This window comes from Entelurus aequoreus, linkage group LG17, assembly GCF_033978785.1.
Source record: "Entelurus aequoreus isolate RoL-2023_Sb linkage group LG17, RoL_Eaeq_v1.1, whole genome shotgun sequence".
NCBI lineage: Eukaryota > Metazoa > Chordata > Actinopteri > Syngnathiformes > Syngnathidae > Entelurus > Entelurus aequoreus.
The window spans coordinates 11,966,745-12,038,833 of record NC_084747.1 but is presented as its reverse complement, the minus strand read 5'-3'; the positions used below and the strand labels follow the sequence as shown (position 1 = coordinate 12,038,833).

The window sequence follows — 72,089 nt, the reverse complement described above, 5'->3', positions numbered from 1 at the left end:
TAAAACTGAACTGGCTACAAAGTCAACAAAAACAGAATGCTGGACGACAGCAAAGACTTACTGTGGAGCAAATACGGCGTCCACAATGCACATCCGAACATGTCATGACAATCAACAATGTCCCCACATCGAAGGATAAAAACAAGTAAACTATTCTCGATTGCTAAAATAAAGTAGATGCGGGAAATATCGCTCAAAGGAAGACATGAAACTGCTCAAGGAAAATACCAAAAAAAGAGAAAAAGCCACCAAAATAGGAGCGTGAGACAAGAACTAAAACACTACACACAGGAAAACAGCAAAAAACACCAAATAAGTCACGGCGCAATGTGACAGGTGGTGACAGTACACCTACTTTGAGACAAGAGCTATAGTGATGCATGCTTGGTTATGCTTTAAAGTCATATCCAACAATTTCGACAACGACTTTTTACTGTCAACTGAGTTTCTTTTTTTTAATGATTTCTGCTGGTGGTGTGCCTTCGGATTTTTCAACGCAAAAAATTTACGTTGGTTCAAAAAATGTTGAAAAACACTGCTCTACTTTACGGCAGTATATATATATATTGAAAATATAGGCATTCTAATACATATATTTTTTTTTTTAGAACAAGTGGTTGTCTATCCCATCAGGCACAAGACATTGATACAACGTTGACCATACATGCATGTCCTTTAAAACTGACTTTGAAACAATGTTGCAAACATAGTTGTATTTGTAAAATGAGACAATGTTGATGTCCAACGTTGTAGGTTGGGAAATTACCCAATTTCAAAGGTCAAATCAACGTCACAACCTGACATTGAAAGAACGTTCTCAAAAGCATGCATCGTTTCAACGTTGTATTTGGGTTGTGGAAATGGAAAATTGGTTGGGAAATGACCAAAATTCAATGGTCAAATCAACGTCGGAACCCAACATTGATTAAACGTCGTCAAAAAGCATGTTGTTCTAACATTATGTTTGAGTTGCTCAACGTCAGGACCTAAATCAACACCTTCTCAACGCTGTTTTAATGTCTTGTGGCCGCTGGGATGTCACACTAATATACGTACAGTATATCCATCCATTCATCCAGCCATTTTTCAAACCTATAATATATATAAGGATTGTATATATTATGGATGTATTTTACCTAAGGAAATGTTTTATTTAAAGGAAATATTTTACACACACAGATAATGTGCGTAATCACTGTTCCAGAATAAACATAAATCACCTTTAACCAAATATTAAGTTGTATATAAATATAATCCATTGTTATTATTATTACTTAGGTTCCCACAAATGTAACGTAATAGAATAGAATAGAATTAAGAATAAATATTATATATGATATTAAAAATAATATATGATATAATATGAGATACAATGATACAATATGATATAATATAATATGGCATAATATGATAACTGCTAATCAAGTCAGATAGGAAATATTTGTGGTATCAATAATACATTTGTTGAAACACAAACACAGAGGCGCGCACACACACACACACACGAGTTTGTGGTAACAACCATTTAACAATTATTTCTAGAAAATAAAGAGACTCTTATGGACAATGTTATGGATAAAAAAAACTGTTTTCATTTTTAGTGTGTTGTTTTTTGATGTGGGGACACTTTCTACAAAGGGTCAAATGGGACAGAAATAAATACATCTTAAAATAATTACCTAAATGTGTCATTGATCAATACAATTTTAAATAAATAATTGTGTATTTAAATGTGTCGTGAAATAACTTATTGTAAATTATATTCACCACCTAACTATTTAATTAATTATTTTACAATTTAGTTAATTGGTAAATGTATCAAACTAACATTTCATATATTTGGACAATATACCGTAATTTCTGGACTATAAGCCGCACCTGACTATAAGCCGCACCAGCTAAATTTAGGGGAAAATACAGATTGCTCCATATATAAGCCGCACCCGACTATAAGCCGCAGGGTTTTGATGTGTAATTACCGTAGTATATAGGGGTTCCTGCTACCACGGAGGGGATTGTCGGGACAGAGATGACTGTTTGGGAACGCAAAGCGTCCCATTTATTAACAATAAATCTTTCAATCATTCAATCAAACTTTCACATCTTTGACATGGCGAACAGCATTCGTGCAGAGTACAAATAATACAACGGTGCAAAGTAATACAAAGTGCTCGCCTGTACGTTATCAAAATAACCAGCCTACCGGTATATGAAAAGTCAGTCTTTAATCATTGTGTCATCGTCTTCCTCCTGCGTACTAAAACCACCGAAATCCTCTTCGTCGGTGTCAGAGAAGAACAGGCCGTAAATAAGCCGCACCCTTGTATAAGCCGCAGGGACCAGAACGAGGGGAAAAAGTAGCGGCTTATAGTCCGGAAATTACGGTAAATGTTTCACAATTAAACTATCTCACAAATCATTTATTTCCTGAACCTGTGCGGCAGCTTCATGAATTTAATTCATCTGTCAAACTCAGCAAAGTCAGGAAATCCTAACTAACTATTGAAATTAAACCTAACTAAACTTAACTATTGAAATTAAATAAATGTGTCATTGATTTACTCTTGACCAGACATTTGCAGACTGCTATGCGCTCTGTATGTTGTCTGACACTTTTGTACCAAATAAACCAAATTTAAAAAAATGAACCCGCTCAATTGGTATAACTTTATTTCAGACATTCCATAGTTAGAAAGTTTTCCACCACAGAGCCGAATATAAAGCCAGATATAACAGAACATGTTTGAAAGCACTGCCTTAGAGGCATGTCTATGGATATTCTCATCCATCCAGCTCATTGTAATCTCAAGGCATTCAACTGGACTGTTTGGTTTGTCTTAGAAGACGTTTTGCCTCTCATCCGAGTAGGATTCATAAATTCATGCTCAAAGACAAGTTGGTCAAATTTAGTCAAGTGGCTGGTGCCATTACCTCAGTAGGCTTCATCAGTTCATGCTCATAGACTTAGATCGGTCAGATCTAGTATTAGACTTAGATCGGTCAGATCTAGTCTAGCGGCTGGTGTCAAAACCCCAAGTATTTATACTCCAAAACCAGGCGGGTGTGCCTGGGCGAAGATGGTTTCGCCCTATCGTAGTGAGAAACGAGCAATCCTAACTTTCAAAGCCAACGGCAGTCGTTGAAGTGTAATTCCCCCTCGTTAGCATTGAGGTATTGTGTGGCAGAATGATCTCTGTGGATCGACTACTACCAGTCCAAAATAGTCGGAATCACCCACGTTAGCATTCTATTCAGTTGTAAACAAATGGCACAAAGGAGCATCTGTGACCAGAATGTTTCTAACTCTTGTTATTTGTTGGAGGCTAAATTGAAGAGTATTTTAGAAATGGTTGAAAGGACAGTGTTGTATGTGAGAGAAAGGTGGTGTCGCAGACCACCTCCTCTGTTCAGGGATAAACCGTTTTTTCAACCTTGACATAAATGGCTTCCCTCACTCCTCTTTCGTACCATCCGTCCTCCATGTCCAGAATTTGTACATTTTTGTTCTCGAAGGAGTGTTGTTTCTCCCAGAGGTGCAGGTAGACAGCTGAGTCTTGGCCTGAAGAGTTTGCCCGTCTATGCTGTGTCATGCGTCGGCTTAGTGGTTGTTTTGTTTCCCCAATATATGAATCAGTGCATTGATCATTACACTGCATAGCATACACCAGTTTGTTTTTGTAGGTGTGGAGTGTCCGGTCTTTAGGATGCACTAGTCTGTCTCAGGGTGTTGCCTGGTTTGAAGTGTACCGGGATGTTGTGTTGGTTAAAAAGTATTCGGAGTTTCTCAGGTAGACCTGATACATGTGGAATGGCAACATTTTTTGCATCTGTCACCTTTTTTCCACTCTGTTTTTGTTATTTCTGGAACTGGATGCACTTTTCAGAAACGACCAGCTGGTATAACCACAGGGCTTCCCTCAAATGCCTGTGCTCTTTCTCTTTGGCCTGTGACCTGGAAGGAACATTATCAGCTCTGTGTTGTAGGGTTCTGATAACGCCCAGTTTGGGTTCCAGTGGGTGGTGTGAGTCAAAAAGTAGGTATTGAATGGTATGTGTGGGTTTTCGGTAAAACCCGACATGGAGGCCCCTGTTTTCTCCAAAGTGGACATCACAGTCCAAAAAAAGGCAACTTACTGTCTTTGACATCCTCACATGTGAACTTGATGTTTTTGTCCACTGAGTTATTGTGCTCAGTTAAGGCTTGCACCTCTTGGTTTCTGATTTTCACCCATGTGTCATCCACATATCTGTACCAATGACTTGGTGCTGTTCCCTTAAAAGAGCTCAGAGCTCTCTTTTCCATGTCCTCCATGTAAAGGTTTGCTACTCTTGGTCCCATGGCACAACCATGTTTTTGTCGGTAAAACGTTCCCATGAATTGAAAGTATGCAGTGTTCAGGCAAAGTTCCAGCAAAAGGCAAATCTGTTCTAGGTTTAGTGTGGATCTATCCTGTAAGGTGTGATCACCTGGTAGAAGTTGCCTCACGGTCTCTACTGCATCCTGGGTTGGAGTACAGGTGAACAGGGAGGTGACGTCGAATGAAATCATAGTTTCTTTTTTGTCCAGTTTTAGATCTCTGATCTTCGCTACAAAGTAAATTGAGTTTTGGACATGATGTGGAGTTTTGCCAACCAAAGGTGCTAAGATGTTGGCCACATACTTCTTTAATCCTCTTGGCCCCCTTGGGAGCATAGGGCGATGGTCTTCGCTTCTTGCCAGGAGATCCCAATCTTGGTCAGTTCATCAAGAGTGTGGACCGCCTCCAGTTGAGTTTTGGTCTCCCTGGCTTCCTCTTGCCTTGAGGGTTATAGTCCAGGGCTTGTCTTGCTAGGTTTCTCGGATCCTTCCTAAGTGTATGGCCGATCCATCCCCACTTTCTGCTTTTGATTTCATTTTGAATTTGCTCTTGGTTCATGCGTCTCCACAGGTCTACATTTGATATCTTGTTGGGCCACCAAATCCTCAGTACGTACCTGAGACAGTTGTTAGTAAACACTTGTAGTTTATTGATGATTGATTTGGTGGTTTTCCAGGTTTCACAGCCATAAAGAAGGACAGATTTTACATTTGTATTGAAGATTCTGATTTTGGGGTTTCTGGAGAGCTGGGAAGAGAGCCATACAGGTCGGAGAGTTCCAAAGGCATGTCTTGCTTTGCTGATGCACAGCTCGAGATCTTTATCAGCTCCTCCACCTGTGCTGATGTTGCTTCCCAGGTAGACAAAGTCGACCACATCTTCCAGGGGGTGCTCCTCGATTGTGATAGGTTGATAGGATTTGGTGTTGAGCCTCATGACCTTGGTCTTCCCAGTGTTTATCCTGAGGCCTATCTGTTTACTGTGTTCATGCAATCTGGTGGTCTTGCCTTGAATGTGTGTGTGTGTTCCTGGGATCAGAGCCAGGTCGTCAGCAAAATCAAGGTCTTCTAGTTGTTCAAAAGTGTTCCACTGTAATCCTGTCCTCTGGCCACATACTTAGCAATTATGTATGTCACAGAGTTGATGCTGCTGACAATGGGTCTGAGGAGAGCCCCATCTTTGTGTATTTTTGGACGGCCATAAATGCCAGGGATGGTTTCTTGTGGGTATAATCGGTAATACAATGTTTGATGGCTTCTGACTTTTGTAGAGTTTATAAGTACTCAATGATTCTCCTCTTGTACCCACTTGTTGGGTCCAGAGTCTTTGAGAAGTGTAAGAAACTGGCTTTGGTAGTCAGTTGTGTTGAGAATTACGGTGCATCTCTCCTCATCAGCTGGCAGGATTGGGATCCTTGCTTGGAGATGTTACTGCTCTAATCTTCTCATAGGAGAGGATTGGGAGTCTATGAGCATGAACCGATGAAGCCTACTCGAATGAAAGGCAAAAAGTCTTCTAAGACAAACCAAACAGTCCAGTTGCGATCAATTGAATGCCCTGAGGTCCCATTAGAGGAAATTAAGTTAAAGTCTAAGTTTCCCCCAGAAATAACTCACAATTTAAAGTGGGTTTCAGCTTTTTCCAAAGTATGTTGCAGGTCGGGATAGAATCAAAGTCCATATAAAAAAAACTTGAGGCACGTAGACTCCAATAGCTTTTATTCTACGGACAAACTGATTTTCTGAAAATTGAATTTACACTGTGTGCATGTACAAAACTATGATACAACATTGTCACAACACAAACACAATTTCATGTTTACTTCTGTAATCCAAAAGGAAGGTAAGGAAAACACCAGCCATGTTGTTCAAATCCAAATTTGTGTAACTGCTGTTCTAATTCACGGGGGGAGTCTGGTATCATACACACAGCAGATCATCACTTTTTAGCTGACTTCTTTTTTTTGTTTTTCCTCCTCTGTGTTTCATTATGTGTTGAGTCAACTTTGGTCTGCCCAAAAAGCTTTCACCGCAAACTGAGCATCTAAAGCGTTTTTCTCCACAGTGTGTTCTCATGTGTTCGGTCAAATGTTGCTTTCGAGTAAAGCTTCTAGCGCAAACTGAACAATTAAATAGTTTTTCGCCTGTGTGTGTTCTCATGTGATCAGACAAATTGGTCTTTTGAGAAAAGCTTCTACCGCAGACGGAACAAATGAATGGTTTTTCTCCCGTGTGTGTTCTCATGTGTACAATCAAACTGCCCTTTTGAGAAAAACTTTGACCACAAACTGAACAATTGAACGGTTTTTCTCCTGTGTGCGTTCTCATGTGTTCAGTCAATTGCCTGTTTTGAAAAAAACTATGACCACAAACTGAACAACTAAATGTTTTTTCTCCAGTGTGTGTTTTCATGTGTTGAGTCAAATTGCACTTTAGAGAAAAGCCTTTACCACAAACTGTACAAATACATGTTTTTTCTCCTGTGTGTGTTCTCATGTGTGGGGCCAAACTGCTCTTTTTAGTAAAGCTTTTACCACAAACTGAGCAGTTAAATGGTTTTTCTCCTGTGTGTGTTCTCATGTGTTCAGTCAAATTGCTCTTTTTATTAAATATTTTAGCACAAATTGAGCAGCTCAAAGTCATTTTACCTTTCTTATTTGTAGAGCATTCAGAGTGTTTGTTGTCAGTGTGAGTCCCCATATCACCTTCACAGTCTGTATCGCTGCTCAAAGTTACTTCAACCCCGTCTTCAGCCTCACTATCTGATAGTGGAGCTAAGAGCGTGTCTCGCTGTGGTTTCTCTTCATCATCTTCAGTCTTCACAGAGACAACAGTCAGTGGCAACTTGGTGAGATCAGCTTCCTCCCGTCCAAGAAGACACTCTCCCTCCTGAGTGATCCAGAGTTCCTCCTCTTCCTTTTTAATGTGGGGTGGCTGTGGAGTCTCCTGCTTCAAAGTGGACCTCCTCCCTGGCGACTGAGGGGGAGGTTCTTCTGGATGATCAATCAGCTGCTGGACGTCTGTAGGACACAAATAAACTTTAGCTCAGACATGATCTAAGATATGTTTCTCCTTGAACATGCTACCTACTTTCTTCTATGTACTGTATGTGTGTGTAGTGTTACATGGTCATTCTTTTAGTGCCTTGCCAAAATGATGGATCAATGTTTACATGACTTGGCTTAGACTAGGACAAGTGGAGCTAGAATCACAGAAAAATAGAAAACACTCCTTCAGATACTACAAACCAAACCTAACATTTTAGGAGAGATGTACCCTAAATCTTGTGAAAGTTTAACAGTCGTGTGTGTGACATCTCATGATTAGTTAGTTGAGTATTTGACGCTGCTGAACAAAATATCACAGTAATCAAACAAATAGGTAATAAATAACTGACTTATGGTTGGGTTGTAACCACTACATGTAAAATTATAATTATTTTCTATAAAATGTATTAATATCTTTGGGTGACTGAAGTGGTTTAATAGGATTTACATTATTTCTTACAGGGAAACAGTTTCTTTTTTTTCTATAAATACATTGTGGTTTTCAAAAATATCTTTAACACCGATTCATGATTAAAACCGAGGTTCTACTGTAGTGAGTCCAAAGAATTTGAGAAATACGTGTCCATGTCTGAGGATTGTGTTTCTTGTAGAATCATATGATACAATTTGGACTTTTTTAACATACATATTTGAAGTGCTGCGAATGGCAGGCGACTAGTCTGGGCTGCAACCTGCGCTTTGCCCAAATTCGGCTGGGATATGATCCATGTTACCCGTAACCCTCGTGAGGATAAGCAGCATAGAAAACAGATGGATATTTTTTCAAGGGGAACTGCACTTTTATCCTTCACAATTCGTATGTAAGACAAGAACACGTATGTTTTTTTTGTTTTGTTTTTATGCATTTTAATTCGTAAAATACGACCAGTACGAGGTGGCTAACAACGCAGATCATAGAAGTACACTATTCCGCTCTTAAAGCCCTCTAAAAAACATCCAAAAACTACCAATAATACTCCGTTTACATCTTGTGCCCTGAATATTAATCAAGTATCAGTGGTTTTCTTACAAAACCCAAAACCAGTGAAGTTGGCATGTTGTGTAAATGGTAAATAAAACAGAATACAATGATTTGCAAATCCTTTACAACCTATATTCAATTGAATCGACTGCAAAGACAAGATACTTAACGTTCAAACTGAAAAACATTGTTATTTTTTGCAGATATTAGCTCATTTGGAATTTCATGCGTGCAACATTTTTAAAAAAACCTGGCACAAGTGGCAAAAAAGACTGAGAAAGTTGAGGAATGCTCATCAAACACTTATTTGGAACATCCCACAGGTGAAGAGGCTAACTGCGAACAGGTGGGTGCCATGATTGGGTAAAAAAAAAAAGCAGCATCCATGAAATGCTCAGTCATTCACAAACAAGAATGGGGCGAGAGTCACCACTTTGTGAACAAATGTGTGAGCAAATTGTGGAACAGTTTAAGAACAACATTTCTTAATGAGCTATTGCAAGGAATTTAGGAATTTCACCATCTAAGGCAGGCCTGGGCAATTATTTTGACTCGGGGGCCACATTTAGAGAAAAAAATGTGTCTGGGGGCCGGTATATCTATTTTTAAGAACACTAATACAAAACCCCACGATAATGTCTGATTGAATGCTAAAAACGTTATGACAGACGGCCTTAAAAAAACGTAATGGAATTGTTAATTTTTCTATGAACTATAAAACACAGAATATTGACAAAATAGGAATGTCACACCCCCTTCCGATTGACATATTTTACAATCGAGTGAAACGCGACAAAAATGCAACAAACAGTGAAATATGAACGTGAAGGGTACAATCTGATATATCTACAATCTGATATATAACTACGCTTTAGAACGTTGTTGTGAAATTCTCCTTCCGCGTCTGTGGAAACGCTTCCCACCCACACTGCTTGGTGCCTCATCTGAGCTGCTGTGACATAGATTACCATAGTAACTAATTAGATGACCATAGTAACTAATTACATTACCATAGTAACTGGTATATCATCCAAAAGCGCAGATTCCAACCATTGAAATACTTTGTATAGTTGAAGACTTACGGTCATTAGAAAACATGACTGCACATCATAATGGCAGCTACACTATACATCTTAAAGATCTAAAAAAAATATTTGGGAATGTCCGGCGGGCCAGATTGAAAAGCTTAACGGGCCGCATGTGGCCCCCGGGCCTTAATTTGCCCAGGTCCGATCTAAGGTCTGTAATATCATCAAAAGGTTCAGAGAATCTGGAGAAATCACTGCACGTAAGCGGCATGCCCGTGACCATCGATCCCTCAGGGGGTACCGCATCAAAAAGTGACATCAGTGTGTGTAAAGGATATCACCACATGGGCTCAGGAACACTTCAGAAAACCACTGTCAGTAACTACAGTTCATCACTACATCTGTAAGTGCAAATTAAAACTCCACTATGCAAAGCGAAAGCTATTTATCAACAACACCCAGAAACACAGCCGGCTTCGCTGGGCCTGAGCTCATCTAAGATGGACTGATGCAAAGTGGAAAAGTGTTCTGTGGTCTGACGAGTCTACATTTCAAATTGTTTTTGGAAACTGCGGAAGTCGTGTTCTCCGGACCAAAGAAGAAAAGAACCATCCGGACTGTTATTTTCAGGTGGGTGCCATGATTAGGTTGATTTGCACCTATTATCATAAGCGCAAAGTTCAAAAGCCAGCATCTGTGATGGTATGGGGATGTATTAGTCCCAATCTGGAGAAATAACTGCACGTAACATTGAATGCCTGTGACCTTCGATCCCTCAGGCATCAATGTGTAAAGGATATCACCACATGGGCTCAGAAACACTTCAGAAAACCACTGTCAGTAACTACAGTTTGTCGCTACATCTGTAAGTGCAAGATGGGGGGCGGCACAAAATTAACTTAAGGCGGCCGCCACACAATTTTGAACGAAAGAAAAACCCTGTATAATTAATTAAATAAAACAGAATCCGGTGGTGGTGGTGGTGATGAAAAAATTATACTAAATCGTAACGACCATTTAGTTATGCCCAAATGACGTCTGTTCATACATCGCGCTTCCAATGAGATCCCGTTTTTTCTTTTCCACTTTGTTAGTTAGGTTTCCTTCCTTGTGCTAATTAATACAGTAAGTAAATACACTAAAAGATGCACAGTGATTGACAAAGTTCATTTGATTTAGTTCATGTTCAGATGAGAAGAGAGAGAGAGAGATCAGAAGGCATAAGAAAAAGTATCTGCATTTGATTGTTTACATTTGATTATTAGCAATCCGGGGAGGGTGTTAGTTTAGGGTTGTAGCTGCCTGGAGGTGAACTTTTATTGCGGTTTTGAAGGAGGATAGAGATGCCCTTTCTTTTATACCTGTTGGGAGCGCATTCTACATTGTTGTGGCATAGAAAGAGAATGAGTTAAGACCTTTGTTAGTTCGGAATCTGGGTTTAACGTGGTTAGTGGAGCTACCCCTGGAGTTGTGGTTATGGCGGTCATTTACGTTAAGGAAGTAGTTTGACATGTACTTCGGTATCAGGGAGGTGTAGCGGATTTTATAGACTAGGCTCAGTGCAAGTTGTTGGTCCCGGGGACTCACTACATTGAACACCTATCAATACCACAGCATGAGTATTGTGAATGACAAACAAAATTACAAAAATAGTGGAGTTTGCCTTTGAACGCCGAATTTTCAAAGATCCAACATTTATTTTAGTTTGTAACAGATAAAAACAAAAATGCAAGTATTTAAAAATTTTAACAGGCATTTGTAAAAGTGCTGCAAATGTTTGACAGACATTAGTCATGTTGGTGTTCCTCACTCGGAATCTGCCACTGCCTAAATGTTCAATATTGACGTGAAACTTTGTTGTTCGATACTTTAATTAGTCATTTAATTTATTGTTTTGCTTGTTGATATCTGAGGGGGCCCCACAACTTCCCTTGATATATCGTATTGCTTTTGATTGTGCTTTGTATTCAAGTGCAACACTTTGCTAACAGACAAAGTATTTTTATTGTTATTATTTGTTTGTTTTAACTTCTAGATTTAAAAGTTTACATTTCAATTACGATGTTAAAATATACGAGAAATACACGTTTATTGCATTTGAAAGGATTTACATGAATTATTATTATTATGTATTGTCATTACATCCGCGGTTAATTTGGTCTAAAAAAATAATAGCAATAATATCGTTTATCAGCAATAATTTGTTGGTCAATATATCGTCAAGCGAAATGTGTTATCGGCCCAGGAGAGAGGGGCGGTATAGCTCGGTTGGTAGCGTGGCCGTGCCAGCAACTTGAGGGTTCCAGGTTTGATTCCCGCTTCCGCCATCCTAGTCCTACCGTTGTGTCCTTGGGCAAGACACTTTACCCACCTGCTCCCAGTGCCACCCACACTGGTTTAAATGTAACTTAGATATTGGGTCTCACTGTGTAAAAGCGCTTTGAGTCACTAGAAAAAAGCGCTATATAAATATAATTCAAAAAAATTCAACTTCCCAACAAAAAGTTGCCAGCAATTATATTATTTTTGTCCTTTTTTTTTCCTGTCAAAAACCCGGGACTTTTTCTGACACAAAGTCTGGATTTTTTCTGTCAAAATGTCGGGATTTGTTTCTGTCAAAATGTCGGGATTTTTTTCTGTCAAAATGTTTGGATTTTTCTCTGTCAAAAAAATCGGGATTTTTTACTGTCAAAAAAATCGAGATTTTTCTCTGTAAAAAATCAGGATTTTTTCAGTCAAAAAATTTGATTTTTTTCTGTAAAAAAGTCGGGATTTTTTCCTGACACAAAATCTGGATTTTTTTCTGTCAAAATGTCGGGATTTTTTCCGTCAAAAAATCTACATTTTTCTCTGTAAAAAATTCAGGATTTTTTCTGTCAAATTTTTTATTTTTTTTCTGTCAAAAAGTCAGGATTTTTTTCTGACACAAAGTCTGGACTTTTTCTGTCAAAATGTTGGGATTTTTTCTGTCAAAAATCTGTATTTTTTCTGTCAAAATGTCGGAATTTTTTCTGTCAAAATGTCTGGATTTTTTCTGTCAAAGAGCCTGGGCTTTTTCTGTCAAAAAAATCTGGATTTTTTTCTGTCAAAATGTCGGTATTTTTTTCTGTCAAAAAATCTAGATTTTTCTCTGTAAAAAATTCAGGATTCTTTCTGTCAAATTTATTTATTTTTTTTCTGTCAAAAAGTCTGGATTTTTTCTGACACAAAGTCTGGATTTTTTCCTGACACAGAGTCTGGACTTTTTCTGTCAAAATGTTGGGATTTTTTCTGTCAAAAATCTGGATTTTCTCTGTCAAAATGTTGGGTTTTTTCTGTCAAAATATCTGGATTTTTTCTGTCAAAAAATCTAGATTTTTCCCTGTAAAAAATTCAGGATTTTTTCTGTCAAATTTTTTTTTTTTTCTGTCAAAAAGTCGGGATTTTTTCTGACACAAAGTCTGGATTTTTTCCTGACACAAAGTCTGGACTTTTTCTGTCAAAATGTTGGGATTTTTTCTGTCAAAAATCTGTATTTTCTCTGTCAAAAATCTGTATTTTCTCTGTCAAAATGTTGGAGTTTTTCTGTCAAAAAATCTGGATTTTTTGTGTCAAAATGTCGGAATTTTTTCTGCGTAAGAGGCTGGGCTTTTTCTGTCAAAAAATCTGGATTTTTTTCTGTCAAAATGTCGGGATTTTTTTCTGTCAAGAAATCTAGATTTTTCTCTGTAAAAAATTCAGGATTTTTTCTGTCAAATTATTATTTTTTTTTCTGTCAAAAAGTCGGGATTTTTTCTGACACAAAGTCTGGATTTTTTCCTTACACAAAGACTGGACTTTTTCTGTCAAAATGTTGGGATTTTTTCTGTCAAAAATCTGGATTTTCTCTGTCAAAATTTTGGGGTTTTTCTGTCAAAATGTCTGGATTTTTTTCTGTCGAAAAATCTAGATTTTTCTCTGTAAAAAATTCAGGATTTTTTCTGTCAAATTTTTTTTTTTTTTCTGTCAAAAAGTCGGGATTTTTTCTGACACAAAGTCTGGATTTTTTCCTGACACAAAGTCTGGACTTTTTCTGTCAAAATGTTGGGATTTTTTCTGTCAAAAATCTGGATTTTCTCTGTCAAAATGTTGGGTTTTTTCTGTCAAAATGTCTGGATTTTTTTCTGTCGAAAAATCTAGATTTTTCTCTGTAAAAAATTCAGGATTTTTTCTGTCAATTTTTTTTTTTTTTTCTGTCAAAAAGTCGGGATTTTTTCTGACACAAAGTCTGGATTTTTTCCTGACACAAAGTCTGGACTTTTTCTGTCAAAATGTTGGGATTTTTTCTGTCAAAAATCTGGATTTTCTCTGTCAAAATGTTGGGTTTTTTCTGTCAAAATGTCTGGATTTTTTCTGTCAAAGAGTCTGGGTTTTTTCTGTCAAAAAATCTGGATTTTTTCTGTCAAAAGTCAGGATATTACAACCTACAAGTGTGTGTATTTGTATTTAGTGACGTGACTTTTTCTGACCTGTTTACATCCAGTGAATGAAGTAGTGGTCAACCAAACCGATATGTCTACCACGCAGCCAACAGTGTGCAAGCAATCTGAGTACGCGAGGGGTCTAGATTTTACAGCTAAAGTCAGATTTGGGTAAAACAATCTAATTATGTAATAGAATTGATCCCTATACTTCCTAAAGGATTATCTGTTGGTTGCATTCCCAGACATGTCAAACTATCTTGTGCTCCACGACAAAACAGATGAACACAAACCGAGGTACTACACTGTAGTAAGTCCTAACTCCTAAGTTATTCAGAAATAACTGTCCAAGCCTGAAGAATGAGTTTCTTGTAGGAATACACAATGAGATTTGGACTTTTTACAGTTTAACAAAAGTGCGTTTTTTTTAAACAATATATTGTGAAGTATCTAACATTCTACGATCAAAAATATATTTTGGGTTGTTTATCAAACTAAAATTCAAATGATTTGAATTTACTTTCGTAACTTTCTTTGACTTTATGAGCTGCGACACTTGTGGAGAACTTCCCAATCAAAAGTTGCCAGTAATCATATTATTCTTGTTCTTTATTACCTCCAATCCTCTGCACCTTGATGTAGACATGTCTTCTCTTCACACACTGCACATCTCTTATTCTTCCCCAAAATCATTATTTTCTTTACACAAGAGGTTGTTTTGCTCTTCCACTTTCTTCATTTGACTTTTGCATTCTTTCATCTCCTCTGATGTGAACTCCACTGCCTTCTTCAAGCTAACAATCATGGCGGCTCTTTCTTTACATTCTCCAACAAAGTCAGCAAATTTCTCCTCGACGCTCTTTTCATGGCTTGAAATAGCTTTGGAAGAATGAAACTTCCACTCGCTCACCTTTATCTGCAGTTTCTGTCTTTTTGCTGGAAGTTGATTCTCTTTCATGTTCTCTTTTAGCGGACGTCGCCATCTTAGCATAGCAGTAGTCGTCCATCTTCTATCACGTCTTCAATCTTCAACCAGATGACACTCCATCGCTCCAAAGTCAACTTCCGTTTAATTGGCTTTAGAAAAGACAAATATTCGGGGATCTATAAAACTGCTGAATCGTAAAAGTTCAACTTATTAAGGAAACACAGCCGCTTAGTTCGCCATCTTGGTCACCATTAATGTTTTTTTGGAGCTGCGCGATCCGTTTGCGCATGCGCCGAAAGTCAACAACTTCCGTTTCCTACAATACGTAATTTCCCCCCTAAGGCAGGGGTGTCAAACTCAAATACAGAGTGGGCCAAAATTTAAAACTGAACAAAGCCGCGGGCCAAGGTTGAACAAATTCACCTTTTAATAGGGACCCAAACAAGTTTTGCATTGAATATTGAACAAGCAAGGCTTATATAACTTTATAGTGACATGCAAAATCCAGTTTCAAATAATAATAATAATAATTAAAAAACATCAATGGCATATCAAATTCAATTTAAATAAAAATTGAATGCCTCTTTTCTATTTGCAGCCTTCTGAGGTAAATATCAACATTAACTTTTTCCACAGGCTAATGATAAATAAATGATAAATGGGTTATACTTGTATAGTGCTTTTCTACCTTCAAGGTACTCAAAGTGCTTTGACAGTATTTCCACATTCACCCATTCACACACACATTCACACACTGATGGCGGGAGCTGCCATGCAAGGCGCTAACCAGCAGCCATCAGGAGCAAGGGTGAAGTGTCTTGCCCAAGGACACAACGGACGTGACTAGGATGGCAGAAGGTGGGGATTGAACCCCAGTAACCAGCAACCCTCCGATTGCTGGCACGGCCACTCTACCAACTTCGCCACGCCGTCCCCATACATTCGAAAATAAAATAACAAGGAATAAACCAACCATTTAGGACTTTAAACTGCTCAGTTTGCAACACACTGATCTAATCTGATGTGCCCAAGCCAGATACCTGCCATCTTTTCTTGGATGCTAGTTCATTAATGTCGGGGCTCAGACTTTGAGCTGAGGCAACCTTCATTATCCAACCAAGGTGTTCATCAGTCATTATATCTCGTAGTCCAGTGGTCCCCAACCTTTTTGTAGCTGCGGATCGGTCAACGCTTGAAAATTTGTCCCACGGACCGGGGGTGGGGGTGTGGTGGGGGGTATTTTTATTTTTTTCCATAAAGAAATACAATCATGTGTGCTTACGGACTGTATCCCTGCAAACTGTATTGATCGATGCTGATATACAGGTATAATGTATATATTGAGTTTTTTATGTTGATTTAATAAAAAAAAAAAAAATGTTTTTCTTGTTCGGCCCGGTACCAATCGGTTGTTGGGGACTACTGTCGTGGTCCAACCGGACCCCAGTCTTGGGGGCGTGCCTTAAAGGCAATGTCTTAATTTAACATCCTCTACGAGCTGTCGTCACGTCCGCTTTTCATCCATTCTAACAACGTGCCGGCCCAGTCACAAGATATGTGCGGCTTCTGTACGCACACACACGTGAATGCAACATATACTTTATCAACAGCGATACAGGTTACACTGAGGGTGCCCGTAAAAAACAACTTTAGCACTTATAGAAATATACGCCACACTGTGAACCCACACTAAACAAGAATGACAAACACATTTCAGGAGAACATCCGCACTGTAACATAACATAAACACAACAGAACAAATACCCAGAACCCTTTGCAGCACTAACTCCCCCCCCCCAGGGGGGCAAGTGAAATTACATGGCGGGCCAAATTTGGCCCGCGGGCCAGAGTTTGACACCCATGCCCTAAGGTATCCATCCATCCATTTCCTACCGCTTGTCCCTTTTTGGGGTCGCGGGTATGCCTTTTATTATTTCCTTTAAAACAACATGTCCGCAAAAACATCTAATGATAACATGAAACAATCGAAAACTTTGATAAATGTAAATGGAGTGTATCCATCAACGTCGTTCATACAATTTTCTCTGTTGTATTCATAAATTAATTGGACAAAACATGCTCGTTGCAAACTTTAATCAACTAAACTTTGTGGTGTTTTATGTAAATCAATTTAGTTAAATTATGTTTCTAAAAATATAAATAATTAAATAATATATTACAATAAATAATAATAATAAATAATAATTAAATAATTAACTAAATGGTCCCTATGTGTGTGAATGTGGGTGTGAATGTTGTCTGTCTATCTGTGTTGGCCCTGCGATGAGGTGGCGACTTGTCCAGGGTGTACCCCGCCTTCCGCCCGAATGCAGCTGAAATAGGCTCCAGCGACCCCCCGTGACCCCAAAAGGGACAAGCAGTAGAAAATGGATGGATGGATGGAAAGTCAGAAATATGTATATTTCCTATCTGGCTGAATTAGTTGTCATTCATTTTTAGATTATTGCCCTATGTTTTTAATAACTTGAATTACTATACAACATGTACATGATTTTTTAAATGAAATATGGAGGGAATATGACATTTAAGATCCTTACTTTTGGGATAATGCTGTGTTTACTACCATGTCTAAATTGTATTTTTGTTGTGCAGCCAGCAGGGGTCACTGTAGTTTGTTTACACTGCTTTGTGTTGTGCTGGTCCTTCTTTTCACTTTGTGTTGAGTAAGTGATGTGCCATACCACTTATTTTCTTTCCGATCCGATACCGAGTAAAACTCAGGCTGGTGTCGGCGATACCGCTCCAAAACTGATACGTGTCTGCTAAAATTAAAACGTTGCATATTTTCAAATAATAACATATATATCTAAAAAAACAAAAAAAACAATGGTAAAACTGTAAGGAAAAATTAGCAACAAATCGGAATGTAATGAGAAAAAGCTGACATTTTTAAATTAATAATGTTAATATACTTAGGTTTTTGTCTTTAAATATATGTAATATCTGTTTTAGAATTAAAAAAAAACAAATTATATATATAAATATATATATAATAAAAAAATTAAAATAAATACAAAACATATATATATATACATATATATATTTTTAATTTTTTTATTATATATATATATATATATATATATATTATATATATATATACTTTTTTAATGCTAAAACAGATATTACATATATTTAAAGACAAAAAACTAAGTATATTATCATTATTAATTTAAAAATTTCAGCTTTTTCTCATTACATTCCGATTTGTTTTTTCTTATATACAAATATATATATATATATATATATCTATATATACAAATATATATATATATATATATATATATATATATATATATATATATATATATATATATATATATATATATATATATATATATATATATATATATATATATATATATATATATATATATATATATATATATATATATATATATTTGTATATATATATGGACTCTTAAAGACAATAACATTGAGGGTTGGAATTAATAATAATAATTATAATAATACCTGGGATTTATATAGCGCTTTTCTAAGTACCCAAAGTCGCTTTACATGTTAAAAACCCATCATTCATTCACACCTGGTGGTGGTAAGCTACTTTCGTAGCCACAGCTGCCCTGGGGTAGACTGACGGGGGTTAAATCACCAGAAATGATTCCTGGGCACGGCACCGCTGCTGCCCACTGCTCCCCTCACCTCCCAGGGGGTGAACAAGGGGATGGGTCAAATTTCACCACACCTAGTTTGTGTGTGACAATCATTGGTACTTTAACTTTTAACTTTAACTTTACGCCATTACATGGCAAATTGACGCATCCAGCTCACCATACAACAGTGCAGCTAAAAGATGTAACCTGTACCTGCAATAATTGTATTTTATTATATACCACCCTAGCATGTCCACTTTAAATAAATGCAACAAACTGGTCTCATCCTGCCGGCACAGAAACAAGGCACTGTGTAACAATGGCCACACCCCTATGTAATGTACCCTATATACACATGTAACAGCCACAGACACTTGAATAAAAAATAAATAAATAAATAAATAAATAAATATATATATACACACACACACACGTTAGGTCAGGAAAAAGCACAAAGGCGATATCATCCCTACAAGCCTGTTTCACAGGTTTCCCTGCTCGTCGGGGGATTCTATTTTATATTATTATTTTATTTTAATAAAATCCCCAGACAAGCAGGGAAACCTGCAAAACAGGCTTGTAGGGATGATATAGCCTCTGTGTTTTTTCCTGACCTAACGTATATCCCGCTCCACCCCGGTATTGAGCACTGTATAACGGATAAACCACAGAAACCTCGACTATATATACATATATATATATATATATATATATATAGCTGTCAAGTCCTGTTGACCTACCTTGTTGACCTACCTCTGACAGGACGACAGCCTTCTCTTTCTGATGTAAAATTCCAAGCTCTTGCACGCACCCAAAGTTGGTTAGTCCAAGTGCCTTTATGTTTGGCCTGTGTGGATCGCTGATGACCGAGATACAGGACACGTTCGGCAGCTTGGTACCCCAAGGTCAGAAAGGTTAAGAACCACTGACAATAGAGGATACCTGATAACTTACACTCTAAGTCAGAGCTGGGCAAATATTTTGACTCGGGGGCCACATTGACAGAAAAAAATGTGTCTCGGGGGCCAAAGTGTGTATAAATGATATAGACACATTTAGCTGTAAAAATCTGCTGTACAGTATGTTTGTTTGGGTCCCTTTTTTTCAGGAACACTAATACCAAAAGTCACACTGTTCGATAGAGTTCTAAAAAAGTTATGACAGACCGCCTCAAAAAAAACGGAATGGAATTGTACAGTTCTTTTACTGAATGGGACACCCAAAATGTACATTAAAATAAAGAAAGTGGAATTTACAATATTAACTATGAACAATAAAACACTGAATATTAACAACATATGAACGTTGCTCCTCTTTTACTTCTCAGACCAAGCAAAATGTAAAAAAATGCCAAAATATGAATGTAAAGTGTAATAAACACCTACAATATGATATCACGTAAAAATCTGTTTCTGACACACGCGTTTCGGGCTGGCTGCTCTGAAAACAAACCCCGCCCACTCTGGTTTGTTCCAAGCCTGAGCTGCTCTGACATACAGTAGATTACCGTAATAACTCCTATAACACCCAAAAGCGCAGATTTCGGCCATTGAAATACTTTCTATAGTTCAAGAGTTACGGTAATTCAAAAACAGCACTGCACATCATAATGACGGCGACAGTTTTGACGTTAAAGGTCTAAAAAAAATTATGTAGAACATCCAGAACAATTTAACGGGATGCATGCGACCCGCGGGCCAGGTTTTGCCCAAGTCTGCTCTAAGTGCATGTAAAACACTATGACACAACATTGTCACAACACAATTTCATGATCATTTTGGTTAGGGCTACATGATTAATCATCCATCCCTCCATCCATGTTCTATCAATTACAACAACAAAAAAAGAACAAACATCGGCAAACCAATTTTCTGCTACAATGTCCTTCTGCGAAAGCGCTCTTTATTAACATATGGCGCTCCAGACATACATTTATTTTTAGCCACAAATTAAATTTGCTACATCATTAAAAAAAATGCATGGTTGCTGTGTTCATCGCAACTCCGCTTCACGTCAAATACCTCATCGCACCCGCTTGGCCAGAGAATAAAACGTAGCAGAAGGATGTGTGACTTTGCAGCTATATGTAGCGAGTAGAGGTACGGATTAAAGGTGAAAGAGAGGAGTGTGACTTGTGTCATGTATTTATTCGGTAATCAAAATCAAGCAGTCACGAAAGGCAAAGTATTCGCTGCATCAAGCGGCGATCCGCCACCACAAGCCCGAGCCTATGCAAGGCATGCAGAAAACCTCCGGAAGCCACATAACCTTCATCACTACTATGGGCGCTAAGAAGACAAGCGCTTAGACACACTCTTTCGCCTACACTTTGCCTTCCAGGTGAAATAAGTAAACCAGTGGTGTTCAAAGTGTGGTCCAGGGGCCATTTGTGGAACACAGTTTTGCTATGGACCCAAGGCACACAGTACAAGTGAAATACACAATAATTTAATTAATGAGAATTTTTTTTTACCAAAAAGCCATTAAGTAACAAGAAATATATTAAATGATAGCAATAACATATAGACAAATATTTTTATTTCGATATAGATAACTTTTCTTTTGTTTTTATGTCAGTTTATTGCATTACAAATTAAACTATGTAGTTTAAAAAAAAGAAAAAGGAATCACAATCGAAAATCTAGTCTTCAAAAGACAATAAATATGGATTTCATTTTTGGCCCCAAATTGTACAGCCCTAACATCTGCAATCCAAAAGTAAAGTGAGGTAAATACTGTCTGTTGTTCTTAACCAATCCAAGTTGTGGAGCTGCGGTTCTTAGCATCATGCTAACTTACACGAGATCGTGTATGATTTATCACTTTTGTTATATGCCAACCAGCACCATATAACACCAGTCATGGTATTCTGGCACACGTTAAAGGCCTACTGAAAGCCACTACTACCGACCACGCAGTCTGATAGTTTATATATCAATGATGAAATCTTAACATTGCAACACATGCCTATACGGCCGGGCTAACTTATAAAGTGCAATTTTAAATTTCCCGCTAAACTTCCGGTTGAAAATGTCTATGTATGATGACGTATGCGCGTGACGTCAATCGTTGAAACGGGAGCGTTGAATCCTATACAAGAAACTCTTGTTTTTATCTCAAAATTCCACAGTATTCTGGACATCTGTGTTGGTGAATCTTTTGCAATTTGTTTAATGAACAATGAAGACTGCAAAGAAGAAAGCTGTAGGTGGGATCGGTGTATTAGCGGCGGACTACAGCTTACAGCAACACAACCAGGAGGACTGAGAGGTGGATAGCAGACGCGCTAGCCGCCGAACTCACCTTAACTTCCTCCGTCTCCGGGCCGCCGAACGCATCTGTGATCGGGTGAAGTCCTTCGTCGCACCGTCGATCGCTGGAACGCAGGTGAGCACGGGTGTTGATGAGCAGATGAGGGCTGGCTGGCGTAGGTGGATAGCTAATGTTTTTAGCATAGCTCTGTGAGGTCCGGTTGCTAAGTTAGCTTCAATGGCGTCGTTAGCAACAGCATTGTTAAGCTTCGCCAGGCTGGGAAGCATTAACCGCGTAGTTACATGTCCATGGTTTAATAGTATTGTTGATCTTCTGTCTATCCTTCCAGTCAGGGATTTATTTATTTTGTTTCTATATGCAGTTAAGCACGATGCTATCACGTTAGCTCCGTAGCTAAAGTGTTTCGCCGATGTATTGTCGTGGAGATAAAAGTCACTGTGAATGTCCATTTCGCGTTCTCGACTCTCATTTTCAAGAGGATATAGTATCCGAGGTGGTTTAAAATACAAATCCGTGATCCACAATAGAAAAAGGAGAGAGTGTGGAATCCATTGAGCCAGCTTGTACCTAAGTTACGGTCAGAGCGAAAAAAGATATGTCTTGCACTGCATCTAGTCCTTCACTCTAACGTTCCTCATCCACAAATCTTTCATCCTCGCTCAAATTAATGGGGTAATCGTCGCTTTCTCGGTCCGAAACGCTCTAGCTGCATTGAAAACAACTGTTGACGTCACGCTACTTCCGGTACAGGCAAGGCTTTTTTTATCAGCGACCAAAAATTGCAACTTTATCGTCGATGTTTTCTACTAAATCCTTTCAGCAAAAATATAGCAATATCGCGAAATGATCAAGTATGACACATAGAATGGATCTGCTATCCCCGTTTAAATACAAAAAAATCATTTCAGTAGGCCTTTAATATCCATTAAATACATCATTTATGGATGCATGAATAAGTCCAACATTGTCTTTCGTGGCTTAATGCTTAATTTGTGGACCCAAACAGATGTAAAGCAATGATGTACCTCCATGCCTTTTGTACTTTTACTTCCTGTGAGTGTTACTTCAATTGTGGTCAACTAGATAGCCTGAAAAGTGCAGTTTGGCATTACTTATAAATGCTGAGAAAAGTATTTGTTCTTAAGAGAGTATCTATCCACTCCACCACATTCACATATTTGTGGATATTTGGTTTGTGTATTGAGCTCTAGTCTTTAAAATACACTTATATATCTGTGCTGCTAAAGGTGAATAAATAATAAGTATATTGAAGGTTTCCCCGCCATCTTGGAAAGGGACCGCCTTTAGGTCAACGGTTGCAATCCAGCAATTTCATAGAGAATAGGGAGGGTTTTTCTTCAGTGTCTTTCATTAAGTGTTGAGAAAAACACTTTTACCAAAAACTGAGCAACTTGATTGCTTTTCTCCTGTGTGAGTTGTCATGTGTTTAGTCAAATTTCTTTTTTGAGAAAACCTTTTGTCACAAACGGAGCAATTTAATTGCTTTTTACCTGTGTGTGTTTTCATGTGTTGAGTCAAATACCTTTTGAGAGAAAAGCTTTTACTACACGCTGAGCAACTGAATTGTTTATCTCCTGTATGTGTTCTTACGTGTTGAGCCAAACTGCCCTTGTGAGTAAAGCTTTTATCACAAACTGAGCAATTAAATGTTTTTTCCCCCGTGTGTTTCATTGTGTGTAGAGTCAACCCTGCTCTGGAAAAAAAGCTTGTACCGCAAACTGCGCAGTTAAATGGTTTTTCTCCTGTGTGCGTTCTCAAGTGTTGAGTCAAGCTGCCATTTTGGGTAAAGCCTTTGCCGCAAACTGAACAATTAAATGGTTTTTCTCCTGTGTGTGTTCTCATGTGTTGAATCAAATGAGTCTTTAGAGAAAAGCTTTTCGGACAAATTGAACAATTGAATGGTTTTTCTCCTGTGTGCGTTCTCATATGTTTATCCAAATTGCTCCTGTGAGTAAAAATTTTAGCACAAACCGAACAGCTAAAACATTTTTTGCCTCTCTTCTTTTTAGAGTGTTTGTTGTCAGCGTGAGTCCTCATATCACCTTCAGAGTCTGTATCGCTGCTCAAAGGTACTTCAACCTCGCCTTCAGATTCACTGTCTGATAGTGGAGCTAAGAGGTTGTCTACTTGTGGTTTCTCTTCATCATCTTCAATCTTCACAGAGACAACAGTCAGTGGCAACTTGGTGAGATCAGCCTCCTGTGGTCCTAGAAGACACTCTCCCTCCTGAGTGATCCAAAGTTCCTCCTCTTCCTTTTTAATGTGGGGTGGCTGTGGAGTCTTCTGCTTCAAAGTAGAGCTCTCTCCACACAGCGGAGGGGGAAGTTCTATTGGATGTTCAACCACCTCCTGGACGTCTGAAGGACACCAATGAAAAGAGTCTGATGTTTTGCCTTCATCTTCTTCAGTCTTCACAGAGACAATAGTCAGTGGCAACTGAGTGAGATCAGCCTCCTCCTGCCCGAGAAGACACTCTCCCTCCTGAGTGATCCAGAGTTCCTCATCTTCCTCTTTAACGTAGAGGGGGTGTGGAACCTCCTCATTCAAAGTGGAGACCCCCCCTTGCAGAGAGGGAAGTTCTTCTGGATGACCAATTAGCTGCTGGACGCCTGCGAGACACAACACAAACACACTTGAGCTCAAATGGCTGTGAAAATATCAGATTTTATCACAGACATTTTTTCTTGTCAGATTGTTTCTTACTTTTTAAAGAAACAAGAGCAATAATTAAAACCTTTTTTTTGTTTAAAAACTAGTCGTTTGAAAGGAGACAATGACACGACTTAAGATGACACATGGCACAAACATACACTACATCTTACTCTTAGCAAAATGTGTGTGTGGGGGGAGGTGTGGCTAGCGCGCCTGCAGGAGCAAAGGTCACCGCCTCTGTCTATGGTGCTGAGGACGAGCAACATCGGATGGGGGCGGGGCATGTGCTGACGGTGAGACACAGCTGACAGGTGATTAGATTTCCCAGGTGGTACATGTTAATGTAATCATCTGTTGTCTTTAACAGTGAGCGTCCGGGAGCAGAGGGGGAGAGAGGATACGGACGTGACTGAAAAGTCACGTTCTGGGGGAGAAAGACTTTTGATAAAACCTATGGACATTAAAACCTTTGTTAAAAACTGCACGCTTGGCTCTTGTGCTGGGTCTACAGTGGAACTGCTAGGAAGAAACTTCCACAGTGTGTTTTTAGAACAAATCTAAATTGCTCTTTTTATTTAATTTTTTTTTTTTAAAAAGGTCTCTTTTTTGAGACTTATTCAAGACCATAACAAATAACATTTAAGACATGAAAGAAAATAGGAAGCCCAAAATTCAAGACTAAAGTTTATGCCTTTATTTTAAACATAACATATTTTAAGTCCGTTTATGGTCGCACTGAAGACTTAATACAAGATTTGGAAAAAAATGAAGACATTTGAAGGCCTTAAATCGTACTCATTGGATTTTAGACTATTCAAGAACCCTCGGATGTTTCATGAGTTTCAATCTGCTTTCCATTGACTTCTTGCTAGCGCACTTGTTTGTCCACCGTGTGCTTGGGTCCGAGGCAACAACTGCCACAGTGCGCACAGAGCGACAACATGACTACTGCGAACAGGGAGGAGAAGTTTGTCCCTAAGAACAAAAAAGTATGGTTTGTGGTTTGGAACTTGTTTGGGTTTGCGGCAACTGACGTGCAACAAGTGAGTGTCAGCACAGTTTGTTTACAGCTCATGGCAACAGAAGGTAGCAGCACAACTCCTTCCGCACTCAACATCAATGTTCGCCAACAAGAGCCTTTAGTCAAATTTAAAATGATGTTAAATGTTAATTTATCCATTTTATTTGTCATGTATATGTCCTTTACAAGGTCAAAAAGTGGCCTAGTGGTTAGCATGTAGTAATCTCCTTTTGGACATTTCTCCGGGTAGTCCGGCTTCCTCCCACATTCCAAAAATATGCATATTAGGTTAATTTTAGACTCTAAATTGAACGTGAATATGAATGATTGTGAATTGGCTGGCGACCAGTCTAGGGTGGTACCCCGCCTCTCGCCCCAAGTCAGCCGGGATAGGCTCCAGTTTACCCACGATCCTAATGAAGATAAGCGGTATATGGGTGGATGCATTTCATATTGTTTTCTACAAGCAACACTATAATTATTTTCTGTAAAACATTTTTGGCTGTCTGGCTTTGCATGATTTCTTTTGGAGAAATTGTCTTGGTTTTTGTACGATTCAGTTTTAAACAAACCCTTTAGAACTAATTACAGTACTAACCAAAACCAAGGTACCACTTTAAAATGTTATTGAAAAAGAAGTGTCCAAGTCTAAAGAATTAGTTTTTTGTAGGAACATAGGATTACATTTTATATATATTTTGGTTTGTAACAGATAAAATCAAACATTAAAATGTTAAATTTAGCTTTAGTGACTTACTTGTACTTTAGGTCAGTCCCTCTAGGAGTTGCAATGTAATGAGCAAATCCAACCAACCATCCATCCATCCATTTTCTACCGCTTATCCATTCAACCAATCTTCGCAAAATACGCACAGCCTCGCAACTTTCCACCATGTTTTGGCCAATCCAATTTGTCTCTAAACGGCGCTCATACACACATGATCAAAATATATGTTTGTTTTCTCTTATGGAGATGAAGCAGGAACAGCAATAGAATATCAACTCTTTATTGCTTTACACAAATGTTGTCCTCTAGTGTACCTTAGACCTACTTCCGGTTCTTGTCTAAGGCACTAAGCCGGGGGTGTCCAAAACTACGGCCCAATTTGGCTCGCCGACGTCTTCAAATTGGCCCGCAAGACATTGTGAGTCTTGTCGGCAGGGAGATTGTGTTAATTTTTAAAGGCTTGCGTTTTCTATGCTGCCATCTTGTCACCATTTAGTGGACAACATGAGTTTTTCCTGGTCAATGATCTTTAATTATGTCCCGAATGCGCAGCATTTATTTATACGACCCGATGCAAACAACCTTCTCTAGTCATGGCGCAAAAAAAAAATCCAACCAACACAAAATGCCAACGGACATGGTCACTAAACTGTGTGGATATTATTTTAAGAAACGTTTAATCACCATAAAAGATTCAAAATTACACCCATCTACATCCGTTACAAAGCATGATGGGAAAAATGCAAAACACTCCCCAGACTTATTAATGTTTGGTGCATTTTAGCTTCTTGATATTTCTGATTGGTTACAAAACTTTAAGGAGGTCCTCACGGAAGGAGACAAGGTATAAGTCGAACTTTCACATACTCTTCATAACCAATTATATTATTTATATAGCCATTATAGTAAAGCACTAAGCCTTCTGGGTAATGTAGTTTATAGACATTTAGCAACCCACCGGCATCCTGACTTCCTAGTTTATATGCATTCATAATTTATTTAACCTTTATTTATCCAGGGTAAGGCAATTCGGAATGTCATTTTATTTGCAATGCTAACCCAGCAAAGATGCAGAATTTACATGTTACAGATGTTGAAGTTTGATGATAATCTCTCATCGTCTCTCAGATATCAACAAAAATGTAAAGGTGTAGGAACATAAAAGAATGTTTAAGATGGACAAACACTTGTCAAGCATTAAATGCGAATGACAGAGCGGACAACTAGGATTCCATAACACATTTATAAACCAGCGTGGTAGGGATTGGGTGCAAGGTGGGTGACATTTTTTAATGTGTGTGAGCAAAGGCATTCGAGGTGGAGCACATGTGAGCAACATCAGACGTGCACACCGTGGCCATACCAGTAGCACACCTTTCTCGAACCTGACATCATACCAATTTGAAAGCCTTATTATTTTAATCAAATGACAGCAGTCATTTCCATGGGATTATTTTCTAATATAGGTGATTTGGCCCACTTACAATACAAATAACAGAAATAAGTTAGTTTTTCATGAGCTATATGCTAGTATTGTTTGTCTGTGTGGGGGTCCTGCTTTGGAAAGAATTACAGAAAGATTACATTTAGAAACATTCACATGTTGCACAATGAGATGTAAGCATGGGATAAAGAGTACATTCCTGTAACTTTCTGTCTGTAAAATAAATTGTTTATGAGCATTTATGTAATCTAGTAACAGCATTTCATTATTAATATCTATCAATTAACATTCTGAATAAATTAGAGTACAATAAGCTCACATCTGATTGGGGAGTCATAGTGTAACAACCTGGAATTTACACTCAATGTGTGGTGTTGGAGTGGTCCGACTTTTTGTGTGGCCATAAACGCATCACTGGCTAAGTGCCATGAGAGCGGCTCCTGCTATTATGTCAAATGTTAAAGAGTTGCAGACGCAATGGCAGAGGGGTTAGTGCGTCTGCCTCAAGAAGGTCCTGGGTTCGATCCTGTGCTCGGGATCTTTCTGTGTGGAGTTTGCATGTTCTCCCCGTGACTGCGTGGGTTCCCTCCGGGTACTCCGGCTTCCTCCCACCTCCAAAGACATGCACCTGGGGATAGGTTAATTGGCAACACTAAATTGGCCCTAGTGTGTGAATGTTGTCTGTCTATCTGTGTTGGCCCTGCGATGAGGTGGCGACTTGTCCAGGGTGTACCCCGCCTTCCGCCCGAATGCAGCTGAGATAGGCTCCAGCACCCCCCGCAACCCCGAAAGGGATAAGCGGTAGAAAATGGATGGATGGATGGTCAAAGAGTTGGTTTAAGCCTGGTTTGTATGACTAGCTTTGCGAGATATACGTTTTTCTAATGTTTTAGGTCTGGTTACGCCCGACAATAAGCAGTTCTGCTCAATAAAGTGGTCATCCTGACCTCCTTAGAGCGTCTCAACAATAATAACAATAATTACCATCTTCACTATGATGAAATGGTTTCTCCCGAGTGCCAGCTAGAAGAGATCGCTGATAATATGCGTGTTCCAGTTGTATCCTCTTTGACAGGGGAGGCGATGCATCCGCTCTGTGTGTCCTCCGATGTCTTGTCGGCAGCACAATCATCGTGCTAAATGCAAACAGTGTTGGCACGGCATTTGTTCTCAACTTCTTTAGGCCGTCCACTCTACGTTGCTCGTATTGTGTCTCATCAAAATGATCCTTTAAAGAATATGGGAAAAACAAGACCATATATTAAATAATGTACTGCACTGTAGAGGTTTGCACAGGGTTAGGATTTGTGCCAATGACGCATTACATGTACCTTTGCTCTGGACTTGGTAAACTTAAGTGAAATTACTGTATTTTCTGGACCATAGGGCGCACCGGATTATAAAGCACACCGGATTATAAAGCGCACTGCCGATGAGCGAGTCTATTCATACAAAAGGCGCACCGGATTATAAGGCGCATCAAAGGCCTACTGAAATAATTTTTTTTAATTTAAACAGGAATAGCAGATTCATTCTATGTGTCATACTTGATCATTTCGCGATATTGCCATATTTTTGCTGAAAGGATTTAGTAGAGAAAATCGACGATAAAGTTCGCAACTTTTGCTCGCTGATAAAAAAAAGCCTTCCCTGTACCGGAAGTAGCGTGACGTCACAGGAGCTAGTATTCCTCACAATTCCCCGTTGTTTACAATGGAGCGAGAGAGATTCGGAGCGACAAAGCGACGATTACCCCATTAATTTGAGCGAGGATGAAAGATTCGTAGATGAGGAACGTTACAGTGAAGGACTAGAGAGGCAGTGATGGACGTATCTTTTTTCGCTCTGACCGTAACTTAGGTACAAGCTGGCTCATTGGATTCCACACTCTCTCCTTTTGCTATTGTGGATCACGGATTTGTATTTTAAACCACCTCGGATACTATATCCTCTTGAAAATGAGAGTCGAGAACGCGAAATGGACATTTAAAGTGACTTTTATCTCCACGACAATACATCGGTGACACACTTAGCTACTGAGCTAACGTGATAGCATCGTTCTCAAATGCAGATAGAAACAAAATAAATAAATCCCTGACTGGAAGGATAGACAGAAGATCAACAATACTATTAAACCATGTACATGTAACTACACGGTTAAAAATTCTCAGCCTGGTAAGGCTTAACAATGCTGTTGCTAACGACGCTAAGGCTAATTTAGCAACTTAGCAACCGGACCTCACAGAACTACGATAAAAACATTAGCGCTCCACCTACGCCAGCCAGCACTCATCTTCCCATCAACAGCCGTGCTCACCTGCGTTCCAGCGATCAACGGCGCGACGAAGGACTTCATCCGTGGGTTTGGCGGCAAGCATCGGCTAGGCGTCTGCTAAGTAAGTAGTCCTTGTTGTGTTGCTGTAAGTATTGTACTTAGCCGCTAATACACCAATCGATCCCACCTACAACGTTCTTCTTTGCAGCCTCCATTGTTCATTTAACAAATTGCAAAAGATTCACCAACACAGATGTCCAGAATACTGTGGAATTTTGTCGAAGAAAACAAGAGGTTTTTGTATCTGGTCGATGGGGTCCAACCACTTCCGTGGATTTTGTGACGTCACGCGCATAAATCATATCCAAAGGAGTTTTTCAACCGGAAGTGTGGCGGGAATTTTAAAATTGCACTTTATAAGTTAACCCGGCCGTATTGGCATGTGTTGCAATGTTAAGATTTCATCATTGATATATAAACTATCAGACTGCGTGGTCGGTAGTAGTGGCTTTCAGTAGGCCTTTAAAGGGGTCATATTATGATTTTTTCTAAATGTAAAAGACTTCCTTGTGGTCTACATAACATGTAATGGTGGTTCTTTGATCAAAATGTTGCATAGATGATGTTTTATAGACCATCTTCAAGTCGCTTTCTGACAAGTCGCTTCAGGTGGGCGGTCTTATTTACGTGGCTCACTTTCGACAGCGTCTTCTCCCCGTCATCTTTGTTGTAGCGGTGTAGCGTGCAAGGACGGGGGTGCAAGAAGTGTCAAAAGATGGAGCTAACTGTTTTAATGACATTCAGACTTTACTTCAATCAACAGCGGAGCAGCATCGCCTCATCCGGAAACAACAACGCCGGAAATGTGTCCCGTGAAAAACCATCCGACCGGAACTCTCTAATAACTAAAGTTCCTTGGGTGAATAATGTAAACCCACTACACCGGTATGTTTTATCGCTTCCATAGCGAGATATAAGTTAGAACTTTACGCTACTTTATATTAGAAATGGCAACAGCAGAGGGTGAATGTCCCATAACAAGAAGATAGAGAAAAAGAAGAAGCTTATCGACTACGGTGGCGGACACGCGCAAATTTTCAGGACTTATGCAGATCTCAAATACACATCAGCAGGCACCAGAAGGTAAGAAAAGTTGGTTTTGCATAATATTGTGAAACAAAACGCCAGATAATATGTCTGTTAATGGGTGCCATTTTGCGGTCCTTATACACACACCACAGTAATACTTGTATCTCTGACTATGGTAGCCGTAATGGGCCGACAATCCATCAAGCGGTGTGGCTTCAAAGTCATACCAAAACATTTTGACAGATTTTTGAGTGCAGAGTGTAATGTTCTTTATTTTCAATGGAACATTTCAAGTTTTGGTGTTGTTTACTGGCGTCATATTGCAGTCTACACGTACCAAAATGATTCCCGGGCGCCGCGCCGCTGCTGCCCACTGCTCCCCAAGGGGATGGGACAAATGCAGAGGACAAATTTCACCACATCTAGTGTGTGTGTGACAATCATTGGTACTTTAATCTTTAATCTTAATCTCTTGCGTGTGACTACCATCTACTGGTCACACTTATCATTACACCATGTACCAAATACAATTGCTTCAAGGTCGGTACGCACAACCAGAATTATTCCGTACATTAAGCGCAGCAGGTTATAAGGCGCACTGTCGATTTTTGAGAAAATGAAAGGATTTCAAGTGCGCCTTATAGTCGGAAAAATACGGTATCTTTATACCGCATTTTTTGGATTATAAATCGCTCCGGAGTATACGTCGCAACGGCCGAAAATGCATAATAAAGAATGAAAAAAACATATACGTCGCACTCGAGTATAAGTCGCATTTTTGGGGGAAATTTATTTGATAAAATCCAACACCAAGAATAGACATTTGAAAGGAAATTTAAAATAAATAAAGAATAGTGAACAACAGGCTGAATAAGTGTACGTTATATGAGGCATAAATAACCAACTGAGAACGTGCCTGGTATGTTAACGTAACATATTATGGTAAGAGTCATTCAAATAACTATAACATATAGAACATGCTATACGTTTACCAATCTCCTAATCGCTAAATCCCATGAAATCTTCTTCCTCTGTGTCGCTTCTAAACAACTCTGCCAACTCCAAAGGTATGCGCCGCTTCCTCTTGCCGTTTTCTGCTGCATATTTCACTACGTCCAGCTTGTAATCTGCAGTATATGATTTCCTTTTTGGCGCCATTTTTGTTCAGCCCTTCTCAGTTTTTATAAGTTACCGCCAATGTTGAAATGATCCATTTTTATAGCTACGGACGTAGTAGCAGGTAGCATTCCATGACCCACAATGCACTTATGCCATGACGCACAATGCGCTTCTGCCATGACCCGCCCCCGCCGAATTTTTATTGGTTGACGTGTGTGTGTGACGATTGCTGACGTGTGTGTGACGATTGCTGACGTGTGTGTGACGATTGCTGACGTGTGTGTGACGATTGCTGACGTGTGTGTGACGATTGCTGATATTCGCCTCGTCTCTTACGGGAATGAGATAAATAATATTATTTGATATTTTACGGTAATGTGTTAATAATTTCACACATAAGTCACTCCGGAGTATAAATCGCACCCCCGGCCAAACTATGAAAAAAACTGTGATTTATAATCCGAAAAATACGGTAATATGAATCTCTACAGACCAAATTACACGACCGTATTGACTATTGTTGGATACAAAGCCCACGAAATACAGATTTATCGTTTTAAAGTATGCGCTGATTGAGCAGCTGAAGTTCAATTTTTTACTCAATGTCTCATAGTTAAATGTAGGGCTAAACGATTAATCGACATCAAGGTTTTAATTAGTGCGATTACGTAACCGCATGAGGCGGAGTTGTTTTTTCCTCCGCCGTCACCGACGTTTGAGTGACAAGACATGTTGGCCACTCCGAATTGTTGAGCCTCGCGTTTCGTCCTCGCTTCATTCAAACGGGGAGACAAGATCTCACTCTGTGCATCGCGCTCAGGTTTATTTAACGGTAGAATTAACTGATGGCAGTGAGCCCTCTGTTCAGTCATTCAAAATCTTTGTCTCGGTGGGCCGAGAGCCACTTACCGAGACCGCACAAACAGGAAGCACGTACAGAGAACCTTGCAACTTGCCAGTGAGAAGTTACGCAGCGTAAAAAAAATTAGGAGGAAAAAAGTATTGTGGGACTATTTCAACTTCAAATCGGATGGGCAATATGAGCCCATCAACACGGGTGAACGAGCAAGAATGCCGTGATATCAACAAAAGAAAAGACGTCTGACCTAGTTGGGACAAACAAAGCACTTTAAGATGTTCAATATTTAGATTACATTTTTGATTAAAAAAATGGGAGTCTACTTTTTTTGCTTGTTTATCTATTTAGTATGACAATGTTATTTACTAGTAGGAATGATACTCGAAACCGGTTTTCCCGGTTGTTTGATAAGAAAAGAACAGAGTCCTCGGACTCGAATCCCTTTTTGAGAACCGGTACCCGTTATCGAGACCACTATAGTAAAGAAAAAGAGTTGATTCTTTATTCGAATCCCGTCCCGACCAGAAATGCTCCGTGGGACATCACAAGAAATTACGTCACGTAGCTCAATCATTAGGAGCAGATAGCGAAAGCAGGAAAACAATGGACGGGAAAAAGCGCTCCAAGGTGTAATAAAGTTCAAAACAAAAGCTATAATCCATCGGATAACTTTACTGAGAGATTTGAGCAGGGTACAAACACTTTTACGACCAACCGGAAACATAGCAACCAGGCTAGCAACGCACCTCCTTTACGGCAGCTGTCGTAACGTTCTTAAAACAACCGCAGCACTTACATATACATACAACATATCTCCCTTTTTTAACTTTAGTTTTTCTCTCCTTGTAAACAAAACAAAATCACACTGTATATGTGTTGTCTGTCTAATTATAAATAATGCAGACGAGGCGTGTTGGCTGAGTTCTTGACGTTTACTTTCACAGCGTGGCAACATGCAACACTTTTCGGGGCTACCGCACATGCTCGTCACTCCCGTTGCATGCTGGGTAATGTAGTTGTTATATTCTCTAGCTCATAACATCTTTCCCCCTATAAAGAAATAATGTTAACTCAATAAAGTGTATTTCTTTTTATAGCTTTAACTTTTCATTTTTTAGCATTGTTACCACATTTGCAAACAACTTTTCTCTTCATAGAATTTTCTTTCAATAAAGAAATAAAGTGCAAAAATGTCAAAGCATCATAACTAAATAAATGATAAATAACAAAATAACAAACAGTTACGTCAAATAGCAGCAGAAGTGCACTTTTTGGAGAGCTGTATTATTTTTAGTTTTGTGCCCAAGGGACTGATTATATTTAACACTATATTATTATTTATACACCTATAGTGATCACAGAGACAGCTTGTTTTTGTGTTACTGTATATATTTGTTTCTCTGAAAAATCCCACCTAATATACTTTGGGTAACAACAGTCAATATTTATTTATTTTATTTTATTTTTTTAGGTGAGTAACAGTCAATATTTATTTATTTATTAGATTTTATTTTTTTATTATACAATAAAAGTGAGCTTTTGTTAAACCAAATATTGTGTGTTTTTTTCCATATACAACAACCTATCTGGACTCGATAAAAGAATCGATAAGGAATCGGTTCGATAAGAGGATTCGATAATAGGCTCGAACTGGATAATTCCTTATCAAACATCATCCCTATTTACTAGGGCTGTGAATCTACTAGGGCTGTGAATCTACTAGGGCTGTGAATCTTTCACACATTCCTCCATAAAATAGATAACGGCTGTGCTAAATTTCTATATTACTTAAAAGAAAACTGTTTTTTATATATATATATATATATATATATATATAAAATGCTACCCAAACATTTAATGAAGTCAAATAAAAACTACGGCAACAAGTGAAGTATCCCATGTTAGAATAATTTTAACTAAGTTATCACAAAATGTTGTGTTTCAATGAGTTCCCGGCGAGAAGACAAAAGCTGTCTTTGATCCTACCAAGAAGAAGGCTTGTAAAACTCCACTGTGTAGGATGGGAAGCAACATGAAGGTGTTATGTTTCTTTGATGTATTGTAATCCACAGAAAGATGTTGTCTTGACCAGAGAACTACAAAGCCGAGAGGAAGCAGGGCCTACTCCCCTCAAGGCACCTCTTCTTTGAACTGTTTTACGACCTCTTCTTTGAACTGTTTTACGACCTTTTCTTTTAACTGTTTTACGACCTTTTCTTTGAACTGTTTGTAATCAATGGCGATGGCTGTTTACGACCCCTGTCCCTTAGAAACAGCTGTTGCCATGTAATCAGGGAAAGTCCAAATAAAAGAGGAGGCGTACAATCTTCCGCCTGAGCGTGATGGAGACTGTGCAAGAGTACAGCCCAGACGTCTCTCCTCAATTGAGCCAAATTTAATTCTGTCTCTGTTTAATTCCTTGCTTCTTGTCTTGTTTAATAGATGTCATCCGTGTTTGAACCTGACATCCCACACTTCTCTTTTTTAAAGTAAATCTGTACAGCAAATATGGACATCTACATCAGCAATAGGATTTGCCTGAGTGGCTGGATTTTTTTATTTTTATTTTATTTATTAAGATTAGTTACAAATTAGAATCGCGGTTCCTTCGAAAATCGTTGTTTTGACACCCCTATTATTTACCTTCCAATTACAGTACAATGGTAAACAATTCTACAGTAATGAGAAATAAAAGTGTATATCCTTTTAAATGGTTACCTGCATTAATATTATTTATTATGATTACATTATAAACACTGTATCATTTTTTGTATCGATTATTCCTTCAGTTTAAGAGCATGATGTAGACAAAAGCTCTTAGTCTGTCTGCATAAAGCCAAATATTTTTTTTAAGTAAATGTTTGCATATTGTTTTAATGTGTGGCACCTTGAGACAACAATATGTTTATTCACAGTCAAGAAGTAAGACTTCTTCCTTCGCTTGTTATTCTCGCAGTTTTATGCATCAATATGTATAAAACATAAACCTCACAAATTGAATTGCACATTTGGAGAGAAAAATCGCAATTCGTTTTTTTCCCTTTTTTAATTTCATTTGGGATTTAAAATGTACGTAAATACTACAACATGTTTATATTAATCAGATTTGGTCTTGACCTCTGTATGTATGATGAGATTATCGCAGATCTTCAAGATGCAACCTTTTAATCAAATTTGAATAATAGGATATTGAAACTGATGTGGTGGATTTAAAGATTCCTTTTTTATTTATAAATGAAATTGTAAATGGGTATTTGGTGGGTAGATTTGGAAATGTATTGTATTGTATCTTGTATATTATATGATGATGTATATTTTAACTGTGGATCCCTGTCCATAAGCTGTGTGCTTCTAGGGATGACCTTTTTGCAGAACGGACTCTGATATTAAAAAAAGAACCAATAATATAATACAAAACTATGTCTGTGTGTAAATAAATAGATATATAGGTATTAGTTTGGATTATCAGTGACACATGCCGAAAAGTCGCAATTTTGAAGCAAAGTTTTGTTAGGCAAAGTGTATTCATTCATTCAGTGTTACTGAGAGTGAGAGGTATTCCACGTTTCCCATGTGTATGCATGCTTACCTCGCACAAGATACTGTAGTCGTTGGCTCTCCAGCCTTCCCGGCCAACGTTCACTTCCCATATTTTTCTCCTTTCTGGGTCGCGGGGAAAGCGGTGCATATGCTTCCCCGAGGTATTTCGATAGGAGCAGCCCGGTGCTGCACAACAGGGCATGTTTACACGTGGGAAAACTCTTCAAAACCCTGTGAATTAAAATCGATGTCCGATGAGGAAGTGCAAGCTAGAGTTAGCTAGCTATAGCAAATGTGCATGCATAGGGGTAGCTAGAGATGTCCGATAATGGCTTTTTTGCCGATATCCGATATTCCGATATTGTCCAACTCTTAATTACAGATTCCGATATCAACCGATACCGATATATACAGTCGTGGAATTAACACATTATTGTGCCTAATTTTGTTGTGATGCCCCGCTGGATGCATTAAACAATGTAACTTTACCATGAATTGATTAACGTGGACCCCCGACTTAAACAAGTTGAAAAACGTATTCGGGTGTTACCATTTAGTGGTCAATTGTACGGAATATGTACTGTACTGTGCAATCTACTACTACAAGTTTCAATCAATCAATCAAAAACAAGGTTTTCCAAAATAAGAGAACAACTTCAACTCCAGTTATGGAAAAAAGTGCCAACATGACACTGCCATATTTATTATTGAAGTCACAAAGTTTGGTGATAGCGGGGAGTGTATATTGTAGCGTCCCGGAAGGGTTAGTGCTGCAGGTATTTCTTCTTTTGTGTTTATGTTGTGTTACGGTGCGGGCGTTCTCCCGAAATGTGTTTGTCATTCTTGTTTGGTGTGGGTTCATAGTGTGGCGCATATTTGTAACAGTGTTAAAGTTGTTTATACGGCCACCCTCAGTGTGACCTGTATGGCTGTTGACCAAGTATGCCTTGCATTCTCTTAAGTGTGTGTGAAAGCCGCATAAATTATGCGACTGGGTCGGCACGCTGTTTGTACGCAGGAAAAGCGTACGGTAAAACATGGACGTAGGGCCTACGTCCGTGTTTTACCGGATACGTACCGCTCCGTACAACGGGGTTTTAAAAAGTCAGTGATGTTACTTCTTGAAACCGATACCGATAATTTCCGATATTACATTTTGAAGCATTTATCGGCATCTCTAGCGGTAGCTTAAAGGCCTACTGAAATTATTTTTATTTATTTAAACGGGGATAGCAGATCTATTCTATGTGTCATACTTGATCATTTTGCGATATTGCCATATTTTTACTGAAAGGATTTAGTATAGAACAACGACGATAAAGATTGCAACTTTTGGTATCTGATAAAAAAAAGGCTTGCCCCTACCGGAAGTAGCGTGACGTAGTCAGTTGAACATATACGCAAAGTTCCCTATTGTTTACAATGATGGCCGCATGAAGTGAGAGAGATTCGGACCGAGAAAGCGACAATTTCCCCATTAATTTGAGCGAGGATGAAAGATTTGTGGATGAGTAAAGTGCAAGTGAAGGACTAGTGGGGAGTTGAAGCTATTCAGATAGGGAAGATGCTGTGAGAGCCGGGGGTGACCTGATATTCAGCTGGGAATGACTACAACAGTAAATAAACACAAGACATATATATACTCTATTAGCCACAACACAACCAGGCTTATATTTAATATGCCACAAATTAATCCTGCATAAAAACACCTGCGTGTTTTTTATGCTAGCTCCTAGCTCCTCTGCTAGCTCCTAGCTCCATAGAACACGCCAATACAATTCAAACACCTGATCAACACACACAATCACTCAGCCCAAAAGACCGTTCACCTAACCCAAGGTTCATAAAGCTTATATATTTTTAAAAAGTTACGTACATACGCAAAAAAAAGTTGCGCACATACGGTCAAGCGATCAAATGTTTAGAAGCCAAAGCTGCATACTCACAGTAGCACGTCTGCGTCTTTGTCATCCAAATCAAAGTAATCCTGGTAAGAGTCTGTGTTGTCCCAGTTCTCTACAGGCGTCTCTGTATCGAAGTCAAAAGTCCTCCTGGTTAGAGTCTCTGTTATCCGAGTTCTTCCATCTTGACTGCATCTTTCGGGAATGTAAACAAAGAAGCGCCGGCTGTGTACTGTTGTTGCTGACTACGTTCGAAAAATACGTCCATTTCGCACCGACAACTTTCTTCTTTGCTTGCTCAGTTTCCTTCTCCATAATGCAATGAACATGATTGCAACAGATTCACGAACACAGATGTCCAGAATACTGTGGAATTATGAAATGAAAACAGAGCTTTTTCGTATTGGCTTCAATGTGGAAGGCATACCCGTGTTCCCCGGGCTACGTCACGCGCATACGTCATCCGCAGAGGCGTTTCGAACCGGAAGTTTAGCGGCAAATTTAAAATGTCACTTTATAAGTTAACCCGGCCGTATTGGCATGTGTTATAATGTTAAGATTTCATCATTGATATATAAACTATCAGACTGCGTGGTCGGTAGTAGTGGGTTTCAGTAGGCCTTTAACCCTTGTGTAATGTTCATATTGTTGTTACTCAGCCAGCGTTTGTGGGTACTGTGGGACCCAATTTTTATGACTTGCCTAGTTTTTATGAAATTCCTAGCGCCAACACTGATGGAGTTTTGGTGCGTGCAAAACAGCAGCAGGCGGCTGTGGCCTGCGGGACGGTTCTAATACTAATCAAATATCAATTTGGGAGCCATAGATCATTCATTCGCGGGCCTTGACTTTGACACCCCTGATTTAGGAGATGGTTTCAAACAGAGTTGACCTAACTCGATATACTACAACTCTGTGTCTGGGCTTTTGTCAACATCCATCCATCCATCCATCCATTTTCTACCGCTTGTCCCTTTCGGGGTCGCGGGGGGTGCTGGAGCCTATCTCAGCTGAATTTGGGTGGAAGGCGGGGTACACCCTGGACAAGTCGCCACCTCATCGCAGGGCCAACACAGACAACATTCACACTCACATTCACACACTAGGGCCAATTTAGTGTTGCCAATCAACCTATCCCCAGGTGCATGTTTTTGGAGGTGGGAGGAAGCCGGAGTACCCGGAGGGAACCCACGCAGTCACGGGGAGAACATGCAAACTCCACACAGAAAGATCCCGAGCCCGGGATTGAACTCAGGACCTTCGTATTGTGAGGCACATGCACTAACTCCTGTTTCAATGTGTTGCCCGCTTTTGTCAACATTTGAAGTTTATTTTTTTTCATTCAAATCTGCCAGTTATCACATAAAATATCATAAAAGTTGAGATCAAATCAAGTTGTCTTTCAAAATTCAACAACAAGGTTGTTTGAAACATTTAAGAATGAGTAAACCTCCACTCCCTTGCAAAATGCTCAAGGTTTCATTCTCTGGTAGCAGCCAGCCCAGCTGGAACACTTCACTCTTCACTCAACACATTCGCCGTAACGTCATCAAAGCTCACAGCATTCGCACACAACGGCAACATTTGGGAAGCAGGATGTGTTGATATAAAAAAAGTAATCAAACAAAGCTTGTTTAGGTTTCACATACAGTATGTATCTCAAAGCACATAATTGTGATGCGTATAAGAACCCTTGAATAAAGTTTGGACCTGAGGCATCCCCAGTTTTTAACCCCAGTAGATGCACTAATAATATTATTAATAATAATATAACAATTATTTTGATAATACATTATTTAGATTTTTATTGTCCACTGATGATAATCCTGCATAAATCAGATACACTACTTTACAATCTGAAGGGAAACTTGACATATTTATAATCATAATGACAGGTTGTATGATTATTGAAATACACATTCTGGCTATATTGGATTAATTTTGTCGGCATTATTTATTTTTTTAAAAACACTAAATCATTTGGGGGTTAAGGGTTATTTAGGGAGCATTTAGCACCCCTAAAAAGGCCAAATGACACCACTGGTTGGAGCTTGTGATGAAACACATTTCTGATGAAACAAAGACCATCCATCCATCCATTTTCTACCGCTTGTCCCTTTTGGGGTCGCAGGGGGTTCTGGAGCCTATCTCAGCTGCATTCGGGCGGAAGTCGGTGTACACCCTAGGGGACGGCGTGGCGAAGTTGGGAGAGTGGCCGTGCCAGCAATCTGAGGGTTACTGGTTCAATCCCCACCTTCTACCATCCTAGTCACGTCCGTTGTGTCCTTGGGCAAGACACTTCACCCTTGCTCCTGATGGGTCCTGGTTAGCGCCTTGCATGGCAGCTCCAGCCATCAGTGTGTGAATGTGTGTGTGAATGGGTGAATGTGGAAATACTGTCAAAGCGCTTTGGGCTCCTTAAAACGGGGTAGAAAAGCGCTATACAAGTACAACCATTTACCATTTACCCTGGACAAGTCGCCACCTCATCACAGGGCCAACACAGATAGACAGACAACATTCACACTCACATTCACACACTAGGGACCATTTAGTGTTGCCAATCAACCTATCCCCAGGTGCATGTTTTTGGAGGTGGGAGGAAGCCGGAGTACCCGGAGGGAACCCACGCAGTCTCGGGGAGAACATGCAAACTCCACACAGAAAGATCCCGAGCCCGGGATTGAACTCAGGACCTTCGTATTGTGAGGCACATGCACTAACCCCTGTACGACATGAATATGACAATATTGTGGACTTCCTGATCGAGGGGTGCGCATAAAACGTTGGCTACAATAGCCAATCGATGGGAGTGTTTACATGCAAAAGAGGATTATAGAGTAGATACATTATATTTCCAAAAGTCTTTGGCCACCCATCCAAATTATCAGAATCAGGTGTCTTAATCACTAGGCCCGGCCACAGGTATATAAACTCAAGCACTTAGGCATGGAGTCTGTTTCTACAAACAGTTGTAAAAGAATGGGCCGCTCTCAGGAGCTCAGTCATCTCCAGCGTGGAACTGTCATAGGATGCCACCTGTGCAACAAATCCAGTCGTGAAATGTCCTCGCTCCTAAATATTCCAAAGTTGGCTTTATTATAAGAAAATTGGCTTTATTATAAGAAAATGGAAGAGTTTGGGAACAACAGCAACTCAGCCACGAAGTGGTAGGCCACGTAAACTGACAGAAAGGTGTCAGCGGGTGCTGAAGCGCATAGAGCAAAGAGGTCGCCGACTTTCTGCACAGTCATTTGCTACAGGGCTGGCTTTGGAGGTTGCCAGGAGAACGGTATATGTTGGACTGCATTGTGCCGAGTGTGACATTTGGTGGAGGAGGAATTATGGTGTGGGGTTGTTTTTCAGGAGTTGTGCCAGTGAAAGGAACTTTGAATGCTCCAGGATACTTAAACATTTTGGGCAATTCCATGCTCCCAACCTTGTGGGAACAGTTTGGAGCGGGCCCCTTCCTCTTCCAACAAGACTGTGCACCGGTGCACAAAGCAAGGTCCATAAAGGCATTAATGACAGAGTCTGGTGTGGATGAACTTGACTGGCCTGCACAGAGTCCTGACCTGAACCAGATAGAACACCTTTGGGATGAATTAGAACGGAGACTGAGAGCCGCTTTTGGAAGAATGGTCGAAAATTTCTATAAAGACACTACGCAACCTTGTGGACAGCCTTCCCAGAAGAGTTGAAGCTGTAATAGCTGCAAAAGGTGGACCGACATCATATTGGACCCTATGGGTTAGGAATGGGATGGCACTTCAAGTTCTTATGTGAGTCAGGGCAGGTGGCCAAATACTTTTGGCAACATAGTGTATCTCAAAAGCACATAATTGTGATGCGTATAAGAACTCTTGATTAAAGTTCGGACCTGAGGCATCCCCAGTTTTTAAAGACGGGAGGCTTAACCACACGTAGATTCACTAATAATAATAATGATAATAATATAACAATAATTATGATAATACATTATTTTGATTTTTATTGTCCATTGATGATAATCCTGCATACATCAGATAAGATACTTTACACTCTGAAGGGAAACTTGACATATTTATAATCATAATGACAGGTTGTATGATTATTACAATTTGCATTATGGCTATATTCGATTAAATGTGTCTGCATTATTTATTTAAAAAAAAAAAAAAACACCAAATAATTTGGGGGTTAAGGGTTATTTCAATCAATCAATCAATCAATGTTTATTTATATAGCCCTAAATCACAAGTGTCTCAAAGGGCTGTACAAGCCACAACGACATCCTCTGTACAGAGCCCACATTTAGGGAGCATTTAGCCCCCCTAATAAGGCCACCACTGACAACACAGTTCGGATGAAACAAAGACATAAATATGACAATATTGTGGACTTTCTGATCATGGAGTGCACATAAAACGTTGGCTACAATGACCAATCAATGGGAGTGTTTACATGCAAAGGGGGACTAGTTTACAATCTCATAGTCTAGATATGTTAATCCCATTTTTAGAAAGTCAACAACCTTATTAAAGTTTTTTTTTTTCCATACAAATCTTGACGACAATATAGGCTGCATGTAAAAACCTTGTTATCGTTGTTCAAAAAGGTTGTTTCAACCAAATTAAGTCAATCATTCCTTTTTTAGTGCTTGTAAACTAGTGTGTGTATGTGGGACAGCGATGTCAGGAGTCTAATACTGTACAATAACAATAAGTCATATTAAAGAACAATATGGGGGTCACACAAATACATTCTAGGCTCAGTGTTCTGGCGAGAAGTGCTCCATATTGGATTTCCTACCTTGCACCTACTCACGCGTATGAATCCAAGGAACGTGTTAATGTAACCGCAATTAATGTAACTCTTTCATGTGAGTAAATAGTTATACTAACTAACTCTATATTATTGTATTTTGTCATAAGAGTACATATTTCACACCACAAATAATCAAATGTATGATTTGAGTTGGGGTTTTTTTTGTTGGGAAACTGAAAGCATCGGATTTTCGACATCGTCACATCCAACCATAACATAATACATTGTACTTGATTGTTTAACAGTTTGCAGTGTAAAATATGTATATTAAATAACAACAAATATTTGTAGCTCTATTTAATGTAACAACTTGTCGAGAGTGGAGGCTGCCTTTCATCCGAGTGCAGCTGGGATAAGCTCCAAGCGGTAGTGAACGGATGGTAAATGGTAAATGGGTTATACTTGTATAGCGCTTTTCTACCCCTTTTTAAGGAGCCCAAAGCGCTTTGACAGTATTTCCACATCCACCCATTCACACACACATTCACACACTGATGGCGGGAGCTGCCATGCAAGGCGCTAACCAGGACCCATCAGGAGCAAGAGTGAAGTGTCTTGCCCAAGGACACAACGGACGTGACTAGGATGGTAGAAGGTGGGGATTGAACCAGTAACCCTCAGATTGCTGGCACGGCCACTCTCCCAACTTCGCCACGCCGTCCCCCATAGATAGATCGGGGGTCAGCAACCTGCGGCTCTCAAGCCACATGCGACTCTGTAGTGCTGTCCTTTTGGCTCCCTGGAGCTTTCGCTAAAATTTATGAAAATGTAAAAAGATGGGGGAAAACATTTTTTTGGTTTTAATATGGTTTCTGCAGGAGGACAAACGTGACACCTAATTGTTAGAAATCCCACTGTTTGTATTAAACATGCTTCACTGATGGGAGTATTTGGCGAGCGCCGTTTTGTTTTACTAATTTTGGCGGTCCTTGAACTCACCGTAGTTTGTTTACAGGCACAACTTTCTCCGACGCTGACACGGACATACGTGGTTTATGCCACTCCTTCTTCTTTGTCTCATTTTGTCCACCAAACGTTTTATGCTTTGCGTGAATGCACAAAGGTGAGCTTTGTTGATGTTATTGACTTGTTGGGAGCGCTAAATCCATTGGAGGAAGACAGCCTGAAGTTTCCTTTAAGTTGGACACACACATCTATACTTTTGGCCATTCTAAGTCAGTAATTTCCAGGAGTTATCGCACCCTCTGAAATGCATCGCTTTTACTAATGTTGTCCAACTTTGTAAAATGTGTAGAATAAATATTACATTTTAACATTTCTGTCAACGAAGATTTGCCTCAGCCTGCGACACATAGTCATTTTGATAGTAGGCTAATATAGCTAATATAGACACTTATATCATGTGTTGTCTTCATTATAACACTTATATACGACTTTTAAAGTCATTTTGATGGTAGGATAATATAGCTCACTGGATCGGTTCACAGCCGATTGTGAAGCGACTGGGATGGGAATCAGCACCTCCAAGTCCGAGTCCATGGTTCTCGCCCGGGAAAGGGTGGAGTGCCATCTCCGGGTTGGGGAGGAGATCTTGCCCCAAGTGGAGGAGTTCAAGTACCTCAGGTTCTTGTTCACGAGTGAGGGAAGAGTGGATCGTGAGATCGACAGGCGGATCGGTGCGGCGTCTTCAGTTATGCGGACTTTGTATCGATCCATTATGGTGAAGAAGGAGCTGAGCCGGAAGGCAAAGCTCTCAATTTAACGGTCGATCTACGTTCCCATCCTCACCTATGGTCATGAGCTTTGGGTTATGACCGAAAGGCATATTTGCCAACCTTGAGACCTCCGAATTTTCAAGTATTTCTAATATATATATATATACATAAATAATCCGTTCATGAATGAGTATATCCGTTCGGCCACCGTGTTCAATGGAGAAGTCTGATCTACAAAATGTGCAGGCAGCATACCCCTTCCCCTTCCAGCTGTCCTGGATGAACTGAAGTTATTTTTTCCAATCATTTTGGAACTTGCGAGCGTACTTCTTCTTCTTACTCGTCGTCGCCATGTCTCTTCTTCGTTCTTCTGCTTCGTCTCTGTTATGTTTTTGGACATTACTACTTGCCGTAGTTTTGAAGCAATGCATGATGGGAATCCAGATGTTGTGTGTCAGTGTATTAACGTGCCGGCTGGAATAAACACACGCTGAGAAATAGCTCCGTGCCTGCCTACTTTATGGGTTATAGATAAACCTATGGATAACGGAGACATATATAATAGTCTCCTTTTCAGGTGAGAGAGGACGCTAAAGGCAGTGCCTTTAAGGCACGCCCCCAATATTGTTGGTGGAAATCGGGATAAATTCGGGAGAATGGTTGCCCCGGGAGATTTTCGGGAGGGGCACTGAAATTCGGGAGTCTACAGGGAAAATTGGGAGGGTTGGCAAGTATGCCGAAAGGACAAGATCACGGGTACAAGCGGCCGAAATGATCTTCCTCCGCCGGGTGGCGGGGCTCTCCCTTAGAGATAGGGTGAGAAGCTCTGCATCCGGGAGGAGCTCAAAGTAAAGCCGCTGCTCCTCCACATGGAGAGGAGCCAGATGAGGTGGTTCGGGCATCTGGTCAGGATGCCACCCGAACGCCTCCCTAGGGAGGTGTTTGGGGCACGTCCGACCGGTAGGAGGCCACGGGGAAGACCCAGGACACGTTGGGAAGACTATGTCTCCCGGCTGGCCTGGGAAAGCCTCGAGATCCCCCGGGAGGAGCTGGACAAAGTGGCTGGGTAGAGGGAAGTCTGGGCTTCCCTGCTTAGGCTACTGCCCCCGCGACCCGCCCTCGGATAAGCGGAATAAGATGGATGGATAGACACTAACATCGTGTGTTGTCTTCATTAAAACACTTACACAAGGCTTTCATTTTTTTGCGGCTCCAGACAGTTTTATTTTTGGTCCAATATGGCTCTTTCAACATTTTGGGTTGCTGACCCCTCGGATAGATTGATTGATTGATTGATTGAAACTTGTATTAGTAGATTGCACAGTACAGTACATATTCCGTACAATTGACCACTAAATGGTAACACCCCAATAAGTTTTTCAACTTGTTTAAGTCGGGGTCCACGTTAATCGATTCATGGTAAATACATTCATGGATTGGACTGAAGTGAAATCTTTTAATGCACATTTACACTTCCGCATTCCTTGGATTCTTATCCACTTTCTTCATTTGACTTTTGCATCCTTTCATCTCTGACGTGAACTCCACTGCCTTCTTCAAGCTAACAATCATGGCGGCTCTTTGTTTACGTTCTTCAACTAAGTCGGCTAAAATCAAATCGACGCTCTTTTCAGGGCTTGAAATAGCTTTAAAATTATGAAACTTCGAATCACTCACCTTCATCTTTCGTCTTTATCTCCGTTGGTGATTTGCTGGAAGTTGGTGGCGCTGATTCTCTTTCATGTTCTCTTTTAGCGGACGTCGCCATCTTAGCATAGCAGTAGTCGTCCATCTTCTATCACGTCTTCAATCTTCACTTCAGGTAACACCCCGTGGCTCCAAACTCAACTTCCGATACGTGGGCAAGATATATGTGCTGCTATATTTGCTATGAATCTGTTAAATCCTAAATTTGAAACTTCTCCGGAAAACCACTCGGTCCGCCATCTTGGGTTTTTTTTTTCGCTTTTTGGGATTCGCTGAGCTGTCCGATCGATTTGCGCATGCGCCAAAAGTCAGTGACTTCTGCATTGTTTCACCCCAGTAAAAGGCATGACAAAAACTGGCTATTTAACACACTTTATTGTGTATATTTCATAAAAGAGCCTTTACTTAATACAACATATATTATAAACTAATAAAACATAAGCTGCTTGTGTTGTTGCTGTGCTGCTCAATAGTTTTATCACAAAAATATAACCGTGCTATAACATTGCGCCAAAAAAATATTTCTATTTGAATATTTACATGATTTACATTTGCAAACATTCACCCATTGCCTTAATTTTTTTTTTTTGTTACAAACTAATCCATCTTTTGAGAAAATGACATTTGGTCAGTAATGTACCTATTTAATGACAGATGTATTTTCACTGCTAAATATAATAGAGTAAACAAGGTCAGATAGCATATTTTCCAAACCCAGAATGTAGCACTTGTGATCTTCCTTACAGGTGTTTACGCCCCTGGTCGAATATTAAATAATCAAAAATTATTCTGTTTGGATCAAAATATCTGAAAAAATTATCTGAAACGTTTTTTTTCATTTTTATTTTTATTTGTATTTGTATTTATATTTTTTATTTTTATTTTTATTTTTATTTATTTTTTTTCATTTTTTTTTTTTTTTTATTATTATTTTATTTTTTATTTTTTACTTACGTTCCTTAGTTGACAGCATTTTTTTTTCTTCAAAAATATCGTAATTTTACTATTGTTTGGAATATATATATATATATATATATATATATATATATATATATATATATATATATATATATATATATATATATATATATATTTATTCTCATTGATGCTTTTTATTTTTATTCTTATTGTAATATTTTTCTATTTTGTTTCCACTTATACCCCCATTATTTACTTTTTACTTTTAAATTCCATCTCAATTCTGTACACTGCTGCTGGAATTTAAATTTTCCCGAGGGAACTCTCCTGAAGGAATCGATAAAGTACTATCTCTATCTATCTATCTATCTATCTATCTATCTATCTATCTATCTATCTATCTATCTATCTATCTATCTATCTATCTATCTAAACAACGGTACGTATCTGATAACCTCGTGATGTGACGTTACATAAAGCAAAAATAATTGCTATAATTGGAAGAATATATACATATTTAAACACTCATTGTAGCTTTTTCATTACGTTTATTTTGAAATAAAGAAAAGTATATCAGTGATCAACAAATGGTGTTAGTGTTGTAAGGAAGTCCATAAAAGAAGCGTTCGACTGAACACGTGACAACCAAAACATCAATGACGTCACACTGCTGACATCTAGTGGCGGTATTGGAAACTGCTTAGGATAAGAGTAAAAGAAAATAGAGACAGTGCAAATAAGATCGTCCATCCATCCATCCATTCATTTTCTACCGCTTTCCCTTTTGGGGTCGCGGGGGGTGCTGGAGCCTATCTCAGCTGCATTCGGGCGGAAGGCGGGGTACACCCTGGACAAGTCGCCACCTCATCACAGGGCAAATAAGATCGTCTTTATTGTCAATAATGTAACATAATAACAACACAACATTGTCACAACACTAACACCATTTCTTTATTTCAAAATAAACGTAATGAAAAAGCTACAATGAGTGTTTAAATATGTGTATCTTCTTCCAATTGAAGCAATTATTTTTGCTTTATGTGACGTCACATCACGAGGTTATCAGAAGATACGTACCGTTGTTTCCAAACAATAGTAAAATGACGATATTTTTGAAAAAAAAAAAAAAAATGCTGTCAACTAAGGAACCGAAGTAAAAAAATAAAAATAAAAATAAAAATAAATAAAAATAAATAAAAATAAATAAAAAATAATAATAAAATAAAAAAACTAAGGAACGGAAGTTGCTGGTTTCCCGCGCATGCGCAAAGTGATTGAGCAGTGGCAAAGCGAAAAGACCAAGATGGCGGACTGAGCGACGTGGCTTTCCAAAAACGTTTCACATGTACGATCTTACAGCCATTTAGATTCAAATGTAACATCATATACCTTAAGATTGGCCTTTTCTCAAAGCCGGCGAAATGGAAGTTGACGTTGGAGCGATGAAGTGCTATCTGAAATGAAGATCGAAGACGTGATAGAAGATGGACGACTACTGCATGATGGCGACGTCCTTTAAAAGAGAACATGAAAGAGAATCAGCGCCACCAACTTCCAGAAAATCACTTACGGATAAAAGGACGAAAACTGCGGACGAAGGTGAGCGGGGTGAAGTGATTTTGGAGGCTATCGTGAGCCCTGAAAAGAGTGATGATGAGACATGATTGTTGAAGAATGTAAAGAAAGAGCCGCCATGATTGTTAGCTTGAAGAAGGCAGTGGAGTTCACATCAGAGGAGATGAAAGAATGTTTAGCTGTTGTTACAAAGCAAAATATATTTTGGATCGACAAATGTTAGGCACTTCAAATATGTATTGTGAATAAACACTTTTCTTAATGTGCAAATAGTCAAAATCTCAATGATATGTTTTGATAACTGAACTATTTACTATTACAGTACAGTATTACCACTACATGACTATTTAAAGTTAAAAGTACCAATGATTGTCACACACACACTAAGTGTGACGAAATTATTCTCCGCATTTGACCCATCACCCTTGATCACCCCCTGGAAGTGAGGGGAGCAGTGGGCAGCAGCGGTGGCCGCGCCCGGGAATCATTTTTGGTGATTCAACCCCCAATTCCAACCCTTGATGCTGAGTGGAGGTATTGGGTCCCATTTTTATAGTCTTTGGTATGACTCGGACGGGGTTTCAACTCACAACCTACCGATCTCAGGGCGCACACTCTAACCACTAGGTCACTGAGTAGGTAAAGTATTTAAAGTAGTACCTCAGTTTTTGTTAGTAATCTGAACAAAAGCTTTTGTTGAAAACCAAATCGTTAAAAAACCGTAAACAATGTCTCCATAAAACCATGATCATTTTGGCCACAGTAACAGTGATAAGAAATGTTCATGTTGTTACATCCCTGATATAGTGTTAGGAAAAGTATTGTGATGTATCGCAATATCAATTTGTTTCCCCCCGCTGGTTTGTAATATCATAATGTCCGTCAAAACAGGTGTTTTCTGTGACTGTAGCTCCACTTGTCCAAGCCAAGTCATGTAAACATTGATCCACCATTCTGGCAAGGCACTAAATGAATGGCCATGAAACACTACACACACACACACACACACACACACAGTACACAGAACAATTAGTTGAGCGAGTTCAAGGAGAAACATCTCATGGATCACATGAGCTAAAGTATGTCTGTCTTGTTTGTGTCCTGCAGACATCCAGCAGATGATTGGTCATCCAGAAGAACTTCCCCCTCGGTCAGAGGGGAGCTCCACTTTGAAGCAGGAGACTCCACAGCCACCCCACATTAAAAAGGAAGAGGAGGAACTCTGGATCACTCAGGAGGGAGAGTGTCTTCTAGGACCACAGGAAGCTGATCTCACCAAGTTGCCACTGACTGTTGTCTCTGTGAAGATTGAAGATGAAGAGAAACCACAAGCGAACAACCTTTCAGCTCCACTATCGGATAGTGAGGTTGAAGACGGGGTTGAAGTGACTTTGAGCAGCGATACAGACTCTAAAGGTGATATAGAGACTGACCGCAAATACTCTGACTCTTCGAAAAAGAAGCAAGGTCAAAATTGTTTGACGCGCTCAGTTTGTTCGAAAGCCTTTAGTAGAAAGAGCAATTTGACTCAACATGTGAAAACACACATTGGACAAAAAACATTTGATTGTTCAGTTTGCGATAAAAGCTTCCCCCAAAAGAGCAATCTGACCGATCACATGAGAACACACACAGGAGAAAAACCCTTTATTTGTTCAGTTTGTGCTAAAAGCTTTACTATAAAAAATAATTTGACTCAACACATGAGAACACACACAGGAGAAAAACCATTTACCTGTTCAGTTTGTGGTAAGAGCTTTTCTCAAAAAAATAATTTGACTCAACACATGAGAACACACACGGGAGAAAAACAATTCCATTGCTTAGATTGTGGTAAAAGCTTTACTAAAAAGTGCCATTTGACTCAACACACGGGTACACACACTGGACTAAAACCATTTAGTTGCTCAGTTTGTGGTAAAAGCTTTTCTCGTAACGGCGATTTGACTCAACACACGAGAACACACACAGGTGAAAAACCACTGAATTGTGTAGTTTGTAGTAAAAGTTTTTCTCGAAACAGCGATTTGACTCAACACATGCGAACGCACACAGGAGAAAAACCATTTAACTGTTTAGTTTGTGGGAAAAGCTTTTCCCAGAAGAACAGTTTAACGGAGCACATAAGAACACACACAGGAGAAAAACCATTTAATTGCTCAGTTTGTTGTAAAAGCTTTATTAAAAAGTGTAGTTTGGTTCGACACAAGAGAACACACATTGGAGAAAATGCATTTAGTCGTTCAGTTTGTGGTAAGAGCTTTTCTCCAAAAAATAATTTGACTCAACACATAAGAACATACACGGGAGAATAATCAATTAGCTGTTTAATTTGTGGTATGTTGCTCATATATTGCCACATTTTCCCAAACCTCAAAATAAGTTCACTGCTCACAAATATGTGAAGGCTTCGTACAAAGTAGAATTGATTATCTGGAGCATAATCTTATCTCCTCATGACCCCATGTCTTCCGCGTGTATGAAACGTCCCTGAATAGCAAAATAGATGATGCTTGTAGTGCTTGGTTACTCTTTCTTCAGATTAGACAGACCTGAGGAATTGTGTCTTCTTCAGTGATGCTTTCACCGCCTCCAGAACGCCTGACTTTGAACGCCAACAACATGAATCGATCTGCCTGAAACTACACCTTCCAGGTCGCCTGAGGTTCATGTTTTGTGTCTACAGACCAACACAGAATCTCTCCAACATGCAGTCCAAAAGCAGCCAAGTTCTCTCAACCATGAAAATCTGTCCCAAAAATGTTCTTCTGGCACTTTAAAGACTAAAGGCCCTGATGGGATCTCAGCAACTGTACATAAAAACTGTGTGCTGGAGATTGCCCCAGTACTTGCCAAGCTCTTCCAGATTTTCCTGGATACAAAGACAGTTCAAACCTTCTGGATATGTGCCCATATGATTGATAGTGTACCTAAGATGGGGAAAAAACGAACTCTATTGAACTACAAGCTAATATCCCTGCTACCTATTACATCCAAAGCATAATATGGGTCCACATTCACAAACACCTCGATAAACATCAAATTTAATCTGATAACAAGTACGGACTATGTGAGAAGCCATCTACAATTGACATGTTTTCTTATGTCACCCAGTGGTGGAACAATGCTCTCAACACGCAACAAAAATTGGAGTACTTGTCTTAGATATAAATAAAGTTTTTGATCGTGTAAGGCACTGCGGCTTCCTGACAAAACTGACCTCATGTGGTATCCAAAGAGACCGACATGGTTAGGTACCATCTTTCTTAACAGACACCAGTCTGTCCTACTGGATGATTCCACTTCTTTAGCACTGCCCCCTCTCTGCTGGTGGATCACATCCTTAGTTTTGTGTTTGTTTAAAAAAAAAAATCCTTTATGACGGACTATATTAGGAAATCTGAAATAGTTTTTACTAAAACCCCTATTAGAAATATTTCCACAGATGTGAATAATGCATGTTTGATTGATTGATTGAAACTTTTATTAGTAGATTGCACAGTACAGTACATATTCCGTACAATTGACCACTAAATGGTAACACCGGAACAAGTTTTTCAACTTGTTTAAGTCCACGTTAATCAATTCATGTATGCAACATTTTCATTCTGCTTAATTTTGACTTCTTGCGAGGAATGCGCTTCTTTGCGCAAATTATTCTCGAGTCTTGAAGCCAATACTGAACATTCTTAACGAATTTTTGTTAAAAAACAAACAAACACACAATATACTTTATTTGACAGAAGAAACATCAATTATTAATGTGGATTGTGAGGAGCCATATCTTTGTTAAAGTGTTTAAATATGTTTTTCTTCCATTTTATGGAATTATTTTGGTTTACGTGACATCACGTGGATTCACTTCCTGTTGTATGTAGCCACGTCATGTATGGATCTTCATTTTTACCTTTACTGTATAGTAGTTGTGTTTTAATATCTTGCCTTATTATCTGAAAAGTAATGATTGTCTGGCAACTACTGAAGTTATTTTCCTGTTAACACATTTTGAAAATTAATAGAAGTTTTTTTATTTTTATGACACATTGTTGATGTTTTGTAAGACATGGTGTTTTGTATTGCTTTGTTATTGAAGTAAAACAAAAAAGTTCATATTTACGTTTCATTGTGCACAATTTAATATCTTAGTTGCTCGGACAGTAATTTTAGATTAGGCTGTGATGTTTTTAATGGGGAAAGACGTCAATGTGTCTTGTATTCATGTTTGCATTTAAGATAGCTAGCGATTAGCGTGGTAGCTGCTAGCTAGCGACGTTATGGACATTAGCTGCTTGCTAGCATTCAGCATATTAGCTTTTTTCTCCAAGAAATGAGCAGCATTACCAGTCTATGAGTTCATCCAAATGCAGTTACAATCACGGTTTTACGATAATTTTTTATTCTAAATGGTAATTGTGACCTTCGGGAGTTTTCAAGGAACTTTATTGTCACACAAGCACACGTGATGGCACGAAATGTACTACAGCAAGAACAATGGTATGAACATAATCATTTAAATAGAGTATAATATATAGAGTATAGGTCAAAAGTTTGAGCACACCTTCTCATTCAATGTATTTTCTTTATTTTCATGACTATTTACATTGTAGATTGTCACTGAAGGCATCAAAACTATGAATGAACACGTGGAGTTATGTACTTAACAAAAAAAGTTGAAATAACTGAAAACATGTTTTGTATTCTAGTTCCTTAAAAATAGCCACCCTTTGCTCTGATTACTGCTTTGCACACTCTTGGCATTCTCTCGATGACCTTCAAGAGGTAGTCACCTGAAATGGTTTTCACTTCACAGGTGTCATAGTTTTGATGCCTTCAGTGACAATCTACAATGTAAATAGTCATGAAAATAAAGAAAACACATTGAAATGAGAATGTGTATCCAAACTTTTGGCCTGTACTGTATACTGTACACGTTAATATGAATCTTATGAGAATAAATATAAAAATAGAATGTAAAAACAATGACAGCAAACCAAATACAAGCCCAGCTCAGTGCAGTTGGGACACGTGTGCAAGGCAGAAGGGGTCTTAATACATATTTTTTTCTACATTTAAAACACTTCCTTGTGGTGTATAAAACATGTAATCGTGGTTCTATACTCAACATTTTGCTGCAAAGACCTTTATCCGAAAACAAGCCGTTTTGAGACGCGAGGTTGCAAGATGCAAATTTACCCCTCGTCACACTGCAGCCATGTTTGTAGTTTTAGAGAGAAGCTTCCCGCAAGGTACGGGGGGAAAAAAGTATCTTACATTACTACAATTATATTCATCTGCCCGGGAGTCTGTGCTGAGCAGCTGGCTGCCTTCTTCAGCTCATCACTGGAACTGTGCCAGGTGCCCTCGCTTGCTTCAAAGCCTCCACCATCATCCCAGTCCCAAAGAAACCTGCCATCACCGGACTCAATGGCATCTATGGCCGTGAAGTCCTTTAGGAGACTGGCGTTGTGCCACCTGAAGGACATCACATCTCCCCTGCTGGACATTGAGCAAACAGATCAGTGGAGAACGCAGTCAACATAGGACTAAACCACATCCTGCATCACCTCGACTCCGCTGTCTGGTTTGGCTCGGCAACCAAGCTGGACAGATACAGACTGCAACGGACAATTAGGACTGCAGAAAAGATCTTCGGTGTCGACCTCCCACCCCATCCAGGACTTATACCGGTCCAGGGTCAGGAAAAGGGGAGGTAACATCACTGAAGGCACCTCCCACCCTGGTCAAAAACGGCTCAAACTCGTCCTCTTTGGCAGGCGATACAAAATCGCAGTCCTTCTCAAATACTGGTGTGGTGGAATTTCTGACTTTTGTACCATATTTTGTGTCTGTCAAAGTCCGGAAAGAGAGCGAGGTCGAAAAGCATTAAGGAGGACACTACAGTAGTGGAATGTCTGCTCGTTTCTCTTTTTTCTATTCTGTAACATTGGAAGAGCAAATGTGGCTTAGAGTTGAACGTATGGTCGGACTGAGCATTGTACAAAATGTTTTGATGGTTTGTTATGGCTAAGGGATTCAAGGATGTTGCAGAACAAACAGGTCCAAAACAACTGGACCTTGACCCACCAGGGAGACAGATAAATAACCAAGTAGACCAAGTCTATGTATGATTCGCATGATTCTCGATTCATCCAACGTCTCCGTTAACTCATTCTCTTTCTATGCCACATCAATGTGGAATGCGCTCCCAACAGGTATAAAAGAAAGGGCATCTCTATCCTCCTTCAAAACCGCAATAAAAGTTCACCTCCAGGCAGCTACAACCCTAAACTAACACCCTCCCCGGATTGCTAATAATCAAATGTAAACAATCAAATGCAGATACTTTTTCTTTTTCTTATGCCTTCTGATCTCTCTCTCTCTCTCTATGTCCACTACTTGATGTCCATATCCCCCCCCCCACCTCACCCCCCCTCCCTCCACACCCCTGATTGTAAATAATGTAAATAATTCAATGTGATTATCTTGTGTGATGACTGTATTATGATGATAGTATATATGATAGTATATATCTGTATCATGAATCAATTTAAGTGGACCCCGACTTAAACAAGTTGAAAAACTTATTCGGGTGTTACCATTTAGTGGTCAATTGTACGGAATATGTACTTCACTGTGCAACCTACTAATAAAAGTCTCAATCAATCAATCAATCAAATGTTTGCATGGCAATTCAATCCAACCTTGTACCATTTGATTATGGGTAAATAAAACTTTTGTACTAAATTAACTTTTGTTGCTGTTTAAGATTCGGACATTCCACCACACTGGGGGGGGGGGGGGGGTGCATGGTACCTTGGGGAACATACTTTATGTGCCGTACCAGAATATGATGAAGCCTATGTAGCGCTTGGCTTCAGTGTAACCATGGTGGGAGACGAGGAAAGACCAGTGTGTTGTTTCCTTTAATGTTAATAAGCGTACAATGTTATGCAGATATATAGTTATAACAATTTTATCCACAATTTATACTATTTACAGTCATGGTGGCGAGTGGGGGGCAAAATATTTACTACTTCCAGAAATTGTACAGTAAGTGATTTATGAATGAAAATATGTAGGTCATTTATCAACTAAAATACAAGCTAAACATTAACACATACTGTACACGCATCAATCAATCAAAATGTATTTATATAGCAATTATCACAATTGTTTAAGAGCAGCTGGTTAAAAAAAATGGACGGATGCCTCAAAGGGCTTCACAAAGTCACGACGACGAAAGGGTGTGTGTCCACAAAATCTGTATTGGTTGTACCCACACCTTTATCTGTGTCGTGTGGGGTTGTCTGTGTTCCTGCACAAAGAAAAGAGAAACTGTTTGGCCTACTTTCACTGCGAGTGTTACGACACTTTACAAACCTTTACTTCTGATATGCGGCTGGAGGGTCTTTATGGAAAGCTGTGTCCCAACGGAGCAAGTCTTTGCAGATTGTGTCTGGCAGCCTTTGTCACAAGATGTCTGCTGGCTTGTTACGGCTCTCTGTGGAAACAGAGAGCCTTTAAATGTGTGCAGCTAGCTGTTGGATATCTTTTTTCAGTCTGTTGTGGCCAGTGCCCTGCACTTTGCAGTGGTTTGCATACACGCTTCGCTTTGTTTTGACACACAATATGGCGGACGTTGTCGGATGACGTCATCGGAAAACCTATCTATTGTGTGTAGAATTTTTAGGAAAAATATGAGTATATTCCATTTTGGAATAAGGCTGTAACATGAGAAAATGTTGGAAAGGTGAAGTGCTGTGAATTTTTTCCGAATGCACTGTGTGATCCAGTTCAAGAAATGGTTCAAACACATTTACAAAGTACGAATAAAAACAATCCTGATAAACGCTTATTGAAAATTAAATAATCTTAGTCATCTCATTATGTGAATCACAATTCAGCTATGAGAACTGTTGCGTTATTCATTGATTTAAATTGTGTTGCAAATTGAGAACAAGAAGTGAACAAACGTGTTAGTAATTGCTACGCATTGATTGAAACTTTTATTAGTAGATTGCACAGTACAGTACATATTCCGTACAATTGACCACTAAATGGTAACACCCGAATACGTTTTTAAACTTGTTTAAGTCGGGGTCCACATTAATCAGTTCATGGTAGTGGAAAGGGGGTAGGAATAAATCAAATCTGCTTCTTCCTACTCCTTTTTTGGACATGGTGTAATGACAAATTGGAAACATGTCATGTGTCATCTTGTAAATATATGCATATTCGAAAAAAACAAAATTTTATAGCTAATCTGAAAAAAAGTATGTCCACAACGTAGTCTAAATTAAACGGTAACAAGAAGTATTAAAAGCCTCAAACCCAAAGATTTTAAACACTTTAGTGGAACATCAAAATGCCTGATAAATTAAGTATTAAAGGCCTACTGAAATGAATTTTTTTTATTTAAACGGGGATAGCAGATCTATTCTATGTGTCATACTTGATCATTTCGCGATATTGCCATATTTTTGCTGAAAGGATTTAGTATAGAACAACGACGATAAAGATTGCAACTTTTGGTATCTGATAAAAAAAAGGCTTGCACCTACCGGAAGTAGCGTGACGTAGTCAGTTGAACATATACGCAAAGTTCCCTATTGTTTACAATGATGGCCGCATGAAGTGAGAGAGATTCGGACCGAGAAAGCGACAATTTCCCCATTAATTTGAGCGAGGATGAAAGATTTGTGGATGAGTAAAGTGCAAGTGAAGGACTAGTGGGGAGTTGAAGCTATTCAGATAGGGAAGATGCTGTGAGAGCCGGGGGTGACCTGATATTCAGCTGGGAATGACTACAACAGTAAATAAACACAAGACATATATATACTCTATTAGCCACAACACAACCAGGCTTATATTTAATATGCCACAAATTAATCCTGCATAAAAACACCTGCGTGTTTGTTATGCTAGCTCCTAGCTCCTCTGCTAGCTCCTAGCTCCATAGAACACGCCAATACAATTCAAACAGCTGATCAACACACACAATCACTCAGCCCAAAAGACCGTTTACCTAACCCAAGGTTCATAAAGCTTATATATTTTTAAAAAGTTACGTACGTGACGCGCACATACGGTCAAGTTATCGAATGTTTAGCAGCCAAGGCTGCATACTCACGGTACCTGATATTCAGCTGGGAATGACTACAACAGTAAATAAACACAAGACATATATATACTCTATTAGCCACAACACAACCAGGCTTATATTTAATATGCCACAAATTAATCCTGCATAATAACACCTGCGTGTTTGTTATGCTAGCTCCTAGCTCCTCTGCTAGCTCCTAGCTCCATAGAACACGCCAATACAATTCAAACACCCGATCAACACACACAATCACTCAGCCCAAAAGACCGTTCACCTAACCCAAGGTTCATAAAGCTTATATATTTTTAAAAAGTTACGTACGTGACGCGCACTTACGGTACGGTACGTGTTATGCTAGCTCCTAGCTCCTCTGCTAGCTCCTAGCTCCATAGAACACGCCAATACAATTCAAACACATGATCAACACACACAATCACTCAGCCCAAAAGACCGTTCACCTAACCCAAGGTTCATAAAGCTTATATATTTTAAAAAAGTTACGTACATACGCAAAAAAAAGCCAAAGCTGCATACTCACAGTAGCACGTCTGCGTCTTTGTCATCCAAATCAAAGTAATCCTGGTAAGAGTCTGTGTTGTCCCAGTTCTCTACAGGCGTCTGTGTATCCAAATCAAAAGTCCTCCTGGTTAGAGTCTCTGTTATCCGAGTTCTTCCATCTTGACTGCATCTTTCGGGAATGTAAACAAAGAAGCGCCGGCTGTGTACTGTTGTGGCTGACTACGTTCGAAAAATACGTCCATTTCGCACCGACAACTTTCTTCTTTGCTTGCTTGGCTTCCTTCTCCATAATGCAATGAACATGATTGAAACAGATTCACGAACACAGATGTCCAGAATACTGTGGAATTATGAAATGAAAACAGAGCGTTTTCGTATCGGCTTCAATGTGGAAGGCATACCCGTGTTCGTCGGGCTACGTCACGCGCATACGTCATCCTCAGAGGCGTTTCGAACCGGAAGTTTAGCGGCAAATTTAAAATGTCACTTTATAAGTTAACCCGGCCGTATTGGCATGTGTTATAATGTTAAGATTTCATCATTGATATATAAACTATCAGACTGCGTGGTCGGTAGTAGTGGGTTTCAGTAGGCCTTTAAACGTTTGTTTACCTAAACTTAAACAAGAATATCTCGTTACCACTGATGCCGGTAGCGCGTTACTTAGTAACGCGTTAGTCTAATATGAAGTCTTTTTTCATTAACGACAAATCTAACGCGTTACTATTTCCAAACCAGTAGTCAGATTAAAGACGATTTAATCCAAATCACTGCACATTACTATTTTTTAATTTTCCCTTGTAAAAATAAGTTTTTTTTCTTCTTGCCGTCTTGGAAAGTGACGACACGTAAGCGACAAGTCACATTTTTAGCATGAGGATGACACACGTGTGCGACACCGAAGTAAACAACAATGGAGGGCGGAGAGAGAAGCGCGTTTTCAAGTTGGAAATACAGTCATTATTTGGAGTTAAAGAAGTTGGTCGGGCAGTACGTTGTCGAGGAAATGCTGCCCTTAAGCACAGTTGACTCGCCCTCGTTTTATGCCATAATAAACAAGATCCTCACTACGATCAACGCGGACTTACCTCACAGAACATCCTTTTTGTCTTACCTGGAGATGGAGTATGCACAGATGGAGAGCAACCTGAAAGCCGCACTGAATGAGGAATAGACTGTCTGACAAGAGGTTTGAGAGGCTTTTGTTAATGAGGTACAACTATAGATGTCCGATAATATCGGACTGCCGATATTATCGGCCAATAAATGCTTTAAAATGTAATATCAGAAATTATCGGTATCGGTTTCAAAAAGTAAAATTTATGACTTTTTTAAAACGCTGCTGTACGGAGTGGTACACGGACGTAGGGAGAAGTACAGAGCAGTTGCGTCTCCCAGTCATACTTGCCAACCCTCCCGATTTTCCCGGGAGACTCCCGAATTTCAGTGCCCCTTTCCGAAAATCTCCCGGGGCAACCATTCTCCCGAATTTCTCCCGATTTCCACCCAGACAACAATATTGGGGGCGTGCCTTAAAGGCACCGCCTTTGCGTGCCGGCCCAATCGCATAATATCTACGGCTTTTCACACACACAAGTGAATGCAAGGCATACTTGGTCAACAGCCATACAGGTCACACTGAGGGTGGCCGTATAAACAACTTTAACACTGTTACAAATATGCGCCACACTGTGAACCCACACCAAACAAGAATGACAAACACATTTCGGGGGAACATCCGCACCGTAACACAACATAAACACAACAGCACAAATACCCAGAACCCCTTGCAGCACTAACTCTTTCGGGACGCTACAATATACACCCCCCGCTACCCACAACCCACCCACCCCCACCTCAACCCCGCCTCCCCCCAACCCCACCCACCTCAACCTCCTCAGAGTATGTCCCAAATTCCAAGCTGCTGTTTTGAGGCATGTTAAAAAAAATAATGCACTTGGTGACTTCAATAATAAATATGGCAGTGCCATGTTAGCATTTTTTTCCATACCTTGTTACATTGTTTAATGCATCCAGCGGGGCATCACAACAAAATTAGGCATAATAATGTGTTAATTCCACGACTGTATATATCGGTATCGGTTGATATCGGAATCTGTAATTAAGAGTTGGACAATATCGAGAATCGGCAAAAAAGCCATTATCGGACATCTCTAGATCCAACCACTGGTTTAATCGCCCCACGCCACTGTTTGACTCATAACTTGATAATAACGATGGAACAATTAGAGCTAACATGTGGTGTTATACGCTGTTTTGTAAACCACACTTAGCAATCTGATGTTGGGAACAACAGGTTCAGTGTTCATAAGAAAAGTGAAACATAATTTAATAGTTACATTTACATTTGTAGGTTTTGCCATTTTTAACAGTCAGGTAAAAAATACAGTATTTATTTTATTTTATAAAAAACTAAGAATTTGTGTCAACTGCTGTAAAGAAAAACTGTTTATTTTATATATATATATATATATATATATATATATATATATATATATATATATATATATATATATATATATATATATATATATATATATATATATATATATATAACAAGTATTTATGTCCAGTAAAGAAAGACTGTCATTTTTTTTTGTAATATGTAAAACAAGTATTTATGTTAAGTGCAGTTGTTGATGTTAAATAAAGTGATTATTGGCAAAACCGCCTTGTCATTTTTTTATGTTGAGGCGGCGGGGGTAACGTCGGTACCATGAATTGATTAACGTGGACCCCGACTTAAACAAGTTGAAAAACTTATTGGGGTGTTACCATTTAGTGGTCAATTGTACGGAATATGTACTGTACTGTGCAATCTACTAATAAAAGTTTCAATCAATCAATGAATGCTGAATGTAACTAATAAAGTAACTTGTAATCTAAGAGTTACTTTTAAAATCAACTAATCAGTAAAGTAACTATGTTACTTTCTAAAGGAGTAATCAGTAGTCATTAATCAGATTAGTTGTTCAAGGCAGTGTTTTTCAACCTTTTCTGAGCCAAGGCACATTTTTTTCGTTGAAAAAATTCTGAGGCACACCACCAGCAGAAAACACAAAAAAATGAAACTCAGTAGCCGATATTGACAATAAAAAGTCGTTCTCGCAATTGTTGGATATAAATTCAAACCATAACCAACCATGCATCACTATAGCTCTTGTCTCAAAGTACCGTATTTTTCGGAGTATAAGTCGCTCTGGAGTATAAGTCGCACCGGCCGAAAATGCATAATAAAGAAGGAAAAACACATATATACGTAAGTCGCACCGGAGTATAAGTCGCATTTTTTGGGGAAATTTATTTGATAAAACCCAACACCAAGAATAGACATTTGAAAGGCAGTTTAAAATAAATAAAGAATAGTGAACAACAGGCTGAATAAGTGTACGTTATATGAGGCATAAATAACCAACTGAGAACGTGCCTGGTATGTTAACGTAACATATTATGGTAAGAGTCATTCAAATAACTATAACATATAGAACATGCTATACGTTTACCAAACAATCTGTCACTCCTAATCGCTAAATCCCATGAAATCTTATACTTCTAGTCTCTTACGTGAATGAGATAAATAATATTGTTTGATATTTTACAGTAATGTGTTAATAATTTCACACATAAGTCGCTCCTGAGTATAAGTCGCACCCCCGGCCAAACTATGAAAAAAACTGCGACTTATAGTCCGAAAAATACGGTAGGTGTACTGTCACGACTTGTCACATCACGCCGCAACTTATTTTGAGTTTTTTGGTATTTTCCTGTGTGTAGTGTTTTAGTTCTTGTCTTGCGCTCCTATGTTGGTGTCTTTTCCTCTTTTGTTGGTATTTTTCTGTAGCAGTTTCACGTCTTCCTTGAATGCTATTACCCGCACCTGCTTTGTTTTCACAATAAAGACTATTTAAGTTGTGCGAACGCTATCCTTCTTTGTGGGGACATTGTTGATTGTCATGTCATGCATGGATGTACTTTGTGGACGCCGTCTGCTCCACACGCTGTAAGTCTTTGCTGTCGTCCAGCATTGTTTTGGTTTACTTTGCAGCCAGTTCAGTTTTAGTTTAATTTTGCTTCAATGCCTTTTCTTAGCGGGACTTGCCTTTTGTTTATTTTTGGTTTAAGTGTTAGATACCTTTTTACCTGCACGCTACCTCCCGCATATTGTGATCACGACAAACCATGTTCCCGACATCTACAAAGCAATTAGCTACCTACTGCCACCTACTGATATGGACGAGTATTACACGATTACTCTGCCGAGCTCTAGACAGCACAGACACTCAACAACAGCACATTTGCGGATTATAATTACTGGTTTGCAAAAAATATTTTTAACCCAATTAATCAAATCAAATCAAATCAACTTTATTTATAAAGCACATTTAAAATTTACCACAGGGGTAGCCAAAGTGCTGTACAATGGGCAGGTTAAAAATAATACGAGAACCGAGCAAACCCAACACAACCAGAACACGATAAAAAATAAATAAATACAATATAAAAAACATAAAAACAGGTTCACAGCAGGTGTATTATGGGGCGCCATTGCAGGATGGGTATCACTCAGTGTTAAAAGCCATGGAATAAAAGTATGTTTTTAAGAGAGATTTAAAAACAGGAAGAGAGGAGGCTTGTCTAACACTCAGAGGTAGGTCGTTCCAGAGCTTGGGAGCAGCAGCAGCGAAAGCTCTGTCACCTCTAAGCTTCAGCCTTGTGTCCGGGACCGTCAGTAGCAGCTGATCGGCTGATCTTAGGGATCGGGTGGGGCAGTAAGGCTGAAGGAGGTCGAAGAGATATGTTGGCGCGAGGTTGTTTAGACATTTAAAAACAAATAGAAGGAGTTTAAAATTGATTTGGTAACGCACAGGGAGCCAGTGAAGGGACGCTAATATAGGGGTGATGTGCTTACGTCTGCGGGTCTCAGCAGAGTTCTGCACGAGCTGCAGGTGGGCGAGGGAGGCCTGGCTAATGCCTATATACAGGGCATTGCAGTAGTCTAAACGAGTCGAGATAAAGGCATGGATTAATTTCTCAAGATTATGTCCTGATAAAAGCGGTTTCACTTTCGCTATTTGGCGTAATTGATACAAGCTTTTTTGTACAACGCTGCTGATTTGTTTTTCGAATTTAAAATCTGAGTCGAACTTTACCCCCCAATTAGGTGAAATTACATTATCTCCCACGGCACAGGAGACTGTATCTCACGGCACACTCGTGTGCCGCGGCACAGTGGTTGGAAAACACCGGTTCAAGGTAACTGTGGCAACACTGCTCGTTACCAACTCCAATGCTTCTTCGACCAAAGTTTGTAAACAATAAACCAAAGCTACATGCTACGCTCGGAGTTATGTAGCTAAAATAATAACTTTTGATATAACATACCAAATATTTTGCATAGACTGCCCTGCAATTAAAAGTAGTGTTTATGAACAACATTATTTATATTGCTAGAGGTCGGTAAGTCTGCTTACTTTAAATCGAGCTAACATTTCTAACTTCCTGCCATTACTTACCGTGTCATCGTCTCCTCCACTGCCATAAATAGTCGGCACCGACCCGGGCATTAAAATGAGTTTTCCTGAGAACCCGTCCTGATACTGGCCCAGGTTGGAGAAGCAGCAATCTTCGAAGTGGTTCGCACACACGAAGAGATACTTCTTCACAATTAAAGGCACATTGCCACGAAACACAAAAGTTAGCCAGGCTCTTGTTACCTTTTCCGACGAGGCAGAAAGTGTTGTGTATAGCGACCTGTGTTGGTTCACGCAACCAATGACGGAACATTTTCGTTCTACTTGTCTTCGTATCTTGGGCATTTTGGCCCAAGCACTGTAATGCTGAAAATGGCTCCAGCAAAAGCGGTTCACGCATGCGCGAATGTACGTCACTTCCGTCGACTTGTTTTACGGCACTGGCCGCCGTCGGCATAGAGATCTTATAAGGGTACGCAGCATCGAGCCCTACTGCCTACTGGCGCTGACGAGACGCAGGGCCGCCATCTTGGAGTGGTGATCCGCTCCACTCAGTGCAATTCATTTGGCAGGAGCAATTAACTGTCAGCTCATTTAATTCATCTTACCTCACTGAATACCACTGAATTTCAAGCGGTTTTTTGTCATACGTGTAGCTATGATAAAGGACACATGTTTTAGCGTGTTTTACTATTCACAGTTTGCTTAACAGTAATAGAATATTCTTATATGCTATAAATGACCAGACGTCCGAGATCAAAACTGGGAATATAATCCCAGAGAAGGGGGAAAAAAAACGGTCAGCTATTTTCAAATTCAAGAAACAATATGATTAGGTTATATATACATGCGTATATCCTACATAAACAATGTATGAATACATTAGATATCTATATATCTTAGGGACCTATAGACTGTATCTCTGTTGCTGCAGCAGCAGAGAGTTTATTCTGTTTGATTGATTGATTGATTGACTGATTGAAACTTTTATTATTAGATTGCATAGTATAATACTTATACCGTACAATTGACCACTAAATGGTAACACCCGAATAAGTTTTTTAACTTGTTTAAGTCGGGGTCCCCTTAAATTGACTGTCTTGACACTTTGTATTGATATTTTGTATTACATTCTTCCCTTAAATGATCATGTTTACAGTGATTGTTTTATATGTATTTTTTATGTATGTCGCTTTGGATAAAAGTCTCTGCCAAATACTTAAACATAAATATATATAAACACCTGAAAGTCTTTATATCAGCTAAAACCATACTTGCCAACCTTGAAACCTCCGAATTCGGGAGATTGGTGGGGGCGGGGGGATTAGGTGGGCAGTGTCGGGGTGGGCGGGGCCGGGGGTGGGGTTAAGGGGGAGAAGTATATTTAGAATTAAGTTAAATTCAGGTATTTGTTATATATATATATATATATATATATATATATATATATATATATATATATATATATATATATATATATATATATATATATATATATATATATATATATATATATATATATATATTTACAGTATATACATATATATATACAGTATATATACAGTATATACATATATATATACAGTATATACATACATATATATATATATATATATATATATATATATATATATATATATATATATATATATATATATATATATATATATATATAATGTATTTTATTATATATATATACATATAAATAAAATAAATACTTGAATTTCAGTGTTCATTTATTTACACATATACACACATAACACTCCTTGTTGTATTTGAAAGTGCAATGCTTTGCAGCCAGTAGCACAGCCTTTGAAGGAGCATAGGTATGGGCAGGGTAATATACTGGGTTGGATGGAGTCAATAACCAGGCGAGGTGATGAAGTTAGGTCTCTTTACTTCATACTTCAGAACCGACTCCCACACTTGTCGTCAGGGTGCGCAATACAACGTAAACCGTTGGCCAACCAAAAAGTAACCACAGAACACTATACCCAACATTCACCAGGAGATGGCAACAAACAACTTAGATCACTCTATTACAGGCAGCATCTGTGAAATTTCATTTGCAGGAAAGGAGTGAGTTTAGGGTTGAATTGTCCATCCTCGTTCTATTCTCTGACTGTCACTCATCGTCGCCATGACTGTCTTTTCTTCGTCTCTTCTTCGTCTCCTTCTTGTGGTGTGTGCAGTTGTGCACTCTCCAAAAGTCGTAGATGTTATAACGTGACTGGGCCGGCACGCTGTTTATATGAGAAAAAAAGGGGATGTGACGACAGGCTGTCCTCACTCAGGTCCGCACGACCTGGAGGGGGCGTGCCTTAAGTCCGGCTGGAAATCGGGAGAAATTCGGGAGAATGGTTGTCCCGGGAGATTTTCGGGAGAGGCGATGAAATTCGGGAGTCTCCCGGAAAATTCGGGAGGGTTGGCAAGTTTGGTGTCTCATGCACTGTAATGTCAGTGTCTCGTACACTGGATTTTTTTTTTTATCTCAGAATTAGTGTAAAGAAAATCTATATTCTAATAGAAAAAAATATGGAAACGCTTCATGAATTTGCATGTCATCCTTGCTACAGGGGCCATGCTAATCTTCTCTGTATCGTTCCAATTTTAGTATATGTGTTACCTAAGCAACACATTTTAGGAGAGTGGCACAATAAGTATAATAATACTGTTTTTTTAATGTACGTTACAAACACGGTGGCAGTGTTACGACATTTTCACCATAGAAATAAATAATTTATTGTTCATTGTTCTTTAACTTCATATTTCAGATCATGTTTTTGTTTTTGTGGAATCACGACCAGCAATGCTAACTCTGTTCCAAGTTCTAAATTAGAGCCGTCTGATTCGCTCTCACTGAGCCGTTGGACAAAGCTTCAAATTAACATAACAGAGCTGTGATTGGTCCAGCCCCTCTTGAGTCCGCCCCATAAAGGTGGTGTTGTCACGCCAATTTTCTTCCCCCTACAACCCCCCCCCCCCCAACACCCCCCCCCCATTTACTTCCGGGGCTGCGTCCAATAAAATCACAAAGTTGCCGGGGGTCCTTAACCGGCACGCGACTGTCCTGTATCGCGCCTGTACAAAAAAAAAAAACAATATTCGATTTCTTCAGATTCCAGCAGCTGTCAAAGACGAAGTCAAATTCAGACAACAACGACGGTAAGTTATTACTTAAAAATGTTTACGTTTAGTGTGTCAAAGTTTTGGGCTTTTTTTCATGAATAGCGTTAACGTTGTGGTGTGCGTTTTAACACGTTTAACACGAGGAGGAGAAGTGGGGTTGTATTCTTCGACACATTTAAACAATCAACGCAAATAAAACATTGTTTTGATCGTGTGTGTGCAAGTACTGTATGGTTTTACTTTGTAACGTTACTGTTGTGGTGTAACTTTTAGCATGAGGAGACATCAAGCAGCTTGCTGTGAGTGTTGTCTTCAATTCAACACGTTTAAACAACGAACGAAAAAAACACGTTTAATTGTGTGTGTGAAACGAAAAAAACATGTGTTAAATGTAACAGACATGTCTTATTTGTGATTAAATCGGCACAGGGAACAGTGTACGACTTTGTTTGTTTGGAGAACAAAAGGAATCCTAAGCTAAAATGGCTGCCATCATCCCCATCAAACTTTTTTTTCCCCCTCTACTCCTGTTGTTGCTGGTACTACACTACCACAAGTACTACTACTACTACAAATACAAGTACTACTACAAATACAAGTACTACTACTACTACACTACCACAAGTACTACTACTACAAATACAAGTACTACTACTACTACACTACCACAAGTACTACTACTACTACTACTACCACTACTACTACTACAAATACAACTACTACAAATACAAGTACTACTACTACAAATACTGCTACTACTACTACAAATACAAGTACTACTACTATACTACTACTACAAATACAAGTACTACTACAAATACAAGTACTACTACAATACAAGTACTACTACTACAAATACAAGTACTACTACTACTACTACTGTTGTGATTCTTCTGCCACTGGGAATATTTGTATATCATTGTTTACATGTAAACTACTAGAAGTACAACCATACATTTACAATGCATATAATTGACATGCTTAGTCAAAAACACATTAAAGGCCTACTGAAAGCCACTACTACCGACCACGCAGTCTGATAGTTTATATATCAACGATGAAATCTTAACATTGCAACACATGCCAATACGGCCGGGTTAACTTATAAATTGCAATTTTAAATTTCCCGCCACACTTCCGGTTGAAAACGTCTAGATATGATGACGTATGCGCGTGACGGAATCAGTTGATGCGGAAGTATTGGTACCCCATTGAATACAATACAAAAAAGCTCTGTTTTCATTTCAAAATTCCACAGTATTCTGGACATCTGTGTTGGTGAATCTTTTGCAATTTTTTTAATGAACAATGAAGACTGCAAAGAAGAAAGTTGTAGGTGGGATCAGTGTATTAGCGGCGGACTACAGCAACACAGCCAGGAGGACAGAGATGGATAGCAGACGCATTAGCCGGCGAATTCACCTTAACTTCCTCCGTCTCGCCGACCGCATCTGTGATCGGGTGAAGTCCTTCATCGCACCGTCGATCGCTGGAACGCAGGTGAGCACGGGTGTTGATGAGCAGATGAGGGCTGGCTGGCGTAGGTGGATAGCTAATGTTTTTAGCATAGCGCTGTGAGGTCCGGTTGCTAAGTTAGCTTCAATGTGGCGAAGTTGGTAGGGTGGCTGTGCCAGCAATCGGAGTGTTGCTGGTTACTGGGGTTCAATTCCCACCTTCTACCTTCCTAGTCACGTCCGTTGTGTCCTTGGGCAAGACACTTAACCCTTTGCCTCTGATGGCTGCTGGTTAGCGCCTTGCATGGCAGCTCCCGCCATCAGTGTGTGAATGTGTGTGTGAATGGGTAAATGTGGAAATACTGTCAAAGCGCTTTGAGTACCTTGAAGGTAGAAAAGCGCTATACAAGTATAACCCATTTATCATTTATTTATAATGGCGTCGTTAGCAACAGCATTGTTAACCTTCACCAGGCTGGAAAGCATTAACCGTGTATTTACATGTCCATGGTTTAATAGTATTGTTGATCTTCTGTCTATCCTTCCAGTCAGGGATTTTTTAAATTTTGTTTCTATATGCAGTTAAACACGATGCTATCACATTAGCTCCGTAGCTAAAGTGTTTCGTCGATTTATTGTCGTGGAGATAAAAGTCACTGTGAATGTCCATTTCGCGTTCTCGACTCTCATTTTCAAGAGGATTATAGTATCCGAGGTGGTTTAAAATATAAATCCGTGATCCACAATAGAAAAAGGAGAGAGTGTGGAATCCAATGAGCCAGCTTGTACCTAAGTTACGGTCAGAGCGAAAAAAGATAAGTCTTGCACTGCATCTAGTCCTTCACTCTAACGTTCCTCATCCACGAATCTGTCATCCTCGCTCAAATTAATGGGGTAATCGTCGCTTTCTCTGTCTGAATTTCTCTCGCTGCTGGTGTAAACAATAGGAAAATATGAGCATTCCTTCCCCCGGTGTCGTCACGCTACTTAAATGAATGAATGAATGATCTTTATTGTCATTGTGCATGTACAGGTACAGGTCCAACGAAATTTAGGTTGCTTCCCTAAGGTGCTTTGCATTTTTTTTTAAAAAAAAGAAGAAAACACAATATACAAAAACAACACAATATACACAATATGCAATATGGCCTAAGACCACTCTAAGAGGCAATGTAAAAAAAAACGAGACAGTAAAAAGTATAAAGTGACTAGTGAACTGACTAGAGAGGAGTAATGCTGGTTCCCAGTGTGCTGAGGGGGTGGGAGTCAGCATTTCCTACCTCCTATGCTGTGCAGGCATTTTATTTTGGATTAAAATATGTAAATAAATATGAGAATTATTGTCCAGTTGGCGTGTAATTGCTGATTGCACAGTCCCGGATCGTGATTGACCGGTGGCATGAGTTTTTATTTTTTTATTATTTTTTTATTTTTTTTACATTCCAGCTGCGTTTAGTGCAGTTATGGCCCGGGGGTAGAAACTGTTCTTGAGTCTATTTGTGCGGGTTTGCATGGTTCTGAAACGTCTGCCGGAAGGCAGCCGATCGCAATGGCTGTTGCCGGGGTGGGATGGGTCCTTGAGTATGTTGGCTGCCTTCTTCAGGCAGCGGGAGTTGTACAGTTCTTCCAGGGAGGGGAGGGGGCACCCGATGATTTTTTGGGCCGATTTGACGACCCTCTGGAGAGCTTTCCTCTCTGCTGCTGTGCAGCTGCAGAACCATACGCAGATGCAGTATGTGAGGATGCTCTCCACAGAACAGCGGTAGAAGGACACCAGTAGATCCTGTCTCAGGTGGAGATTCCTGAGTACTCTCAAGAAGTAGAGCCTCTGCTGTGCCCTCTTGACGATTGCCGTGGTGTTGGTCCTCCAGGACAGGTCCTCCTCCAGGTGAACTCCCAGGAAGCGTAGGTATGAGACTCTTTCCACACAGCCCCCGTCGATGTACAGGGGCTGTATGGTAGTTTTTCTCCTCCTGCTGTCCAAGATCACTTCCTGGGTCTTGAGCTGGTTCAGCTACAGGTTGTTCGCCCTGCTCAACACTGCCAGCTGCTCCACCTCGTCCCGGTATGCCGTCTCGTCTACCCCAGAGATGCAGCCCACCACCGTTGTCATCGGCAAACTTTATGATGTGATTGCCAGGGTGGGTGGCTGTGAAGTCGTGGGTGTAGAGTGAGTAGGGGCAAGGCTTTTTTTTATCAGATAGCAAAAGTTGCGATCTTTATCGTCGTTCTCTACTAAATCCTTTCAGCAAAAATATGGCAATATCGCGAAATGATCAAGTATGACACATAGAATGGATCTGCTATCCCCGTTTAAATAAAACAATTTCATTTCAGTAGGCTTTTAAATGCTGTTCCCCCGGATAAAGCAAAAAGATTTAACTAGATAGAATAACAACAATAACTGTGTTTATAAACGTGCATGTGACTTTATGCTTTGTTTTGGCAGACAATAGCTTCCTTGGAAACACAACATGGATTTTCACCCATTGTTTGTGTTTCATGGCTTCTGCACTGAGCTAACCCTGGAGCGTACGGCGGAGGCAACCAAGGTGGCGAAAAATAAGTAATCGATTACAACCGGCGAGCAAGTACACAGGTAACGTGGACGGGGGGTGGAAGCTTTGCTGCTGCGGCGGCCATGAAAATCCATTCCGGTCTCATTTGATGTCTAATTGTGTTCAGGAGAGCTTATTGGCATCCAGTACCTGTATGCGCAGACTGGCGCCGTGCTGCAGTCCCACGCCGTGGATGATCCGGACCAGCCTGATGACTCAGCTGACCTGAAAGACGAGCAGGAGGACGAAGACCAACTCGAGGATGATGAGGGTAACGATGACGTGCCAGTGGGAATCGAGCAGTATCCAGGTGACCGCCATTCCTTCCCTCCCGACAGAAGCCGGCAGAAGAAAAGGAAGAAGTAAGTGTCGTCTTTCTCCTGACTTACCTGACGATTTCGAACGTGAGTAATAAAGATCTGTTTTTTGACACAGGATGTGTTGGGTCCAGACGGGAACGGCGGATACCAGCATGTCTGTCGCTTGGCCACCGCCCTTGTTGCGCTGCGGCGCCAAATGTTTGTGCAACCTCGGCAGGAGAGGCATATTATCGAACTTTGGCAAAAGCTGACAGACGTAGACAAAGCTCCTCTCCGATTTTCCCAGGAGACTTACGGATCTCAGTGCCTCCCGGGGCAAATATTCTCCAATTTTCACCCTAACAACTAAATTAAGGGCATGCCGTGTTGGCACTGCATTTAATATCCTCTATAATAGGGATGTGCGTATCGATCCTGTGGTATCGATATATCGATACTCACACGCTACTCATTTGGCATCACTTTTCTGAAAAAAGTATCGATATAAACCAAAAAACG

General features: G+C 39.5%; 3 protein-coding genes and 1 non-coding gene across 6 annotated transcripts; 1 reads left to right on the top strand and 3 right to left on the bottom strand.

Moving 5' to 3' along the window:
- Positions 1 to 6,088: 6,088 nt before the first annotated feature.
- Positions 6,089 to 15,082, bottom strand: LOC133632418 (zinc finger protein OZF-like). The gene is made up of 2 exons (XM_062024822.1): positions 14,764 to 15,082; positions 6,089 to 7,377 (listed from the first exon to the last, which is right to left on the bottom strand). Exons 1-2 carry the CDS (start codon positions 14,858 to 14,860, stop codon positions 6,278 to 6,280), a joined length of 1,197 nt encoding a protein of 398 aa, XP_061880806.1. The 5' UTR covers positions 14,861 to 15,082; the 3' UTR covers positions 6,089 to 6,277.
- A 6,953-nt stretch (positions 15,083 to 22,035) lies between these two features.
- On the bottom strand, positions 22,036 to 46,805 carry LOC133632385 (zinc finger protein 135-like). 3 transcript variants are annotated; one of them, XM_062024782.1, is made up of 4 exons: positions 46,494 to 46,805; positions 36,483 to 36,664; positions 28,536 to 28,779; positions 22,036 to 24,316 (listed from the first exon to the last, which is right to left on the bottom strand). In XM_062024782.1, the coding sequence occupies exons 2-4, from the start codon at positions 36,633 to 36,635 to the stop codon at positions 23,058 to 23,060; spliced, it is 1,656 nt and encodes a 551-aa protein (XP_061880766.1). In that variant the 5' UTR covers positions 36,636 to 36,664; positions 46,494 to 46,805; the 3' UTR covers positions 22,036 to 23,057. The 3 variants fall into 3 exon arrangements, with proteins under 3 accessions (XP_061880766.1, XP_061880767.1, XP_061880768.1); XM_062024783.1 differs by lacking the exon at positions 36,483 to 36,664; XM_062024784.1 differs by lacking the exons at positions 28,536 to 28,779; positions 36,483 to 36,664.
- A 1,881-nt stretch (positions 46,806 to 48,686) lies between these two features.
- Positions 48,687 to 53,512, top strand: LOC133632403 (oocyte zinc finger protein XlCOF6.1-like). Its single transcript, XM_062024808.1, has 2 exons — positions 48,687 to 49,040; positions 50,124 to 53,512. Exons 1-2 carry the CDS (start codon positions 48,926 to 48,928, stop codon positions 51,329 to 51,331), a joined length of 1,323 nt encoding a protein of 440 aa, XP_061880792.1. The 5' UTR covers positions 48,687 to 48,925; the 3' UTR covers positions 51,332 to 53,512.
- A 13,148-nt stretch (positions 53,513 to 66,660) lies between these two features.
- On the bottom strand, positions 66,661 to 66,767 carry LOC133633017 (U6 spliceosomal RNA). Its single transcript, XR_009821754.1, has one exon. It is a non-coding gene; the product is annotated as a U6 spliceosomal RNA (small nuclear RNA).
- Positions 66,768 to 72,089: the final 5,322 nt, after the last annotated feature.

Coding starts and splice junctions, on each gene's coding strand:
- LOC133632385 (XM_062024782.1), bottom strand. CDS start 36,635: ATGCCCTGTTGTGCAGCACCGGGCTGCTCCTATCGAAATACCTCGGGG. Junction 28,780..36,482: donor ACTACAGTATCTTGTGCGAG/GTAAGCATGCAT, acceptor TATTCTTTAAAG/GATCATTTTGATGAGACACA. Junction 24,317..28,535: donor ATTTCATCATAGTGAAGATG/GTAATTATTGTT, acceptor TGTGTCTCGCAG/GCGTCCAGCAGCTAATTGGT.
- LOC133632403 (XM_062024808.1), top strand. CDS start 48,926: ATGGACGACTACTGCATGATGGCGACGTCCTTTAAAAGAGAACATGAA. Junction 49,041..50,123: donor GACGAAAACTGCGGACGAAG/GTGAGCGGGGTG, acceptor TGTGTCCTGCAG/ACATCCAGCAGATGATTGGT.
- LOC133632418 (XM_062024822.1), bottom strand. CDS start 14,860: ATGGACGACTACTGCTATGCTAAGATGGCGACGTCCGCTAAAAGAGAA. Junction 7,378..14,763: donor GACAGAAACTGCAGATAAAG/GTGAGCGAGTGG, acceptor TGTGTCCTACAG/ACGTCCAGCAGCTGATTGAT.